Consider the following 72,089-nt stretch of genomic DNA (forward strand, 5'->3'; position numbering starts at 1 on the left):
AGAGGTATGATTGGTTCTCTTCTCTACTTGACAGCTAGTAGGCCAGATATAGTGTTTTCTGTGGGATTGTGTGCACGTTTTCAAAGCAATCCCAAAGAATCTCACCTAAAGGCTGTCAAGAGAATACTTAGATACTTAGTAGGAACAGATGATCTGTACTTGTGGTACCCCAAAGGTGGTTCAATTGAACTATTAGGATACACAGATGCAGATTATGCTGGATTCCTAGTAGACAGAAAGAGCACATCTGGTATGGCACATTTCTTAGGTCCCTGCTTGATTTCATGGGGATCAAAGAAACAAAATTCTGTTGCTTTATCCACAGCAGAATCTGAATACATAGCTGCTGCAGCTTGCTGCTCCCAGCTGTTGTGGATAAGAAACCAGTTGAAAGATTTTGGTATTTTCTATGAAAATGTACCTATTTTATGTGATAATACAAGTGCTATTAACATTTCTAAGAATCCTGTGCAGCATTCCAGGACAAAGCATATTGAGATAAGACATCATTTCCTAAGAGATAATGTTGAGAAAGGTCTTGTAGAGCTGAGTTTTTGCAACAGTGAAGAACAAATTGCAGATATCTTCACTAAGCCATTGGGTAAAGAGTCTTTCTACAAGTTTAGAGTCATGTTAGGTCTGACTAGGTCAAACTAAGAGACCTCTCTCAGCTGTTTTCCCCAATGATTGGCTAATTAAGTATTCTTTAAATGTGTGCGTGCATCATACATTTGCAATCTGTCTATTATCTCAATGTTAATTGCTTATCTCTATGTGAGCAATATTGCAGCTAATCACTTTCAGGATTGAAGGCCATATTGAACAGATAAGCAACTGTTTCAGTAACCCTACCAGCAGAGGAAACAGCAGCAAATACAAACGGATTAATTTTGAAATTAATTTCAAATTAAACCGTGAGAAAATATTTTTTATATTCTTATTTGATTTTAAAATCTTTTAAATATGGCAGTTATTTTCCTCCAACGGCAATTTGTTCTGACAGTTGCAATTATGGGCAGTTGTTCATTTATGGAAGTTATTTCCAAATTAAAATAACTTCCAAATATCTTCTGATCCTCTGATTTTATTTCTGATTGTCTCTATAATTCCTCTTGCTATATATTTGCTTCCCTTTCCTTGCTCCGTGATTATTCATCATTCATCAAAAATTCTAAACTTCTCTCTCTACAAGATCAATTCTTCGAAGCTTAGACAAGCAACAATGGTGAGAAAGGCTGGAACTGGAAGGAAAGGAGGAAGGAAAGGAGGTTCCAAAGCAAGTTTGGCTAGTTCCCCCTCGTCAAAATCTCAAGAAACAATCAAGGATGTTCTTATGAACGTCTCTGAGCAGACTCCTTCACAAGCAACACCAGAAATCAACCCCTCTGAACCCATCAAGGCCGTTCCCTTGAGACAAACTCCTTCAAACGAGAATGTCTTGAAGGAAAAACCTGCTTCACCATCAAAGACTAAAACTTTAACCCCTTCTCCACAAAAATCCAAATCCAAAAAGGCCCCAAAAGAGAAATCCATCGGAACCCTCACTCAAATAATTGAAACCATTTCTTCAAACCCCAAATCACCTTCTGAGGGGGAACCTGTTAAAAAGATAGCCAAGAAACTTGAAAAACAGTTAGAGGAACTGGCTGATGAAGGATTGGATGAGGAGAAGGAGGACAAGAAGATGGAGGAGGATCTAGATGTAGTGGTGACCAAGGTGGTTGCTGGTACCACTACTGGTTCTGTAAGGAAAAGGCAGACTAGGGCTGCTTCAAAGGTCATTAAGGGCTCAGAAGAGAAGGAGACTACACCATCTGAGCCTAAGAGAGGAGAGAAAAGGAAAGCAACATCATCTGATTCCCGTATCTCCAAGGCTGCTAAAGGTAAACAACCTGTTAACCCCAGTACTGGTGCAACTTCTTTAAGTTCTAGGACTGTGTTATCTGGTTGTGGTGTTGAGAATGAATATTTTGATATTCCTGCTTTGAGTCAAGTTAAGGAACTTCTTGAGTTCCAAGGATGGATGTCTCTGTTTAATGATTTAAATGATGCTTTTGTTGGTCCTGTTCGTCAGTTCTTTGTTAATCTGAAGCAAAACATTGATATGTCTGTGGCATCAACTGTTTCTGGTAGTATTGTCCATGTTTCTGAGTCTGTTTTATCTGAGTTGCTGGGTATACCTAGAGATGGTTTTGGTAGATATAGCAGTGATGGGTGGCCCCTAATGGGTGGAGTAACACTTGAGGAGGTTACTCAGTTTTTGTTTGGAAAGAAGGAAGAAGCTGGTTCCCCTAGTGACTTTAGGGAGGCAATTATGTTGGTTCTGCACTCCATGTGTTTGAAGGTCTTTCTGCCCAAGGGTCAAGGCAGAGGTACTGTTAGGATCATGGACATGGTCCTGATCTATCTGATCTTGAAAAAGGTTAAGGTTAATCTGCCAGCTCTAATGATGGAGCACATGTTGTACTGCCATGCTTCATCCCACAACTCCCTGCCTTATGGTTCCTTTATCTGCAAAATCATCAAGGAGCAGAATCCCAAGTTTTCTTTTTCTGGTGAGGTGGTGAGTCTTCAGTTGTTCTCCAAGAAAATACTCACTCAAAAGAAGATTGACTACTCTGGAAAGAGGCTGACTTTTGTAGGTCAAGAAAGTAGCCCAAGGGATGCAGGGAACCAGGAGGAAATCACTCCTGAGGATGTGGCAATGCTTCTTGCCAAGTTGGAAAGGCAGGATGAGAGGATCATAAAGTTGGCTACCAGTCTAGTGCAGGCTGAAGAAGAAAGGAAGCTTGATAAGCTTATGAACAACAGGAAATTCCTCACTATTTGCAGGGTGATTGATCACCTGTTGCCCCCAGAGTCTGGGATGAAGTTTGACTCTACACACTGTAGGATCATTGAGACGGATGATGAGGAATCCTCCAGTGAGAGGGGTCCTGATGCTGAAAAAGGAGAGGGTTCTGAAGAAGAGGAAAATGAATCTGATGAGGAAGAAGAAGAAGAGACAGAGGAAAAGGAGAAGAAGGAAGAAGAAAAGACAGCTGAGGAAGGTTCTGACTTCGAGGAGGAGATCAACCCAGAGGATGAAGAAGAGGATGAAGATGATGATGAATGATCACTTCAGTCTCCCCCTCCCCTTCCATTAACTGCCATAATATTTGCTGTTCCCCCACACTGCTAGACTGTTTTTCATGCAGTGTGGTTTCTATTATGTTTCTAACCTTCTGGTGTGTAATCCTGAACAGTTTTAAGCTTTTTCTGTTTTATGTGATTGAATAACCTGTTTGTGCTAACCTGCAGCATTGAGATTGATCAGTGGTTGAAACTACTGATTTTTGGCTTCCTTGCGATATTTTGGTGTGCAATTCTATTTTTTGAATGCTTTTTAATAATGCCAAAAGGGGGAAAAGCAGGTTGAAGTTTCTGAAAAGGCCTTGTTAGACAATTAGTTTGAGTCTTTTATTTCCTTGAGTCAGTTAATCACAAAAACAAGTTAAAATAGAGGGAACAGTTAGATTAACTAACTGTTTCAGTGTCTTTTTCCAAAAATCCAAAAACAAGTTGTTTCTTTTAAATAAAGATGGCTATCCTGGTCAGTCATCAGTGTCATAAGTCTTTTACACAAGATATCCCTTGTGTAGAAAGTCTAGTAGAAAGTCTTGTCTTCTTAAGTGTAGATTAGAACTTTCTTTACTTTGCTGTTTCTCACTAACGTGCAGGTGCAGGAAACTTCAAAGTGTTTGTCATCATCAAAAAGGGGGAATTTGTTGAGTCACTTAAAGTTTTGAGTGATGACAAACAGCTGACTAGCTGGTTCTTGTTGGTTTTATATCATATCAACTGACTTTTTGAACAGGAACAGCTATCCCAAGTACTTGAGGCAATATGAAGTCCTTTTGAATCAAAGCATTCAAGAAATATGTATCAGAATGTTCTATCAAGGAAGGCCGTCAAGACTTGAAGATTATGAAGTCTCTCAGATTAGGATAGTTGATCTTTGTAGTCTTTATAATGTTAAGTGTGCATGGATGTTTGTACGTGAGCTATCTGTATCCCTTACTTAGAATATTTAGTGTTGTAGAGATCAGGAAAAGTTGACCTGATCTCTAGGACACTAACAGGTTAGGAAACAGCTGCTTCGTAGCTTGGTTCATGAACCTGGACATTAGTTCAGTAAATATTTTCTGGAATATATATTTCCTATCCTTAGAGAATATTTACTAAACTAATTGATTCAGTTTATGCAGAGTTGGAGATGAATTATTTCGCATATAACTTAGAATATATTATTCTACCCATTTATGGAAAGTAGAATAATATCTTAGAATATCTCTTATTTACAAAATAAAAGATATTCTATTTACCTAAGTTATGATCTGAAAAGATCACGAAAGAATTCATCTCCCAACCTTATAAAAGCATAAACTCGATCAGAATTTCGAGTCAGCTTTTCTGAAAAACTTCTCTATCTTTGAAAGCTCGAAATACACTCTAAGGGAAATAGTTAGTTCATCTCTTACAAACTATTTATGCACACAGTAAGAATTGTTTTGTAATTATCTCTTGTAAGCTTTGAGTGGAAGCATTTAGAGGGAAACAAAGGGTTTGTATTGAATCACTAAGAGGTTAGTGATTGGGTAGCATTTACGAGTGTGAGTGCAAGTGCTTGTGAGTTCAAGTGCAAAGTGACACCTAGAGTTAGGTGTGGGGATCACGAGTGTGATCATTTGTAATTGCTTTTGTTTTTCAGAGTTGATTAATAAAAGTAATTAGGGTAGTGGAGGACGTAGGCTCAGAGTTGAGCTGAACCTCGTTAAATCTTTGTGTTGATTATTTATTGAATTTTCTGTTTCCGCTGCAGGACCAGTTCATCACCTGGTCCCCCTACATAAATAGAGAAGAAAATCCAATAATTCTTAACACTACCCTGTACTCAATTCAACCCCCCCCCCCCCCCCTTCTTGAGTACCAGCTGCACTTTCAGTATTTTTGTTTGGTGATTACTTGGTTATGGTGTAAAGAAATGCGCAATCTTTGCTTCACAATTTAGGTTAACCACCAAATTTTAAATTTAGCCTACCTTAACCCTTTTTGCCTTACGTTACAACCTTTGGGAAGACCTTTTGACCTAGGGGTTGAGTCATTCATCAGTGGAGGGAATCATGGGTTATAGCCTAAAGAAAGGGGATGCAAATTCAAGATGTCGAGTAGCCAAAAATTTGATATTTTTTTGGTTCCTTTGTGGAATCTATGAGACGCTCACTAAGGGGAGATATGAGATTAGTAGGGGGAACGCGGTAAGATCGTTTGGGATGGAAGTTGAGTGTGACAACTAGTTCCTATACTTAGCATATTTATGTTTCAATCAACCTTACGTATCTTATGACGTGCATACCATGATTTACTTTAGAAAGGTTGTTATTCATTTGAATTATAGTCACTTTGTAAAGTCTATTTCACAAAGATTTTCGAAATCATTGTTTTTCAAAATTTGCTCTTTATTCTTGTATTTTGCCTTATTTTTGCTTCTTTTGTTTTGTTTAATATGAGTTATAGGTTATCTCTAGGAAACCTTTACGAGAGCATCACTCGTCCTCTAGAGCAATCTAGGGGTTTAAATGGCTTGTCTTTTGTTGCTAAAATTGACCGTGATTCCAACGAAAGTGACTTAGTGTATATTATCACCATTTTCTTTTTCTTTTTATTTTAAATAAGCCCTTCTGTTTCCTTTTTAGCCTTTGTTTTGCTCGGGACGAGAAAAAGTCTAGCTTGGGGGAATTTGATGAGTGTCATTTATGGCACTCATAGGGTAGTCTTTTAGGAGGTTTTCATCTCCTTTTCATGCTTTCTTATCTTATTTTTGGTCCTTTTTCCTTTAGTTCCTTTATTTCTTTCTTTCCTTGTGTTTTTCGTGTTTTCTTCATGTTTTCCTTTTATTTGGTCCTTTTTCCCTTATATTCCTTTCCTTTGTTTGTTCTTGTAGGTACCTATGAGTTGTCTTTGCAAGGGGATCAAGATGAGTTATATTGACTAAGCAAGGAAGAAGTAATCGGCTTGGAGAGGGCTCAGAGAGGGATTGGAGAGGGCTTGGAGAGGGCATCAAGCCCTGCAAGGTTGCCGCGGGATCGGGTCTTGATGGCTGCGGGCGCGGGCTCGTTTGCACCAAATTGGCCAATTTTGACTAGGAACTCTCCGCTGTCTGGTTGCGGGCTCCCCGCGGGCGCGGGTACACTGGAGAGACTGCTCCAGACCAGAGAGAATGCGGCCCTCTAATCACCCTTTGGGAGAAGGGGATTCGCCGCGCCCTTGCCGCGGGCGCGAAGGCCTTTGACACGGGCGCGAGCTAGAAGACCTGCGGGCGCGGGTGTTGCCCCTATAGCCCGCGGAGTTCTTTATGGGTTCCGTACCCATTTCCTCGAGGGTGCGGGGTTTACTAGAGAGGGTGGGGGGATTCCGTCTTCCTTCTTTGCCTATAAATACACTTGTAATTCCTTTTTGAAAACCAACTTTTAGATAATTTTCATTAGCTTAGTTTTAGAGAGAGAAGTTCTTGGTTTTTTATTTGTATTTCAACATTGGATCAATTGTGCTTGGATTTCTTCATCTTTACTCATTAATATTAGTGAGAATCTCTTCTTTTAGTTCATCTCTTTACTTGTTTGTTTTAGTTTCATGTTTGATTGTTTGATTTGCTTGGATTTGAGTTTGATATTGAAGTTGATATTGATTTCTCTTGATTTTTATTTAGAAGGATGATCAATGCTATTTCTAGTGATTTGTTCTTAAGCTACACCATGATTAGTGAGTAGATTAGTTGCTAGGAAGAAGGGGAAGCATGCTTGATTGATAATTTGTGCTATTTTATGATCATTGACTGATTGAATTGTTGCAATTAAATTGGTTGACCTAGTTTTGCATGTGATTAATTAGATTAGGAGTGATCAACCTATAAGATTAATCTAGATTGTATTGCAATTCTTAATGACATGAACCATCATTTTGAGAATTGATTGATTGAGTTTGATTGTGAATTTCCTTGATTAGCCATTCATAGTGACCCCTAGCTTGGCCTCTAGAGATAGCTCTAGAATGCTTGAATCAAGTGAATGAACTTTCAATTAGCATGTTTATTGAACTTGCATGTGGAACCTATATCCCTAGTGTTTAGTTTCTTGAATTACTTGATTAGTCTAGCTTTGTAACCATAGTACAAACCATTTTCTCACTAACATCTTCGAAGTAGCTTGACTTAGGCTACAGTTAACACCGACTCACTCCTCTGGGTTCAACCCTATACTTGCCTTATACTTGTATTTTGTTTGTTTAGGATATTATAAAGGAAAAATTAGAAAAAATAATCCCAACTTTCTTCAATTTTCGTAGAATAATCCCAACTTTCATTTATTCTGGAATAATCCGAACTTTGTGGGGTCTTCTTTTTCTTCAATCCCAAACCGGTCAACGAAAGTCAATGACCTGCTGTAATAGGTTATGTGCCACGTGTCAAACTGCAATTGGTCCAAAAACAAATAATTTAATTTAAAAAAAAAATTTAAAAAAAAAAAAAAAAAACTAAAAAACCCTTAATACCCTGCCTGCCACCGTAACCCCCCCACCACCACCAACTGCCACCGCCAGCCGCGCCAACCCCTCCCTTTCCCTGCCAAAAATGTGCGCCCTTTCCCCCCAAACCCTCTGTGCCGGCGTTTCGACCCACCTCCACCCCCAATCTCCTCCTTTTCCATTCGAAACCCCTCCCGAAAACCCCCAATAACCACTTCCTCACCATCGAAAACCCTAGCGGCTAGGATTTTCGATGGTGGGGGAAGGGTGTTTAGAGGTTTTCGGGAGTTGGGGAGACATTTAAAGGAAGTTTCGAGTGCTTGTGGTGGCTGGAAAAGGAGTTGCGATTGGTGGTGGCGGCGGAAATGGAGAGGAGGAGATTGGGTCGCATCACCAGCGTTGGGGTAGGGGGAAACTGGCGCAGGGGAGGGGGGAAGGAAATTGGCGCAGGGAAGAGGGGAAACCAGTGTCGGGGTTTGGGTAGGGGAGGGGAGTAGCAGCAACCGCCGGAGATGGCTCGAATCACCAGCGCAGGGTGGCCGGATTTGGGGTTTTGCTGATTTTTTTTATTTTGTTTTTTTTTTTAATTTTTTTGTTTTTATATTTTTTAACCAATTAACGAGTGACACGTGTCACTTTAAATTTTTTCAAAAAACCAGGAAACCCATTCAATCGGTAACCGGTGTTTGGGATTAAAGAAAAAGAAGACCCCCCAAAGTTCGGATTATTCCAGAATAAATGAAAGTTGGGATTATTCTACGAAAATTGAAGAAAGTTGGGATTATTTTTTCTAATTTTTCCTATTATAAATTGTGTTTGATTTTGGGATAGACAATTAACGACTCGTTTATTCCTCTATCAAGAACCCTTTCCCTCCCTCAAAAATTTTTCGCATTAATAATAATGTACACATGGAAACAATAATAATAATAATAATGATGACATATATACAAATGTGTCATATATACAAAAAATGCAAAAAAAATATATATGCATCGGTTTCCTAAAAAATATAGTAAAATGTGAACAGGAGGAATCAAGGTGCTCGGCTACTACTAGACGGTTGCTGCACATCCTGCAAAATCCAAAACGAAGATTAATACATGAAATGTAATAACTTCGTTGTAAAGGAAAAAGAAATAAAACTTACCGCAATCATCCGATGTCACGGCATGATAATGTCACGAGGGCTCTCCGATAAGCAGCTCGAAAAGCGCGTAATGTCCTCACCATGTCGTTCATGGTCTCCTGCGGAACCTGTTCCAAGAATACAAGGGCAGTTAGTAAACCAATTTATTTTAAACAATAAATAAATAGAAATATTTAAGTACCGACTCAACCGTCTTAGGTACATACGGTATCCCCTCGTCATCCTCGGCTATTGGAAGGGTTTTACGAATTACCGATTTAACAGCATCGGTATACATAATCTCCGCTGTAGGAGGCACCCAACCACCTAGCTCGACCCGCTAAAATACATGTGACAAAAAACGATAAAAGGGTCAAAGTTCCGAAAAATAAACAGAAACACGAAAAAAAAAGAGTTAGAGTACTAACTAGAACAAAAGCCGGAAAAGGAGTCAGCCTGGAAGCTATAAAAGCCGGAGAAAAAGCCTCCAGCAGCACCAGCTGCTTCGCTGGATAACCAAGGATCGCCTGAGCTCGATCCTCGATAGAGAGCAGGTCCGGACGCAGCATCCGGATTGGGGGATCCGCAGGAACCAAAGGCTCCTCAGACGAAAGCTGTTAGAGAACACGCTCTCCAAAAAACCAAGCGTCGATCCTCTGGAACACCGAGAGTCCCGTATAGAGGGCCCGGAACCGGCAACGAACCATGCCAAACCGGATAGCCTCAGGGACTCTAACGATCAATCTCCAAGGATGTAGATCGATGTATAAAACACAACCACATGAAAAATCGTTAGAAAATGAATAAAAACAAAAAACAAAAAGAGCACATGTAATTGGAATACTCATCGACGCAAGACAGTCCCCCACAAGGTCGCGCAATCTCTCGTCTGACCCCTTAACGAGCTCTATAACTACAGGCTCGTCTCCGAATGGAAAACCCGTAATCAAAGAGAAATCGAAAGGGATAACCGTCATCTCCCCCATGGAAAGTGGAATGTGTTGGTGGAATCCCACCAAAACTCAAGAAATGCACGGAGGAAAGCTGACGATGCAGACTGGCTCGATAAATCCGGAAGAGCCGCCAGTTGGGAGTCAATCCCAAAAAGTGCTACAATCTCCTTTGCCACCTCGGGCAAGCTCTCAAAACGGGCTCATAGGTCACCAGAGCCGTACAAACGCATGCTAGGCTCACTCTAAATAAAAAAAAAAAAGGGTTATGGTTTAAAAAGGAGAAGAAACAAAGAGTAAGAGAAAGAAACGAAAGCACGGAAAACTCAAAATGTTGTGCCACCCTCTGATTGAAACGTGGTGGTCTGGGTCCCACTTAAGGACCTTAGGGTCCCAGTTAGGAGGAGCCTCCCAAATCACCTCCTCCTAGCGAAGTCGATCGGCCACGACGCGTCGCTCCAGAACCTCCTCTCGAGGATGGGTCACCCTCTTCTGAGGGCGAACCGCCTCGTCCGGATCACCGAGAACCTCCTCAGCATCGACAAACGGAGGCGAGTCCATGCTATGACGGATAAAATTTCTTTAATAAGTTTATTTTATTTCCTACACTAAACTAATATACATATTCAAGACCCATTTCAGCAGCATAACGAATACCAGTAGGGAAAAACACGAAAATCAAATGCCACCCATACTTGAGGGCTACGATATATGCAGTTAAACTCAGTAAATGGGGGCTTTTGACACCCACAAAAGCCATCCTATACCTGTTTCAACTAAGCATTCAAGGGATAATATTTCAAAATCTCAAAGAATTAACTAATTCTAGACAAATAATAGTAATATAAACATAATTACGTCCACCAAACAATTTTGAAGTTCGAATATGGCAAAATAAGCTAAGACTATGTTTCGCGCCATTTTTCAACAATTCAAAATTAAAAAAAAATGAATTATGAAAGTAATAATAGGTCCATAATATACTTCGTAATCAGCAATTATAACCAAAATGGTCAAGAAAAAGCAATAAAATCAAGAAAAAATTCGGAAAAAAAAGGCAAGAACGAACTTGAACAAATAAATGCTCATACAAGGTTCAAATTATAACCATTTTTCATGATAATTGTTGCAAAACTGTTGAGTCACTTAAGGTTTTGAGTGATGACAAACAGCTGACTAGCTGGTTCTTGTTGGTTTTATATTATATCAACTGACATTTTGAACAGGAACAGCTATCCCAAGTACTTGAGGCAATATGAAGTCCTTTTGAATCAAAGCATTCAAGAAATCTGTATCAGAATGTTCTATCAAGGAAGGCCGTCAAGACTTGAAGATTATGAAGTCTCTTAGATTAGGATAGTTGATCTTTGTAGTCTTTATAATGTTAAGTGTGCATGGATGTTTGTACATGAGCTATTTGTATCCCTTACTTAGAGTATTTAGTGTTGTAGAGATCAGGAAAAGTTGACCTGATCCCTAGGACATTAACAGGTCAGGAAACAGCTGCTTCGTAGCTTGTTTCATGAACCTGGACATTAGTTCAGTAAATATTTTCTGGAATATATATTTCCTATCCTTAGAGAATATTTACTAAACTAATTGATTCAGTTTATGCAAAGTTGGAGATGAATTATTTCGCATATAACTTAGAATATATTATTCTACCCATTTATGGAAAGTAGAATAATATCTTAGAATGTCTCTTATTTACAAAATAAAAGATATTCTATTTACCTAAGTTATGATCTGAAAAGATCACGAAAGATTTTATCTCCCAACCTTATAAAAGCATAAACTCGATCAGAATTTCGAGTGAGCTTTTCTGAAAAACATTCTCTATCTTTGAAAGCTCGAAATACACTCTAAGGGAAATAGTTAGTTCATCTCTTACAAACTAATTATGCACACAGTAAGAATTGTTTTGTAATTATCTCCTGTAAGCTTTGAGTGGAAGCATTTAGAGGGAAACAAAGGGTTTGTATTGAATCACTAAGAGGTTAGTGATTGGGTATCATTTACGAGTGTGAGTGCAAGTGCTTGTGAGTTCAAGTGCGAAGTGACACCTAGAGTTAGGTGTGGGGATCACGAGTGTGATCATTTGTAATTGCTTTTGTTTTTCAGAGTTGATTAATAAAAGTAATTAGGGTAGTGGAGGACGTAGGCTCAGAGTTGAGCTGAACCTCGTTAAATCTTTGTGTTGATTATTTATTGTATTTTCTGTTTCCGCTGCAGGACCAGTTCATCATCTGGTCCCCCTACATAAATAGAAGAAAATCCAATAATTTCTAACACTGCCCTGTACTCAATTCAACCCCCCCCCCCCCTTCTTGAGTACCAGCTGCACTTTCAATTGGTATCAGAGCCTCGGCTTCTTGTAAGGGTAACTCCTAGAGAAGTAGATCATGAGTACTCAGGAAATGAATGCTATGGGATATGACAACAAGACACCAAAGTTCAATGGGAAGAACTATGCATGGTGGAAGAACAGAATCAAGAACATCATCATTGGCATTGATTATGAATGCTGGTTGGTTGTTAAGAATGGTTCCTTGACCATTGAGAAGTCTGATCCAGAAGGGAAGCTAGTCCCAAAGACTGAAGATGAATACATCTCCACTGATTACAAAAAGCTGGAGAAAAATGCTAAGGCTATGTCAATACTGCAACAGGCTATTGCTGAGAATGAGACAAACAGGATCTCAGCATGCACCACTGCCAAGGAGATCTGGGATACCCTTGAACTTGCCTTTGAGGGTACCAGTGAGGTAAAGAGGTCTAAAATTGATTTACTTATGTCAAAATATGAATCTTTTAATATGTTTAAGGATGAAGATATTAATACTTGTTTTGGTAGATTCATGACTATTGTAAATGATTTAAAATCTCTTGGTAAAAGCTTTACTAATGAAGATCTTGTTAGAAAGATTTTGAGAAGTTTGACAGGTGAATGGACTCCCAAGGTTACAGCCATTTATGAAGCAAAGGATCTTTCAATTCTATCAGTTGAACAGTTGATAGGTTCCCTCATGACCCATGAAATGCTGGTTGGATCTAAGTCAGAGAAGGTACCAGCAAAAGGAATTGCACTAAAGGGAACAGTCGAAGATGAGGATGATGAGATAGGAATGATGGCTAGAAGGTTTGAAAGAAGTTTCAGAAACCAGAAGGGAAAATTCATCAAGGGTAAGTTTAATAATGCATCAAATAAAAAATCTAACAACTTCTCTGCAACAGGATGCTTTAAGTGTGGTGAGAAGGGACACCTTGTGAAGAATTGTCCTCAATGGAAGGACAACCAGTCCAAGGAAGCAGACAAGATGGCCTACAAAAAGGCCATGGTTGCTGCTGTCTGGGGAGATACAGACAGTGATGAAGAGGGAGATGATTCAAGTCAGTCAGATGTATGTATGACAGCAATACTGAATCAAAGTTCAGAAGAAGGTACCAGGAACAGCAGAGGAACCAGCTCAGATGTCCACTGCCTCATGGCAAAGAAGCACCCCTTGGATCAACATCAGGTAAACATTGATCAGATCAAAAAGGATATGCTCTTTTATGATAGAGAAAACTTGATGGAATGTGCTAGTAGTGCTTTAGATCAATGTTTAGAACTTGGAATTGCTTATCATGATTTTAAGAGAAAGTTTAAAGAAAAGTCTAAAGAATATGATATTGCTAATTCAAGTTGTGATCTGTTGGAAAGTGTCTGTGCTAACTTGAAGCAGGAAGTAGCTGAACTAGAGATTGCTTTAGATCAAAGCAAACTTGAAATTCAGAGAATAAAATCTGATATGGGTTTGTGTGATGACAGTGATGATGAATGTGAGAAACAGTTCACAAGTTGTGTCATTAATGTGCTTGATTATAGTGGTGATGACTTGTATGACTTTGATAGTATAAAATCTAGGGCAAGTGCTCTAAATAGGTCTAAACTATTAGAAGGATTCAACTTGTTAGTTGATGATGTAGAGGAACTATATAAAGCATATGTCCTAGTTAAGAACAGCAAAAGTACTGGTTCTGAAACTGTTTCTAGTAATATGCATGATGAATGTGAAGCTAAAATTTGTAGCTTGCAGGTTGAGTTAGCCCAGCTTAGAAAGACTAATTCATGTGATTCTGTAGTTTTGCATGATTCAAATATTTCAAAATTGCAAGCTGAGCTTGAAAGAGCTAAGCTTGACTTTGAGATAGTTGTTGACCAGAATTTATCCCTGCATGAGAAAATGAACTTAAAGGACAGAGAGTTCATAGAATTTAAGAAGAGAATGGATAAAGTCCTCCAATCCCAGAACTCATTGAACCAGTTAACTTTAACTGCTAGAAACAGTGGTAGAAGGGGACTTGGTTATACTGGGAAGGGGAACAGGAGGAACTGGTCTCCCAGAGATACTACATGGTTACAGGAATATAAGAAAGGTAAGTATGTCTTAGCAAAAGACATGCATGTATGCTATCATTGTGGCAAGAATGGCCATAAGAAATATGAGTGTAAAGACAGGAAAAGTAGATTGGATAAAAATAAGAAAAATGTTAAGCAGATTTGGGTTAGAAAAGACTTGCTTGAATCTGTTGTTGGAAAGGGACCCAAAAAGATTTGGGTTCCTAAAGCTAATGTTTGAATTTCCTGTGCAGGCTGAAGTGAGAGACAATACCTACTGGTATTTGGACAGTGGCTGCTCAAGACACATGTCAGGGGATAGGAAACAGTTTCTCTCACTTACAGCTCATGAAGGGGGAAAGGTGACTTTTGGTGATAACAGCAAAGGTACCATTCTTGGAATTGGTAAGGTTGGTAAGTCACTTTCCCATGCTATTAGTGATGTATATTATGTTGATGGTTTACAACATAATCTCTTGAGTATTTCACAATTATGTGATAAAGGTAATAAAGTTGAGTTCAAAGACAACCTTTGTCACATAGTGAATTTGCAAACAAATGAACTTGTCTGCCAGGGATTCAGACATGAAAATGTTTACATTACTTATTTAAACCAAATCCCTGAGAACAAGTCCATCTGTTTGAGTGTTGTTTCTGATAGGGACCAGTGGCTTTGGCATAAAAGGATGGGACATGTCAGCTTTAGACTTCTTAACAAACTCAGGTCTCAAGAATTGGTGATAGGCCTGCCTAACATCAAGTTTGAAGCAGATAGAGTTTGTGAAGAATGTGCTAAAGGGAAACAGGTCAAATCCTTTTTTAAGCCAAAGAAAACTATCAGTACCAGCAGACCTCTAGAACTTATTCATATTGATTTATGTGGACCCATGAGAGTCCAAAGTAGAAATGGTTCTAGATATGTGTGTGTCATTGTTGATGATTATTCCAGATACACATGGGCTCTATTTCTGTCTTCTAAAGATGAAACTTTTGATGAGTTCATTGTGTTAGTAAAGCAGGTTCAGAACAAGATCAATCATCAACTGGCTGCCATAAGATCTGATCATGGATCAGAGTTTGATAACTCTAGCTTCATAGAGTTCTGCAGGGAACATGGAGTTTCTCACAATTTCTCTGCCCCAAGAACTCCTCAACAAAATGGAGTAGTTGAGAGGAAGAACAGGACTTTGGAAGAAATGGCAAGAACAATGCTCATTGAGAGTTGTCTCCCCAAGTCTTTTTGGGCAGAAGCTGTAAATACAGCTTGTCACATGTTAAATAGGTTGATGTTAAGGCCTCAAATGAAGAAGACTCCATATGAACTACTTAGAGGAAGGAAACCAAACATAGCATACTTCAGAACCTTTGGTTGTAAGTGTTATGTGCATAATAATGGTAAGAACAGCTTGGATAAATTTGATCCAAGAAGTGATGAAGCTGTTTTCCTTGGTTATTCTTCTCACAGTAAGGCATATAAAGTATTCAATAAGAAAACTTTGTGTGTTGAAGAAAGTGTTCATGTAGTCTTTGATGAATTTAATATGTGTTGTGAGAATGTGCAGGTTGATGACTTAGATGAGATAGGACTTTTGTATTTTACAGGAGAATCAACTGCTGTTTCCTTAGAAGAGCCAGGTTCACCTACTGGTTCACCAGATGCTGCTGGTGAAGGACTTGGTCACAATGAAGGAGATCCTCAACAAGTAGATACTCATGAGGATGGAGATGAAGGCCCCCAAGTAAATGGAGAAAGCAACACCTCAGGGGGAACAGAAAACTTTCAGGACAAGTTTTCCACCCAGGTAAGGGAGGTAGGGGGAACATCTCAGCATACTGGTCCATCTGTGCAAAACCAATTCGATGGCACAAATGAACCAGGGATGCATGATGGTTCTGATGGATTAAATGAGAATGCACCTAGGCCTAGCATTTTTAAATATAAATCTTCTCATCCTACTGAACAAATTCTGAGTGATATCAGTAGAGGTATTCAGACTAGGAGAGCTGTTTATGAAAACTTTTGTGCATTTTTCTCATTTTTATCTAATATAGAACCAACTGACTACAAGATGGCTTTAAAAGATCCTGATTGGGTTTTGGCTATGCAAGATGAATTAAATCAATTTGAAAGAAATAAAGTGTGGCATCTTGAGCCAAGACCTGAGAACAGGTCAGTCATAGGTACCAGGTGGGTCTTCAGAAACAAATTGGATGATCTGGGTACTATAGTCAGAAACAAAGCTAGACTGGTCGTGCAAGGTTATAATCAGCAAGAAGGCATTGATTATGATGAAACCTTTGCCCCAGTAGCTAGACTTGAGGCAATAAGGATCTTGATTGCCTTTGCTGCTCATAAGAACATTAAGCTCTTTCAAATGGATGTTAAGACAGCATTCCCAATGAATCTCACCTAAAGGCTGTCAGCTAGTAGGCCAGATATAGTGTTTTCTGTGGGATTGTGTGCACGTTTTCAAAGCAATCCCAAAGAATCTCACCTAAAGGCTGTCAAGAGAATACTTAGATACTTAGTAGGAACAGATGATCTGTACTTGTGGTACCCCAAAGGTGGTTCAATTGAACTATTAGGATACACAGATGCAGATTATGCTGGATTCCTAGTAGACAGAAAGAGCACATCTGGTATGGCACATTTCTTAGGTCCCTGCTTGATTTCATGGGGATCAAAGAAACAAAATTCTGTTGCTTTATCTACAGCAGAATCTGAATACATAGCTGCTGCAGCTTGCTGCTCCCAGCTGTTGTGGATAAGGAACCAGTTGAAAGATTTTGGTATTTTCTATGAAAATGTACCTATTTTATGTGATAATACAAGTGCTATTAACATTTCTAAGAATCCTGTGCAGCATTCCAGGACAAAGCATATTGAGATAAGACATCATTTCCTAAGAGATAATGTTGAGAAAGGTCTTGTAGAGCTGAGTTTTTGCAACAGTGAAGAACAAATTGCAGATATCTTCACTAAGCCATTGGGTAAAGAGTCTTTCTGCAAGTTTAGAGTCATGTTAGGTCTGACTAGGTCAAACTAAGAGACCTCTCTCAGCTGTTTTCCCCAATGATTGGCTAATTAAGTATTCTTTAAATGTGTGCGTGCATCATACCTTTGCAATCTGTCTATTATCTCAATGTTAATTGCTTATCTCTATGTGAGCAATATTGTAGCTAATCACTTTCAGGATTGAAGGTCATATTGAACAGATAAGCAACTGTTTCAGTAACCCTACCAGTAGAGGAAACAGCAGCAAATACGAACGGATTAATTTTGAAATTAATTTCAAATTAAACCGTGAGAAAATATTTTTTTTATATTCTTATTTGATTTTAAAATCTTTCAAATATGGCAGTTATTTTCCTCTGACGACAATTTGTTCTGACAGTTGCAATTATGGCCAGCTGTTCATTTATGGAAGTTATTTCCAAATCAAAATAACTTCCAAATATCTTCTGATTCTCTGATTTTATTTATGTTTGTCTCTATAATTTCTCTTGCTATATATTTGCTTCCCTTTCCTTGCTCCGTGATTATTCATCATTCATCAAAAATTCTCAACTTCTCTCTCTACACAAGATCAATTCTTCGAAGCTTAGACTAGCAACAATGGTGAGAAAGGCTGGAACTGGAAGGAAAGGAGGAAGGAAGGGAGGTTCCAAAGGAAGTTTGGCTAGTTCCCCCTCTTCAAAATCTCAAGAAACAATCAAGGATGTTCTTATGAACGTCTCTGAGCAGACACCTTCACAAGCAACACCAGAAATCAACCCCTCTGAAACTGAACCCATCAAGGCCGTTCCCTTGAGACAAACTCCTTCAAAAGAGAATGTCTTGAAGGAAAAACCTGTTTCACCATCAAAGACTAAAACTTTAACCCCATCTCCACAAAAATCCAAATCCAAAAAGGCCCCAAAAGAAAAATCCATCGAAACCCTCACTCAAATAACTGAAACCGTTTCTTCAAACCCCAAATCACCATCTGAGAGGGAACCTGATAAAAAGATAGCCAAGAAACTTGAAAAACAGTTAGAGGAAGTGGCTGATGAAGGATTGGATGAGGAGAAGGAGGACAAGAAGATGGAGGAGGATCTAGATGTAGTGGTGACCAAGGTGGTTGCTGGTACCACTACTGGTTCTGTAAGGAAAAGGCAGACTAGGGCTGCTTCAAAGGTCATTAAGGGCTCAGATGAGAAGGAGACTACACCATCTGAGACTAAGAGAGGAGAGAAAAGGAAAGCAACATCATCTGTTTCCCGTATCTCCAAGGCTGCTAAAGGTAAACAACCTGTTACCCCCAGTACTGGTGCAACTTCTTTAAGTTCTAGGACTGTGTTATCTGGTTGTGGTGTTGAGAATGAATATTTTGATATTCCTGCTTTGAGTCAAGTTAAGGAACTTCTTGAGTTCCAAGGATGGATGTCTCTGTTTAATGATTTAAATGATGCTTTTGTTGGTCCTGTTCGTAAGTTCTTTGTTAATCTGAAGCAAAACATTGATATGTCTGTGGTATCAACTGTTTCTGGTAGTGTTGTACATGTTTTTGAGTCTGTTTTATCTGAGTTGCTGGGTATACCTAGAGATGGTTTTGGTAGATATAGCAGTGATGGGTGGCCCCTAATGGGAGGAGTAACACCTGAGGTAGTTACTCAGTTTTTGTTTGGAAAGAAGGAAGAAGCTGGTTCCCCTAGTGACTTTAGGGAGGCAATTATGTTGGTTCTGCACTCCATGTGTTTGAAGGTCTTTCTGCCCAAGGGTCAAGGCAGAGGTACTGTTAGGATCATGGACATGGTCCTGATCTATCTGATCATGAAAAAGGTTAAGGTAAATCTGCCAGCTCTAATGATGGAGCACATGCTGTACTGCCATGCTTCATCCCACAACTCCCTGCCCTATGGTTCCTTTGTCTGCAAAATCATCAAGGAGCAGAATCCCAAGTTTTCTTTTTCTGGTGAGGTGGTGAGTCTTCAGTTGTTCTCCAAGAAAATACTCACTCAGAAGAAGATTGACTACTCTGGAAAGAGGCTGACTTTTGTAGGTCAAGAAAGTAGCCCAAGGGATGAAGGGAACCAGGAGGAAATCACTCCTGAGGATGTGGCAATGCTTCTTGCCAAGTTGGAAAGGCAGGATGAGAGGATAATAAAGTTGGCTGCCAGTCTAGTGCAGGCTGAAGAAGAAAGGAAGCTTGATAAGCTTATGAACAACAGGAAATTCCTCACTATTTGCAGGGTGATTGATCACCTGTTGCCCCCAGAGTCTGGGATGAAGTTTGACCCCGCACACTGTAGGATCATTGAGACGGATGATGAGGAATCCTCCAGTGAGAAGGGTCCTGATGCTGAAGAAGGAGAAGGCTCTGAGGAAGAAGAAAATGAATCTGATGAGGAAGAAGAAGAAGAGAAAGAGGAAACAGAAGAAAAGGAGAAGAAGGAAGAAGAAAAGACAGATGAGGAAGGGTCTGACTTCGAGGAGGAGATCAACCCAGAGGGTGAAGAAGAGGATGAAGATGATGATGAATGATCACTTCAGTCTCCCCCTCCCCTTCCATTAACTGCCATAATATTTGTTGTTCCCCCACACTGCTAGACTGTTTTTAATGCAGTGTGGTTTCTATTATGTTTCTAACCTTCTGGTGTGTAATCCTGAAAAGTTTTAAGCTTTTTCAGTTTTATGTGATTGAATAACCTGTTTGTGCTAACCTGCAGCATTGAGATTGATCAGTGGTTGAAACTACTGATTTTTGGCTTACTTGCGATATTTTGGTGTGCAATTCTATTTTTTGAATGCTTTTTAATGATGCCAAAAGGGGGAAAAGCAGGTTGAAGTTTCTGAAAAGGCCTTGTTAGACAATTAGATTGAGTCTTTTATTTCCTTGAGTCAGATAATCACAAAAACAAGTTAAAATAGAGGGAACAGTTAGATTAACTAACTGTTTCAGTGTCTTTTTACAAAAATCCAAAAACAAGTTGTTTCTTTTAAATAAAGATGGCTATCCTGGTCAGTCATCAGTGTCATAAGTCTTTTACACAAGATATCCCTTGTGTAGAAAGTCTAATAGAAAGTCTTGTCTTCTTAAGTGTAGATTAGAACTTTCTTTACTTTGCTGTTTCCCACTAACGTGCAGGTGCAGGAAACTTCAAAGTGTTTGTCATCATCAAAAAGGGGGAATTTGTTGAGTCACTTAAGGTTTTGAGTGATGACAAACAGCTGACTAGCTGGTTCTTGTTGGTTTTATATTATATCAACTGACATTTTGAACAGGAACAGCTATCCCAAGTACTTGAGGCAATATGAAGTCCTTTTGAATCAAAGCATTCAAGAAATCTGTATTAGAATGTTCTATCAAGGAAGGCCGTCAAGACTTGAAGATTATGAAGTCTCTTAGATTAGGATAGTTGATCTTTGTAGTCTTTATAATGTTAAGTGTGCATGGATGTTTGTACATGAGCTATTTGTATCCCTTACTTAGAGTATTTAGTGTTGTAGAGATCAGGAAAAGTTGACCTGATCCCTAGGACATTAACAGGTCAGGAAACAGCTGCTTCGTAGCTTGTTTCATGAACCTGGACATTAGTTCAGTAAATATTTTCTGGAATATATATTTCCTATCCTTAGAGAATATTTACTAAACTAATTGATTCAGTTTATGCAAAGTTGGAGATGAATTATTTCGCATATAACTTAGAATATATTATTCTACCCATTTATGGAAAGTAGAATAATATCTTAGAATGTCTCTTATTTACAAAATAAAAGATATTCTATTTACCTAAGTTATGATCTGAAAAGATCACGAAAGATTTTATCTCCCAACCTTATAAAAGCATAAACTCGATCAGAATTTCGAGTGAGCTTTTCTGAAAAAAATTCTCTATCTTTGAAAGCTCGAAATACACTCTAAGGGAAATAGTTAGTTCATCTCTTACAAACTATTTATGCACATAGTAAGAATTGTTTTGTAATTATCTCTTGTAAGCTTTGAGTGGAAGCATTTAGAGGGAAACAAAGGGTTTGTATTGAATCACTAAGAGGTTAGTGATTGGGTAGCATTTACGAGTGTGAGTGCAAGTGCTTGTGAGTTCAAGTGCGAAGTGACACCTAGAGTTAGGTGTGGGGATCACGAGTGTGATCATTTGTAATTGCTTTTGTTTTTCAGAGTTGATTAATAAAAGTAATTAGGGTAGTGGAGGACGTAGGCTCAGAGTTGAGCTGAACCTCGTTAAATCTTTGTGTTGATTATTTATTGTATTTTCTGTTTCCGCTGCAGGACCAGTTCATCATCTGGTCCCCCTACATAAATAGAAGAAAATCCAATAATTTCTAACACTGCCCTGTACTCAATTCAACCCCCCCCCCCCCTTCTTGAGTACCAGCTGCACTTTCAGAGCTCACTTGGTGTGACTGTCTGATCTAGTTTTAAGGGTTTAAGTGTGCTAATTGAATCTGTCAAAGAGGATAAGGGAATCCTATAAGAGCTGGTTTGGTCCTTGGTAGATGTGGTAGTTGGGGCACATAAAGCAAGTTGTGCTGATGTGGAAGAATCTTTTCCACTTGAGGTTGAGGCTTTTTGTTTTATTCTAGGACTTGTCCTAATGGGTTGCACTATTTTTGTGGGTGGTCCCTTTCTTGGGGTTTTTTTTTTCTTACATTGCTTTTTGCTTTAATGACTGGTTCAGTTTCTGAAAGTGTGAGATCTTCAATTTGTGATGTGTTGTCAACAGTTTCAAGGTCAGTCTGAGGTGGATTTTCAACTCCTATATCACCCACTACTTCTTCCCTCCCTCCACTATCATCATCAACATCTTCACAAGCCAAAATAGGGCCCTCCTCATGATGCATTAAGTAAATTTCAAGTTCCCTGTATTTTTTACTTAACTGTATCAACTCCAACACTTATCACCCTCAATTCTCCTTAGACCATCTTGCAGACTCATTCCTGGGATGAAATACAACATCCCAGCAACACAAGCATACCCACACTTCTCTATTAATTCAAGTAACTCCCAATAACACAATATATCAGGGTACACAACAAAATCCCTACCCATACCACAAGAGTAAATCAACTCTCCATTTCCAACATTTTTGAATTTTCCACCATGCCAGAATCGAATGGTAAGTTTATCACAAAAGGTAGACATTTTACCTACATATCAACCACAATTATTACATCTATCAATCTAATCAACAAAAACAAATCAGATATTCAAAAAAATCAACCCCTAAAACAATCGCAAAAACCAACCCTAACATCAAATCGCATAATTGCACAATTAACAAGTCATCCAATTCAACTAAAGCTACTAAATTTAGCATCTAATTAGCATAATCGCACCATAACACAGCAAAATTGGACGCAAATAACTACAATTATCTAAATAACACATTCACAAATTAGACAAAATAATGCAAAATGTAAGCTCAATTACATACCTTCGAACCAATTCCAGATTTTCCAATCAGACAATTCGAGCCTTGCTCCTTCTCGCAAACAACCCACTTCAATCCTTTCCCCAACCACTAAGTCAGAGGAGCAATTAATTTCAATGAGCTTCAGTCCTTTTTCGCGTCTTTAATGGAGTTTGTAGAGAGGACGAAAGAAGGACAGAGAGATAAATTGAATTAAAGACAGGGAAAAGAAGGGTAGTTGGGTAATTAATGCCACGTAGGCTAAATTACGAGGGAAAAGAAGGGTCAACCCTTAGCGTGGACCAGTATAACAAGTTGTAGCCGGTAACCAGTAAAATGTTCTATTTTAAGAAGATAAGGGTAAAAGGTCGTTTTATTGGGGGAATTTCAAAAGGTCGTTTTATTTTGAGCGGACGGAGCAAAGGTCATAATATTCCTGTCAATTTTTCCAAAAAAGTATGAAATCTTGTATGGGAAATTTGTCTTGTGCTTCGTCTTCATGGATGCTTATGAATTAATTGTTACCGCCAAGAGGGACAAGAAATTTGTTATTGTTGATGCTTTGATTAGAAGAAAAGAAGGAAGGAATGACGTTCTCCTTATTCTTCCAACTCTTGCCTAGTGATTCTTGAACTCAAGTACTATATATGGAACAAAATGAGGTCACTTAATGCATTGAATCAATACTCGGATTGGAAAGGAAGAGTGTATGAAAGAATTTTCAAAACCAATGTGAAATATTCCACTCATTCCTATTATGACGGAAAATGACGCATGCATGGTCCTAGTATACGATCATAAACAATATGGTGCATTACTCGAAGACAAAGTGTGTGCAACGACTCAACATGTATGATTAGGTGAATTTATAAGACTCGTGGTATGATCGCATGGATATACATGACGACGTTATGAAAAACAAAGGACCAAATAGCACGAAAGACTAAAAGACAAATTAAATTGATTAATTTTGTCCAATTTTAATGTTTATGCTATTTACTAGGTGAAAACGGTCCATTGGCAATCGTTAGTCATAAATAAGGTCAACCACAATCAAAGACAAAGAACACATGTTAAGGTTAGCACAAAAAATCACAAGAAACCTGGAAGAGGACTAGAATTCTAGAAGAGTTAAGACTCATGGGTATAAATAAATAAATAAAAATATATAATCCTATGTTATACGAGTTGACACGGATTAAAGGACTTGGCTAAGACTAGCTTGACACGAAAAGAAAAAATAAAAATAAAAGGCTGCACACTAAAAAGACACCTAAACTGGACAGGCTGTAGTATATCGGTTATAACTTTTGTTCTGTGACTTTGATTGCGGCGAAACCAACGCCAAATAAAAGATAAAACTCGGGGCTACAGATCCATAGGTGGTACGACACGTAACTCTTTCTATAACTCCGGCTATGACCAAAATAAGTTGACTCTTATGCAGGATACGGGAATAAAAATCCGGGTTGACTTAAATAAAAAATATCTATGACTCGACTCTAATAAAAAAAGAAGGTTTGATAAGAGAAACAAAAAAAAAGAGAAGAAAAAATAAAATAAAAATATGCACACATAAGCACATTGTCACGAATGATGCAATGAAGTTCGCAACCTAAAGTCAAGATCTATGTTCCACTATGGTCAAGCTTATTTGGGTGTCAAAGGGTACCATGGTTAAGAGTTTGGACGCGTTAGCAAGGCAGCCTCCCTTGAGGGTGTATGCCAACGGGCGGCTCCGCGAGTTCGTGATGAAATCGAACTCGACTCCATGGTTTGGATGAATTTAAAAACTCGGATGAACCCTTATTGCCATGAGCGTTTTTGGGTTGATAGAGCTTAAATCCCCCGGGCTAACCACGTACGTAGAACACGTACTATTGTGGAAAAATAGGTAACCTAATATGCATATGCATATGTGACAATGCCAATTAAATCGCAGGAATACAATTCAAGAATCTTTCAAGTCTCATCCACTCATCTCAATTAAATACCGATCACTCAAATCGATAAATAACCAAGAATCCTCCCCAGTGGAGTCACCAAATTGTAGGCGTCGTTCAAAGCGCGCCTACGTTAAGCATGTGGTGAATATGCTTGGCACTCATAGGAAGTGGGAATTTACATATACGATTAGAGACACGATTAGGGACAAGGAAAGTAGGGAGCCGCCAACAAGTTTTTAAGGAACTTGTAAACCGTTCACGGATCATTATAAGGAAACCACGAAAAGGGACAACGATAGGCAACAACGATTGACCCGTGAAGGTTACACCCCATTCATAATCCATGAGATTACTAACTCCATATGGTTCGGAACCACGAAAGGAGGATCGGGGATGAAGGTACGAAGTGAGTCATGGAGTCACATTCGCCCGTATTGGCCTCTACTCGATTCTTATTGTGAAAAGTATTCCTGCGATCTCAAAGGCATACAAACAAATATTCAATTTGCTCCAAACTATTATTATGCTAAATTGGTTGAATATTAATGCAACACATTATTCTAAAATATTGGTGATCACTTGATTAAACAACAAGATTAAAGGAACCTAAACCGGTTGTTCAAATTATCTTATTAGGCGTTATTTTCAATTACATATTCCCTTTAAACATGCAATATGGTGATCATAATAACAATAAAATAAACATTAATATTGGAAGCAATCTAACAATAATAGCGTTAGTCAAATCAAATAATAATCCTCATCATGATATTAGAAATAAGAAATAATAATGAGAGTAATTAAGTGATTAATTACTCACTTTCTGCGATTCCTTGAAATTGCTACATCATGAATAAATTGTTAGTAACTTCAATAAAAATAAATCAAATGGAAATTAAATTAAATAAAAAGTAGAGTTGATTTGGTCCAAACCCTCACTTAATTCTACCTTTCACGCCTTGGTTTAAGTATAGAACTTCGGGTATTGTATGGACTCCTTAGAGTGCTTAAGGGATGTATTATAAGAGAATAGGGTTGCTAGAATTTAGGCTAGAGCAAGAGAATGATTTTTGGTGTAGGGAGAGAGAATGATTTTTGGTGTAGAAGAGAGGAAGAGAGAACGATTTGATGATCAAGCTTGTTGATGATTGAAAAAGGGGTGATATGACCTGTATTTATAAGGAAAAAAGAGGGGTCGAATCAAGAAAAGATAAGAATTCGAATCGGATAAAACTCTTGCGATAGACAGCAGTTTTGCGGTTTTTGTTTTTATCATATCTTTTGATCCAGAAATCGGAATAAGATGAATAAGATATTGTTGGAAAGCTCTTGAAGTCTAATTTCTAACCCAATTAGAATCAGATTAAAATATTTTGTAGAATAAAAGATATGGCCGAAATAGTGGGACGGTGTCAGTTTTGGATAGAGTTTCGTATTTCTTTTATATCTTTTTCGTTATAGCTCGGAATTAATATTATAATATATCATTGGAAAGATAATTTCAAGAACTATCCAACCATCTAAGAATCAGATAAAAACATCGAGGAACGAAAATAATTTCTGACTATCTTTGAACGTCTTTCAATTCGAATAGAATTAGGACTTTCAAAAAGAAAAATTTTATTCAATTTCAAATGCTTTAATCTTATCTTTTCAAAAAGGATAATTAAGATATTTTAGAAACTTATAGAAGCTTCCAATTAATCCTAATTGGATTAGGAATGAGATTAAATCCTTTAGACCCTCCACATGATCATTGGGTCGTAGGTAAGGTGGGCTTAGGTTCGGTTTAGATCCAGTTTAGTGTTTTAGCCATAACTTATTCGTTATAAATAGGATTTGGGCTTATAATATACCGTTGGAAAGCTCTTTTAAAGCCCCATCCAACCATTTAACAATTGGACCCAGATTATGGACCAAAATAAACTGATCTAAACGTTTTTATAAAAAGGACACGAAATGAATGATTTTAAAGGACACGAAATGAATTATTTTGGGTTTAAAGGCACGAAAAGAGGAAAATAAGTTATGATTTGGAAAATTTGGTTAGGAATTGGGTTGGTTTATGAAATGTATTGGGAATATGGATTTAAGCACTCCAAGGATTACATACTCAACCCGACCAATAATGGCGGTGAAAGGTTGTTCATCATCGGGTTTGGTTTTGGGGAGACATTTTTAGGTGTCTACAGAAGCCCCCACTTTGACTGAGTTTGTAGAAACGTCAGTTTCGAAAACGATAGTCAAAGTAGTCGATTGGGACGGAGAATGATTTAAGACGTTCTGCGATCTTAAATCACTCTGTATACGCCAATACCTGCAGAAGAATGTTAGTTCCACAGATAAAAGAGTAAAGGGATAGAATGCATATCTGACACCAGTGTATCGGTGACAAATGAGTTTGGTAGCTTCCTATGCTTGAAGGAATCCACTGGATGATACTTTCCATGCTTGAGGAAAGTCGACAGATGATGTTTGGTAGCTTTCTATGCTTGAAGAAACCCACCGGTTGAGATACTTTCCATGCTTGAGGAAAGTCGATAGATGACAATTTTCCATGCTTGAGGAAAAACTTGTCTGATGATGAAATTGCAAGTCTCTGTGTATCGAGAACCTTGCGACGTGAATCGTCTTCGCTTGGGAGATGATCACTAAAATGATGATGGTTCGATTGTCCCCGAACGTGGGCTGTAGTTGGTTCGCTTATCTCCGAATGTGGGATGTAATTGGTTCGCTTGTCTCCGAACGTGGGCTGTAGATGGTCCGCTTGTCCCCGGACGTGGGCTGTAGATGGTTCGCTTGTCCCCGGAAGTGGGTTATGGATGGTCCGCTTGTCCCCGGACGTGGGCTGTAGATGGTCCGCTTGTCCCCGGACGTGGGCTGTAGATGGTCCGCTTGTCCCCGGACGTGGGGTATGGATGGTCCGCTTGTCCCCGGACGTGGGCTGTAGATGGTCCGCTTGTCCCCGGACGTGGGCTGTGGATGGTCCGCTTGTCCCCGGACGTGAGCTATAATTAAGACCTACAAAATAAAATTTGCCAAAGGACTCGTATAGACTATGATTGACTTGACCAAATTTGACTTGACATGACATGACATGTGTATGACTTGTGAGTGTGTGTATAGTTTGAGTGTGTGTGGAGGGTACCGACTTTCTCCCGAAAAAGAAAGACATGAAAAAGATTTTATTTTCGAACTTTTCTCAATGAGAAAATTTTGAAAAAGTTTTTTAACTTCTTCTAAAGAAAAATACGAAAAAGGAAAAGAAGTTTAAAACTTCGTCGTTGAGCAAAGCGAAATGAATCGCATGGATTTTCTTCTTGTCGGATTGAACTGCTCGTCTTGAAGATAATGTATGCATGATACATGTTCTTAGGCCAGGAGGCTAAGGACAATTACATCATGTGACACAATAGATGAATTAACTTAGGTCATGGAGCTAAGCATCATATATGGTGTAAAGAAATGATCTCGAACGTCGCTTAGGTTTGGAAGCTAAGCACATATATAGATGAAGTGATTATTGCATAATGAACGTTGCTTAGATCAAGGAGCTAAACATGATATGCTTTGTATGATTAAAAATCATTGACATATAAATGTTACTCAACGCATTATGCGATGCGTGAAACAATGAACATTGCTCAGGTTAGGAAGCTAAGCAAGTAAACAATGTTTCTTCTAAAGAATGTTGTCTTGAAAAATAATTTCTGACTATCTTTGAACGTCTTTCAATTCGAATAGAATTAGGACTTTCAAAAAGAAAAGTTTTATTCAATTTCAAATGCTTTAATCTTATCTTTTCAAAAAGGATAATTAAGATATTTTAGAAACTTATAGAAGCTTCCAATTAATCCTAATTGGATTAGGAATGAGATTAAATCCTTTAGACCCTCCACATGATCATTGGGTCGTAGGTAAGGTGGGCTTAGGTTCGGTTTAGATCCAGTTTAGTGTTTTAGCCATAACTTATTCGTTATAACTCGGATTTGGACTTATAATACACCGTTGGAAAGCTCTTTTAAAGCCCCATCCAACCATTTAACAATTAGACCCAGATTATGGACCAAAATAAACTGATCTAAACGTTTTTATAAAAAGGACACGAAATGAATGATTTTAAAGGACACGAAATGAATTATTTTGGGTTTAAAGGCACGAAAAGAGGAAAATAAGTTATGATTTGGAAAATTTGGTTAGGAATTGGGTAGGTTTATGAAATGTATTGGGAATATGGATTTAAGCACTCCAAGGATTACATACTCAACCCGACCAATAATGGCGGTGAAAGGTTGTTCATCATCGGGTTTGGTTTTGGGGAGACATTTTTAGGTGTCTACAGGACCATAAAAGACATTGGGGTTGCAGATCACCAAACGGGGGTGATTATGGAATTAGGGGTAAGTGCATTTGCATTTGAATGGTACAGCCGTTATCAAATGTGTTTTTCAGCTGATATGCGTAAAACGTTGATCCAGACATTGGACGTTGCGTATGGGGGAGAGTCATCCAAATCAAGCTAGGGATTCTGAATGTCCTACAGTGAAGGTACCGTTACATATTTGGACCATCAAATGAACTTTGTATTTAAGCTGTCTCTGAATTGGCACTTTGTTTAACTTACTGTTATAGTTGTTTTAGGTGAAATTTGGTGATGATGATGTCTACAGTTCTCCAACAAGAAGGCCTAGGCGTGTAGCATCGTCATCAAAGTTTCCTCACAAAAATTATGTTAAGTCAGAAGAGATGGATTATAGTAATATGTTAGTCAGTATTGAAGGAAACGAACCAAGTCGTACCTTTGAAAAAATAACTCTCAAACCTAGATGCATTCCGGAGCTGTTTAGGTAAATGTATCTTATTTGACACAAGGTGGCTCATTATGTATTGCATATCTCTGAATCCTCCTATTAATTCTCAGGTTTATTTCTGAAGTTTATATATCTCTATTATAAAAAATGACTTCACTAGTACCTATGACAGTTGCTTTCACATTCCATTCTTCTTCAACATTGGTTTTGTATTCAGTATATTGTATTGAATGATAATTGACTCAATCCTATATCTTCACAAATTAGAAGTGGTAGTAATTGCTTGCTGTTGGAAGATTGTCCACTTTTTGATATCTCTTATTTGGTGAGTCATATATTGCTACATGGTTTGTTTTGGAATCTATATGTTACCCTACTGTTAACAACAACCGTTTGTGCACACTGTTGAAATGTAGGGTGAGGTTATATCTTTTGGTGGTGGGTGTGACTTAAATACCCATCTGCTTCAGTCGTTGTCAAATTTTGTTAATAATCCTGTATGTCGTGTGTTTGCCGTTGTATCCGAGGTTTGTTCTCTGCATGTCTTGCGTGTTGATTTACTGGATTGTCATGTTACATCTGTTAATTAAGTTTGTTGCAGCTTTTTGACACGGTAAACAGGGCACCGGTTCCATGTCATCCTTCTTTGTGTAGAATTTGTATTGCTTTCAAAATAAAGTATTCTGCGGAGATTATGTTGGTTTATGCTGATTCGGTTTCATTAAACTTCAATTTTGTAAGGAGACCGCACTAGTAGAAAATATCAAAAAGGCACCCCCTAATTGGCACCGGTTCAGTCCAAACCGGTGCCAAAAATGGCCTACAAAATTGGTGGGAAGCTGAACCAGAGTAAAAGGCACCGGTTCACTTCAAACCGGTGCCAAAATCATAAAGGCCACCGGTTTGAACCGGTGCCTTTGTGAACCGGGCCTTTAATTATTAAAAAAAAAAAAACCGGCCTCTTCTTATAACTCGGCCTCTTATAAGCCTAACCCTAAAATCAGTTGTCCTCTTCTCTCTCCTCTCACTCCGCCTCTTCTTTCTCCTCTAATCTCCCTTCTCCTCTGCTCTCCCTTCTCTCTCCTCTAGCTCTCCTTCATTTCCAATCTTTTTTCTTTCTCTTCGAAGATCTCCGCAACAACAACAACAACACCACCGCAACAACAACAACAACACCACCGCAAAGCCGCCGCCACCACCATCTCTTCTCTTTAATTTTTTATGGGTTTCATCAAAAAAATTTTGGTTTAATCCACCACGAACACATGCATGAGCAAGGTTAGGGTATATTTTCTTTATTTTAATTCGATTTTTTTGTTTTCGATTTCTGGGTTATTTTGTTTCCGAATTCAATTTTGATTTTTTTTTTCTGATATTTGTTTCTTGTTATTTCAATTTTAATACATTGTGTTTTCGATTTTGATTTTTTGTTTTTCGATTTCTTGGTTATTTTTTTTCTGATTTCAATTTTGATTTTTTTTCGATTTTTGTTTATTCGATTTTAATATATTTTGTTTTCGTTTTTGATTTTTTATTTTTCGATTTCTGGATTATATTTTTTCTTATGTTTGATTTTGAATTTTTTTTCGATTTTTGCTTTTGTTTATTCGATTTTAATATATTTTGTTTTCGATTTTAATTTTTTCTTTTTTTGATTTTTGTTTCTTGTTTATTCGATTTTAATACATTTTTTTTCGATTTTGATTTTTTGTTTTTCGATTTCTGTGTTTTTTTAATTTATATTTTTTATCTGGGTTTTTTTCGATTTCAATTTATTTCCATTTCAATTTTGATATTTTTTTTCGATTTCAATTTATTTCCCTTTCTGGGTATTTTTTATCTGGGTTTTTTTATTTCTGGGTATTTTTTGATTTAATTTTTTGGCGATTTCAAATTTTTTTCTAGGTTTAATTTTTTTGGAAGCTTAATTATATTAATCGTTTTTTTTTTTGCTTTAATTGGTGCAGGTATCTTGAGTTAGATCTTAAATGGAAGAATCAAGACTGAAGAATATTGAGTTTATTTTTTTTATTTATATTGTAATTTTTTTTTATATGTTGTAATTGAACTACTATTGTATTGATCTATATTGTAAAATTGTTTTGATTATATATTGTAAATTTTTGATTATGTTGATTGAAATTCGATCTATATTTTGATGTTCTAAATAATTTAAGTCGATTTTTGATTGTTTGATGTTCTAAAAAAAAAAAATTATAATATTTGGCACTTTTGGCACCGGTTTGAACCGGTGCCTTTTAAAACCCCTTTTTGGCACCCCCCACATTGACACCGGTTCAAACCGGTGCCTTAGGCCGGGTTTGAACCGGTGCCAAATTCATTTTTTCACGTAGTGCCGGTAATCATACTCCTTATCAATCTCTCTATCTGTAATACCCTGTAAATTTTCTTGCTAAGTGATTTAAAATTCGTTGGTGTTGTTTTGCGTATAGTTGTTGAACTCCGATCAAGTGCATCATGAAATTTTCAGCTACTGTCTGAACGGTCTCCCTAGATGCAAGCAAACAAGGAACTTGTTGGTGGTGAACAAGTGTTATGGATGATGTGCTGATCAATTTCAACGTATATCTGTTATGATGGAAATTTAGAACATTTAATGGTCAGCCCAGCCCAAAAGCAAACATTGTAACTTCTAATTGGGGGCCAGTTATTACTCAATAACCTTGTACCATAAATGACTAAAAATATTGGGCCTTTTGAGGCTTCAATATTAAGCCCCATTCGTTTTTAAGTTTCGTATGTTATACAGTACTGTGTTGTATGTTATTAAATAATAATAACTTTACTTAGAGATGGGCCTCATTATGGGCTTACATTTCTTCTTAAAGATTGTTACAGATCAATATTTTCATACCCAAACACGGTCCATATCAAATGACACTCCAAACTGTTTATAGGCAAACTAGATTAAAGTGGCCTGGGCTCATATTAATGAGTCCTTACATATATAAAAAAAAGAAAAAGAAAAAGAAAAAAAATATTAAAAACAACGAAAAAAAATACTTTCTAAGCTTCAAAAACTCAAACATAAACACCAGTTTAATGCCATGTTCATTAACATACTAATAGATTAAGTAATTGGGATCAATTCAAACTACGCCAAGTTTTGTCGTTGCATGTGTAGGAATTATGACTAATAGCAATTAATAATAGAACAAACTTATCTGATTTAATGTCGTGGCATGACATAGCATCACTTCCCTAAAGTCGAATTTGCCCCGTACTTGTACACACGGACTCATAGCAAACGACCTCCAGGGTTACACGACTCTAACTCTTCGGTGTACTACGGAGAGCTAGATTGAGAACACCATGATCAATGCCCAAAACCAGAAACCATTTAATTTCTTGTAACATTTTTGGAGTAAAGAAGAAAAAGTATCTCCTTTTTTTTTCCGTCCTCAAATGAAATGCAAAGGCTTGGTTTATATATAGTAGTGATGCTATGATGTGCAAAACGTACTTGGACACATGATTAGTCAAAGGAGAATTTTAATTCCCTAAAATCAAGTCATCACCACTAATCAATCAAGAGAATTCAATTTAGCCTTTCAATCAAGATGCAAACGGCTGGGATTAATAAGGAAGTATTAGTGTAATATGGCACAAAGAAATATTGGTGATTAATGTCACTCAATTAAGGCAAATTTTGTGATTGATCTTTTGAAGCAAATGTATCTAGACTTGGAGTTTAACTATGGGAAATATCTGAAAACTCCAACAGCATGTACTATCGACCAACTGTAATGTGTTTTGTTTTTCAAACACAAGGACAGCATGGCCACTGTCCAGAATGGTGCTCGAGGAACCATACACTGCGTAAGGGTAGAGATTGTGGCAAATAACACGGGCCATGTGAATGGACACCCTTATCTCGGTTAAAATGACCACGTCTGGCATGAGCAACTGTATGAAATTGCTCAATTCTTGAACAAATGATTTCCTGCCCATGCTCTTGCAATTCCATAGCAAGTATTTTTTTCTCTCATTGTTCAAAAACTCAGGCAATACAATTTCGTTTTCAATATTTAACTCTACCTTAATTGCCCTCCCATCCAATGGGTTGCATGTATGGAAACTACAATGGATTGAAACTTGCTGTACTTTTGCGGGTTTTCTAATGTAAAATAAATGGCAGTAGTCCTCGTAACTATTTATGGTAATTGAATGCTCTCCCTCTGAAAGAACACTTAACTTAAATTTGGGGGTAATTGACTCTTCTAGTATGGATGATATGTAGTACGGGATGGATGATGTGTTGGCTTCCCACACCCCCCGTGCCACCTTGATTTGCGACAATCCATTTAATTGCCACTTTCAAAGCTGCTGGCCAAAGTGCAAGGTCGGACAAGTCAGGCAAATAACTGGGTGTGATCTTATTCTCCTTTTTTTTATCACAACAAGGTCACCATCCAGGCTGGTTTCCGTAGCTATTGACTTAGCTGCGGTCTTAGCGGATACAACCTCGATCGGCACTTCCCCTCTACCATTCAAGACACACAACTTGACAATAATACTAAGAACATAATAATGATAAAGACAATAAACCAAGTACATAATCCATTAGTTAACGATTTCGTACTATCAAGTTACTACACTTCAGATTACACAAATAATACTACAGTGATTAACAATACATATTCCACACTAAACTGATTAAATATTCTAATCCATGCCGACTGCAACACAACAAAAGCAGCATCATTCACGATGTCACATAAAATTAGTGTTACACCAATAACAACGTTACACCAACAAGCCAACTTAGCACCACCCCTCGTTGTGGATGGACGGATCAAGGTCTAAACCGGAATTTGAATACCACTAACCAATGTAGTCATAGTCATCACTTGAACTAGGACTTGCCTCAATCATTGACGGACATGGCTAAATATCATGGAAAAAAAAAGAGCCAGTATTAGTATGCAATTTAAATTCTAGGCGAAATATAATTTGATTACTTGTTTCATTGCCACATTACTTACCAATATTTCAGCACTCAAATTCTGGCCATTCAATGTTGTCGACTTATTTCTCGTATATGGTGTAGCCACCCTGTTTTAAACCAGCAACACTCCACCAATACTACAAACTCAATAAGACTCAAGTTCGTACTCACCACACAGAGTGAACTGTATATCGTACAAAGTCCGGTTCCTTGGTCTAGCTTCAGTAATGACAACCAAGAATGGCCTGTACGTTTCATACAATATTTTGAAATTTTCCTTGAATGATCTCTTGTGGATATCCTTCGCGTTCCAAAGAACCATATTTTCCCTTTCGGGGAACACGGACCCTTTTGGGTAGTCAACCGCCGTGTCACCACACACAGATATGCAGAAGTATCTTACACCTCTTTCTTCATTAAACTTGGAGTACACATTCAATTGAATGGCACACAACCTATTCCAGACCTGCATGACATGAATAGCATTTGTGTGTGCACCAAAGAAAATGTGCCTCTCACTTGTAATTGCATGTCTAAACTTAATCTATAGAGTTTTGTCAATATAAAAGACAAACCCTATTTTTTTCAATTCCTTGGCAATGATTGTGCGTTTGTAAGGACTCCAGTGATAGACTCTCCTTGTTACATTCAAGAGAAAAAAATATTTGAGTGACAGATACGTAGTAGAGAGAGTGGGAAATCAATGGAGATGAAAGGATGGCGGGGTGAGAGATCAAATTTGCAAAGTAAAGAAAAATAAAGGTGAATAACAGATAACAATTAGTGATGTGATTTACATAGATCTTTTTTGATGCAACTTTACATATACTTATATGATTACACAATATATCAATACACGTACAATGCACAAATTTAATTTAGTAAAATCTATTTACAAATGAGTACAAAACATTGCTATTGATGACTGGACAAGGAGAGACAGTCCAGGAAAGAGTTAAGACTGAGATACTACATCACTGCTTAGTGCTTACTGTTCTACTCAGCAACATCTTTGGATCGTTGCAGGAACTCTAAAAGACTTGAAGCCTTTCTCTTGGCCCTATTAGTGCCATTCTCTGAAAGTTCTTTTAATATTTGTTCAGCCTGCATCTCCTTTGCTAGTTGCAAATGGTTTACATCACCCATGCAAAGTGACCAAAGTATTGCAGCAGCATTCTCTCTGTTACGAGGAGATCCAGTTCTTATTAACTCAACTAAGAGAGGAATTGGCTCAGCCTGCCCAATAGCAGATTTCCCCTCCGGATGGTTTGCAAGTATTGCTAGAGCCTCATCAACCATGCCACCATCAACTTCCTTCAGAAATTTTATTAGAGGGTCTACAATCCCTGCCCTCACAGCCCGCACCTTGTTGCCTTGGTAAATTGAAAGGTTGAAAATTGCAGTTGCAGCATCTTTCTTTCCCCTAGGGGTACCCTGAATGAGTAAATCGATTAGAGATGGGATTGCCCCTGCTGCTCCTATTGCTACTTTGTTCTCATCCACAACTGATAAGCTCAATAGTGTAGCAGCAGCATTTTCTCTCGCTTCCATGCTACTGTTCTTCAGGAATTCTACTATATCTCGTATTGCCCCAGCATTTACAATAATGCCCTTGTTCATGTCATTAATAGAAAGATTAAGAAGTGCTGTCATAGCATGTTCCTGAGTTCGAGAATCAGGAGAAGATAGCAGTTCTACTAGCAGTGGTATGGCTCCTGCCTCTGCTATACATACCCTGTTGTCTGCATTTCTTTTTCCTAGCAGCCGGAGCTCCCCAGCAGCAGCCCGTTTCTCTTCTATGTTTCCATGGGCCAACTTCTTTAGCAAGGCAGCAATAGCTGTTTTGTCACAGTTGGAAGCAGAGTTGCTAGTTCTCCTGTTTCTACAAGTTCCGTGTCCTTGGCAACTCCACACCATTATTCTCGCACCACAAAGTAATCAGGCTCTTCAAAACATAATTTGGTGTCAATGCTGTATGCAACAGAGTCTGTTGTGTCTTAGGACATGTCTTGTGACCAGCATCGAGCCATTTCTGAATGCACGATCTCTCATACGTCTGCACAAAAGATTCAAAAAGAGCATTAACAGAGATCAGAGTTTTTTGACCCTGGATTGTTTTCTCAAGATGCTGCTCGTTCTCAGGAAACATAGAGGCCTTCTAGTATAGAGAGAAGATTGTCAACAATAATTATAAGCTACACATGGACCCATTGACAAGTTTTTAAATCAATTAAAAAGAACAAAAAAGAACACAAACTCAGAAGAGAATGTTGGTAATATACTGAAACAAAACAGGCCTAACCTGGCCTGTAGATACGATAACAGGATCTTTCATTAGCTCAAGTGAGATAGGGCAGCGGAAGTCATCTGGTATAACAGGAGATCTATGCTTTATCATGTTTTTATCAACATCACACATGTCAACTTCTGGGCTCACAGTCAGTAGATAGTCATTGAGCTTCTTAAATAGGGACGACATCATCTCAAATGAATCACCAAGATCACTACTGCTTGTGATGACCATTTCATGAAAGGCACACGATTCTTTCCTCAGATCATCCATCATCAAAAGGTGCAGGTTCTGCGATAATCTCTGGAGAACCGCAGCATCAGGCTCTGCTTCATCCTGCACTTCTGTAATGTCCATCTCTATTTGCAGATCGGAGGATTCTGTTCTAGCTATTGCTCGTAGAAATTGAGCATGAACAAGTCCAATCTAATGAACAAGAAACCAAAGAATGCCACTTGTAAGCATCTTATTTTTGTATTTGTGTGAAGCTCTGTATTAAGAATGCTTAAAATATTAATCATATCACAAGTGCAATCAGAATTACAGATTAATAGTATTACCTGTTCTTGAACTTCTTCTAATAAACCAAGTCTGTTATAAGAAATCTTACTCAGAGCTTCTTCAATTTTTCCTGTTATATGAAGAAACTCAGTTGAGATTTTGTCTCGTTGCACAGCCTGTCACATGTAACAAGTTGATATGTAACAAGCATGATACAGCATACAACGAGCTTGAAAATGAAATAGTTGACATGTGCACAACATGAGCTAGAAACAACTAGACATGCTCTCAGTCATCTATTTAGAACAGTGACATTTTTTATCGGCCCTGCATTATATTTGGGCCAGTTTTACTTCACTTTGGAAACTTTTGAGTTCTGCAACAACTATCCTATCATCCATTTTCTAAGTATCACAATAATAATAGTTATTATTGTATTAATATTATTTGGTGAATTGTGATTTGGACCCATTTTTGGGAGATACTTAGAAAATGGAGCTGGAAGTTGGTATGGGTTTTGAAGAAGAGGAAGAACGATGGTTGATTAAAACATCAAGTTTCATTCCGTTGAAATTTTGAGAAATAGAGGCAAATTAAAACTAGCTGTAGCTGTTGGCTATTAGCTTTTGAGTAGCCGTGAGCTGTAGAGGTAGCTGTGAGCGGTCAAGTAGTAGTTGTTAGAGGTCAGCTGTCAAGGTAGCGGTTCATACTATCAGTGTTCGGTAAAAGTAGAGATTGAAATTATAAAATACAATTATTATTATTATTATTATTATTATTATTATTATTATTATTATTATTATTGTGTCAAAAAAATTATTATTATTATTATTATTATTATTATTATCTATAAATATAACTAAAGTAACAACCGCTGACATCATCCCCTATTTAAATTGTACAGATGTCAAGTTGTGGTAAAAAAATTTCCCGCCTAAATCAATTGCTGACATCATATTTTAATTTTAATTTTTTCTTTTTTTTAAACCTTCTTATTTTTTACCTTTAAATTATTAAAATATACACGAAGTATAGTTATTTTGAAGACAAATATTATATTACGAAGGATGTTATTTTCTATATATTTTTTTACATTATTATGGATTTATAAAAAAAATTATCTGACTTCCAAATATAATTACTCCCGATTTAAGAGCACTATGTATTGCATAATTTGGTGAAATTTTTACTATATTCAAAATTATTTAGATCTAAATACCATTGCAATTAATGGTTTGAAATTTTTTATATTGTGCATCGCACAGGGCTAATTTAGTTTATAACCTAGTTATTATTATTATTATTATTATTATTATTGTGACGTGTTATGTATCATATGTTTGATAATTTTAAATATTATATAGTATAATATATATTGCTAATAAATAATTAATTTTAAAAATAAGATAGAAAAAAAATACTCCACATATTGAAAGGAAAAAAAAGGATATGTAATAGAAAATTTCGATATTATGGTTGACTGAAACAATTAATATGAGTCAACAAGATAAAAAACAATTAAAATAAAATAAAAATTTAAATTAAAAAATTTAAAAATAAAAAAAGGTTGAATGCTACTTTACAATTTCAAAAGCTATCTTTTTTAGCTTTCAACAACAGCTACTTAAAAGCTACCTCTACTTCTAACAGCTACTTAAAACACTACTTCAGATCACCAAACACTGATATTATTTTAAGGTAGTGTTTCGAGTAGGTCTAAAAGCTAACAGCTACTCTAAAAGCTAATCCCGAACAGGCCCTAAAACTTGGAAGTTTTGTTCCGTTGAAATTTTCACGGTAAGAGAAGTAGAGAAAAAGTCAAATAAACCCGTGGTTTTTTTTTTTCAACTCGACATAGGACCTTTTTTTTTTTTTTTTTCTCTCGACATAGGACTTTTTTTTTTGGTTGTTGTTGTAGTTGTTTTACCCGATTCATCTTTTGGGCTAATTTGTATTAGAGGACCAGTTTTGGGTAGTTAGATTTCAATCTCCTCCCAATTGTTGTTGCGGGGGATTAAACACCCGGTCCTCCCTACCAAGTGCAATCTCAATCACCAATGCACCAACAACCAATTGGTGGACGTATGTTTCTTTGAAAGTATAAGAGGATAGGGGGAAATCGCACTCCCATAATGCACGGAAAATAAACGAGATACAATTCATATCACTAGACTAAGGTAAAAGAGATATATAGTGTCTAGGGTAAAAATACCCTAGACACGTGAACCAATCAGGTCGTGACACGTGTTACCCTAGGTTGCGCCCAACATGGGCCAACTAGGATAAGACACGTGTCACATCCATCATTAGGGAAATGGCGGCCTTCATGGGCTCAAAACCCGACGTGCCGTAAAAACAGCGCAGCCCAATTAGCTAGGTTAAATGACCTAAGGTAAGGGCACGCACTCTCATACCCTATAAATAGGGACATTTATTATCTTGGGTGGGGCACTTACTCACACTTTTTACATCTTACAATTATTACATTATTTTCTTATAACAGAGAAATCACTTGATCTCGGGATCCGAGAAGATCTACTTTACTTTCCGCATTTTACTCAACTTCGACACTTACTAACTTGATCGTCAAAGGCGGAATTCCGAACAACCGGAGCTTCCATTTGTTGCAGGTATAGGTGCCCGAAGATCCAGTCTTAGAGTTGTAACACTCCCGCAGGACACATTAGAAGACCCCGGAATATTTGGCGCCGTCGTCTGTGGGGAGAGTACCTCTAGGATGGCATCTCAACAATGTGTACCGCCTCCAGAAAACAAATGTCCGGATGGGTAGAGGTCCATTCGGACCACGATACTGAGTCGGAACCAGAGGTTGAAGTACATACGGTCGAAGATGGTTCCCTCATCACTAAATCCATTTGCTCCAAAGGCATAAAGAAGCGAAATGATAATCAGGCCGGTGCGAGCAAGTTAGCCGGCAAGCCTCAGGGTAAAGGGCCGATTGCTCACATCACTCGCTCCGGATTCCTGAAGTTCATGACCGACTTCAAAGGAACTATGAAGAGCTTCATCAAAAGTCAGGCGGCTGGTCCGAGCAAGGGTCAGTTGGCCAATAAGCCTTCTCATTCAGAGAGGGCCAAGATAGTCAAGGATAGGGAACCCACTCCTCATCCCAAGCAGAAGGAGGGGGTCAAACCCTTCATTGACTGGACGAAAATACGTCTCCCGGAGACGTCAAAAAGAAAGCCCATCCAGCACCATGAATCGGATGGAAGTTAAAAGACCTATACTGATGCCCGGCAGTTCATCGAGCACAGGAGAAGCCAACAACTGTTTGACACGGCATCAACGCCGACTATGCCAAACAACTTAAGGAATACCTCGCTGAGGTATTCCCATTCAGAGCATGAGCACCCGTCAGCCGACCCATCAAGTCGAACAGGTCCTCATGTGATAAGCTCGGCACCGTATGTGCCTCATCAATCATACGACCCATTTACACAATCATTCCAGCAGCCTGCTCTCTACGGAGGTCAGGCGACATATCAAGTCCAACCTTTGGACTGGGAGCTCCGTCTGCTCAAACTTAGGGAACAACCTTCTGCGTTCTCCAAGGATATAACTAAGGCGGCACAACCGACAAAGGTTAAGAATGTTCTGGTTGGTGCCTATGACGGCACCACCAACCCTGAGGACCACCTAATGGCATATACCAACCTCATGTATTTACAAGGGTTGGATGATGCTACATGGTGTCGATGCTTCCCAGCCACGCTGAAAGGCATTGCCCAACAGTGGTTCGGCAACCTGCCTCCTGGGTGCATCAACAATTTCAGGACGCTTGCGTTCTTGTTCGCCTCAAACTTCTCAATGAACATACCGGCCAAAAAGACAAGTATTAACTTGGGGGCGGTTGTTCAGGGAGATCGTAAGGGGCTCTACTCATATGTCAGACGATTCAATCTGGAGAGAATCCAGATTCAAGAGCTGCCTGAAAAAATTGCTTATACGAACTTCTTCAAGGGTCTGAAGGACGGATCACAGTTCAAATTTGATCTCGTCCGGAAGATAGTTTTCACTCTTCCAGAAGCGATGAGGGAGGTAGAGGCCTACATACAGGCGTCAGAACTCTGCTCCTCCAGCAAGCAGATGGATCAAAAGAGATCCGAAAAACAACAAGGCAGTCGGCAAGAGCAGTTAGCTAAGAAAAATGAAGAAAGAAAAAAGAGAAAAAGAAGTTTGGGCGGTCGATGATTCTAGTCAGCCGTCCAAAAAGAAGAAAACAAAAGTTAAGGAGTACGTCCGAAAGTACAAGTTTAACAAAGAATGCTACTCCATCCTCATGGAGATAAAGAACCGGGTGACCTATGAGAAGCCTCTGGCAATGAAAGGTCCGCTCAAAAACCGAGACAAGAACAAATACTGTCATTTCCATGAGGACAGAGGCCATGACACCAATGACTGTTACAGCCTAAAGCGGTTGTTGGACAAATTGGCTGAGAAAGGGTTGCTGAAATCCTACATTTTGAAGTCCAAGGTGTGATGAGCGTCATTTATGGCGCTCAAAAGAAAAAGTTTTAGGTCCTTTTTCTATGTTTTCTTTCTTTATTTTCCTCTAACAGGAGCAGGAGGGCACGAGTACGTAATAGTAGCCATCGATTACTTCATTAAGTGGATTGAGGCTGCTTCATACATTAATATCACTTCTAAACATGTCGTAAAGTTTCTCGAATGAAACAAATTTTATAGATATGGAGTTCCAAATGAACTAATTAGTGATCAGGGATCTCAATTCAAAGCTGAAGTCGAGACCCTCTTAACTCATTATAAAGTAAAACATCATCACTCATCCCCATATAGACCTCAAATGAATGGAGCTGTAGAGTCGGTAAATAAAAATACAACAGTCATCATTAAGAAAATGGCAGAAAATTATAAAGACTGGCCGAATAAACTACACTTCGCATTATGGGGTTATAGAACGTCCATACGAACATCAATAGGAGTAACTCCATACTCCTTAGTTTTCGAAATGGACGCAGTTCAACTAGTCGAACTGGAAATACCATCCCTACGCATCGTACTAGAAAGTAAGCTACCGAAAGCTGAATGGGTAAGAGCGAGGTATGAAGAACTTTTATTCCTCGATGAACGACGATTAAGAGATTTACATCATGTACAAGTCTACCAAAGACGCATTGCGCGTCATTTCAATAAAAGAGTAAAACCCAGAAATATAAAAGAGGGTGACTTTGTACTAAAGGAAGTTAGGGGACCACCAACCGATCCAAGAGGGAAATTCAAGCTTAATTGGATAGGTCCCTACCGTGTAATTGAAATCCTATCAGGAGGAGCCGTCAAATTAATGGATATTGGAGGTGATGAAATTCGCCAACTAATAAACATTGATCGACTTAAGAAATATTACATATGAAATCTGGATAAACTCGTTCATTAATTCAACCAATTTTATAAGCATTCAATTGAAAGATTCTAAGTGTTATGCACTTTACCGAATAATACGGTAAAGTACATAACACTTGGGGGGTAGTTTAAAATTAATAGACCATTCTAAGTGTTCAGATTTTTTCGAACATCACGAAAAACTCTTCACACTTGGGGGGTAATAATGCAGAATAAAAAAAAATTCAAAACACTAGTAGTACAGGTGTCGCGCGCAACTGGAATAGTTGCGCGCGGATGTCACGCGCAACAAATTTAGTTGCACGCGACATGCTCGCGCAACCTCAGATGTATTGAACCCAGTTTTTTACGTTTGAACGAAGTTACGTAGTCGAAAAAAAAAATTAAACTTTGATTTAATTCTTTTTAAACAAGGTTTGATTAATTTTTCATTTAATTTATACCTAAGAGATTAAAGAAAATAAAGAAATACATAAAAAAAAAAAAACATTAGAACTACGCAACGACCTGATTTCGTAATACGAATACGTAGGCAATCTTTATGATTAGGTCATATCAAAATATAAAGCTCATTTTATTTCATTCAAATTCCAAAAAAAAAGACATTGTTGAACTAGATTATAAACAAAAAAAAAATAAACAACTAGTTGTGATTACACTTTATTTAAAAAAAAAAACTAATAACGAAATTGTGTAACACTCTAAGGTTTTACTATGTCCTCAATTGTCACGGACGATGGAGGAGTAGTTTCCATCGCAGTATTCTCAAAAACCTTAGAGCTTTCTCCTACGCTCTTCTTTTTAACCCATACATTGTTCTTCAATTTGGGAAATGAGGTATTTTCAACCTTTTTTCCCTTTTACGAAGCTTTCGTTAGAGTCCTTTTTCGAGTTTGTTGCGAAGGTTCCTTTATTATCACACCTTGTTGTGCGGGTTTGGAGGGAGCTTTCCTTTTTGTTTCCTTCGAACGCGACGTAGAAGATGAGGAGTCTAATTTTCTTCTCACTCCTTTGTTTTGGCCACTAGGAGGAGTAGTGGTGGCCGAATGCATCAAAGGCTTAGGTGGATTGTGAGCCGTGGCAGCTTGATATTGAGATCGATCCTTGTTTAATTCGCCCTTATCCGCCGCATTCATCCAAGCTTTGTAAAAGGAAGATAATACAATACTCGCAGCAGGATTTTGTACTACCCATCTAGGAAGACTTAACCAATACTCCATCCAACGAAAAACTCGCTCGGGTTTAATAGTCACATCTTTAGGGGCATCACAATATTGCGGGGGAATAATTTGTTTCATCCTGTATTGTCTCATTACCCTGCAAGGAAAAATATAAGTAGCACTAGATAGGCCTAAAAGCCTAATGTAAGGGCAATTGAGACTAGTCCCAACCATACTATTTATGTTCCACCAAGGAATCACAAAGCGTATGTTAGGAACCCCATGACAGAAAAACGACGTCCATTCCTCTTCATTCTTATGCTTGTAAAGGATTTAACGTCCAGGGAATGTCCTTACTCCATTAGCCTCAAGGTTTTGTGGCTGATCAACGATTCGAAAATGCTCCATGAGCCAAATCTAAAAAAAAAGAAAAAAAAATTAGTTTGCAACTTTTTACACAAGCAGGTGGCGCGCGCATCAAAACTAGTTGCGCACGCCATCCGCGCGCAACGCAAAAGATTGTGCTGGTCATACCAGCGCAACTTCGTAACTTGCGCTGATAAACGACGATAAAAAACTTACGTGTAATAGGAGTGGACTTCCCGTGAAACCGTTTTCGTTAGGGTCTCCTCTAAGGCGATTCAAGAATAGAACGGTTTCCGCCTAAGCCAAAGGAGCGGGTAAATGACATCCCTCTATTTGCTCTACTATGGACACCATGGAATAATCTCCATATCCTTTCCCTGTCCTAAGTAAACAATTAACAACAAGACAATAACATAAAGCACGAATTTTAAAGCGTTGTTTAGTCATGTTGTCACGAGGGGCGACGAAATGTTCAATAAATTGAATCAAATTCACGCCTTCTTTAATTCCAATATTGGTCATATCATTGTCGGACAAGCCAAAAAATCTTTGGAATATAGCTTTGGGATCCGACAAGGTAGGCGAATAAGTCACAGGGAGAGTATTTGTAGGGAAGCCTAGCAAGGCCTCGAACTCACCGAGTAGTGGGACAATTTCGTCCCATTTAAAGAAGAGATGGTGGTTAGAGTCCCAATGGTTGGCTGTGGCATGAAGAAAATCAAAATTAATCACTAGTTGCATATAATTCAATAGAGGGTCTAGGTGGTAAATTTTGAAAGCTTGTTTGTCCTCGGTTGAAAGGGAAGTGACCCATTGCTTCAAACGTTGTTCAAACGTCTTCACCATTGTTCAATTCAAAAAAAGAGAGTGAGAATTTAGAGATATTAATTCTTTTTAGTTTCTTATGATATTACTAAGCGAATGAATGCGAGATGATCAAAAGCCTACACTAAACCACGTTTAAATAGACCCAAGAGGGGCAAATTTTCGGCAAATTTGGCTCAAAGGAAAGTTCATCAACAGGTGGCGAGTGCAACTCATGAGTTTCACGCGACATCCGCGCACATCCGATTCACATGCGCGCGACAGCCGCGCTCAACTCATTTAGTTGCGCGCATCTCCCCTGTCGCAGCATGTGAATTAGATTTATTTCCATATTTTGGCTTACATAATGACGGAATCTTAACGAAATCTTAAGACAAATCATACTCTTGGCTTTTAACCCTTTGTGTCCATTTTGTTTCCAACTTTTTTATTTTCTTTTTTATTTTTTATTATTATTTTCTTACTTCCTTTTTTTTTCTTTTTTTTTCTTCTTTCTCTTTTTCTTCCTTTTTGCTTTCTTTTCTCCTTCCTTTTTCGAGCCTTGGTTATTTTTTCGAGGGGGGTAAGTCGGGAACCCTTTCCCTACCTCGAAAATTTTTGCTTTATTAACAAAAAAAATAATAATAAAACGTACACATGGAAACAAATAAAAATAATAATAATGATGACATATATATACAAATGGGTCATATGTACAATGATGCAAAAAATATATATATTTACATCTGTTTCCTAAAATAAATGATAATATGTGTACAAAAGGAATCATGGTGCTCGGCGACTACTAGACGGTTGCTACACATCCTGCAAAATCCAAAACGAAGATTAATACATGAAATGTAATAACTTCGTTGAAAAGAAAAGAAATAAACTTACCGCGATCATCCGATGATCACGGCATGACAAAGTCACGAGGGCTCTCCGATAAGCAGCTCGGAAAGCACGTATGGTCCTCACCATGCCGTTCACGGTCTCCTGCGGAACCTGTTCCAAAAATACAAGGACAGTTAGTAAACAATTGTATATGAAACAAAAAAATAAATAGAAATGTTTAAGTACATATACAAAAAAGACATACCGACTCAACCGTCTCAGGGACAAACGGTATCTCCTCATCTTCCTCCGCTGTTAGAAGGATCTCACGAATTACCGATCCGACAGCATCGGTATACATGATCTCCGCTGAAGGAGGCACCCAACCACCTAGCTCGACCCGCTAAAAAATATAAAAAGGGGTCAAAGTTCCGAAAGAAAATAAATAGTAACAAGAAAAAGAGAGAGTTGAAGTACTAATCGGAACAAAAGTTGGGAAAAGAGTCAGCCTGGATTCCAACTTGAGATTTATGTTATCAATTATTCCTTAAACTGTTATATAATATGGTTTGTTAGCTAGGAGGAATAATTGAAAAGGCGGTGCCTTTAAAAAGCCCCAATTCAGGTGAAAAATACTACTTCGTGAAATAATTTGAAAAACCAGCCTAACAGCTACCTAGTGATAGGGTAAACAATTGTAACGAAAAGAATATTTACTACCAATATTTGTGACGATAACCCATTTTGTCATTAGAAAGGAACATAAGTTTGAAGATCTGACCATTATTGATATAGAGAAGCCTGAAGGTCTTACTAAAGATTTCCTTCACTTAAAGTGCCATGGTATGGGAAAGGAGAGACCATTATAACAATAGAAATAGGACCAGTCAATAATTAATCTGACTCACGTTTGATAAGCATCTACAACTTCTAGATAAGCATCCATGTCCTGGTACTGACTAACATCCTATGTAACTATTTAGATTTTGGGCTAGCTCAAGTGGGGAGCTTCGACTCACGCACCTGTGTACCTTTCCGTCTAAAAAAAAAGGGGGAACTTTACAGCGGTCATCCAAAAAATGACCACTAGTAGAATTGAATGTGAACCACAAAAAATACATTTATTTTATCTTTTTTTTATATTGAAAATATATTAAGCTAATCTTAATTTTGTAATTTTCATAATTTGATGATTTAAAAAATTTAGATTAAATCAAGACCGTTAGATTATGTTGGAAGAATCCTAGCCTTTCATCTTATTAATTGTATTAATGCTTGTTTGTTTTGGGGAAAAGGAGAGATAATATCTTTATTTTGACTCAAAAAAAAAACAAAAAAAAAAAACAAATTAACATACAATTGTTCATATTCCACCAATATAACGTTATATTTTAACTACATGAAAACATTGAAATAGTGGAAAATTTTTATGTCCATCCTCCATTGAAGACTAGAAAACATGTTCTTTAGATTCGGCCTAGTCTAATTACTTGTAAATTATAATCACACAATTCAATTCGCGATCCTTCGTTGATGTATTATCATAGCCATTCTAAATTAGTGTAGCACTTATGTTCGGTATTCGAATTCTCCATTGACAATGGGTTGAAGCATTCAAGGCCTCCATTGTTTTTGTTTGAAGCATTCAAATTATTATTAATAGAAAAACTCAAACCTTCAATTTTACTTTCCAATAACGACCTTGAATTAGTTAATTCATGAAACCAATTCATCAATAGATTTATTAACATATAAAATTGAACCATTTGTTATAAACCAAGCCGAAATTATCATCAAAAAAAAAATTACTATTGATAAATAAAAACTAGTTTGATTATTTAACCACAAAAGAAAAGAAGAAAAAACGAAAACGTACGGCATCTCTAATAACGTAAAAAACCTTAGCTTGAAAAAAAATCTTTTTGAAATCCAAAATTTTGGCTAAAAAACCATCTAAATAGGAAACTAAATATCAACCGAAATAATCTTGCCTTATAGATTTAAGCAATCTTTTTTATATGCATAATTGTAGCTAAAAATCCATCTTAAAAGGAATTTAGTTTAAAGCAATATTAGTCTTTTTTTTTATGAAACTAATGAAAGCTTCTACCAAACATTAATGGAATACCTTCAATGAAACATCGATAATACTTTACTTCAATTAATCTTTAATGTAACTAATAGAACATGCTTTAAATGTAATAGCAATGGAAGTTTGATGATAATAATAACAAAAAAAGTGTTCTAATATGTTAATAATCTTAAAGCATTTGTATTCGACTATCCATGGTAATTAATTAATTAGTTGGTGGTTTTGCGGATGAAGATGGAAGGTTGATGAATTGAAGGTGACCAAAGGTTGAAGATGTCCAATGTTTGAAGGTGAAATGAGGTTGAAAAGGATTAAGATGATAAATTTTTTTTACCCTCTTGTAACTAGGCAAACAACCTCTAAAACATATATTAGTAAAATAATAATTGGGTTTATAAAAATATATAAATAAAAGTCTAATTATTTATTGAAATTACAAAAAAAAAAACTAAAATTTTTATTTAAATGTATTTTCAATAAAAGAAAAGCTAAACTAAATATATTTTTTGTGGCTCACATTTATTTGTAGTGATGGTCATTTTGAATGACTATTGTAAAATTTTCCCAAAAAAAGTCTATGTAACTACTATTATGCAATTTCATTTTAAAGCTTTTAATTTTTCTGCACTATTAATATTTTTATTGTTCATGTACGTATAACCATTATTCCATAGAAATATTGATGTTTATTGCTTTGAATACATTAACATGTTTTGTTAGAAACTCATCATATACTAATGATTTTAAGAACTATTATTGACTTTGTTTGGATAATTAATATTTGTCTTTTAACCAGAGTTTTTTATTTTAACAAAATCTGCAAATAATTAACTTAAATTGTCAAACTTAGTAGTATAGGCTAGGGAAAAAAAAATCAAATTCATGTTTAATATTTTTTTAGAACCATAGCAATATTAGATTACACTATGAACAATTTTTTTTTTTTTTTAATGAATATCTTATATGAAAATGATTTGTTAGTATTACAAAATTATACACAAAACATCTTTATTATTAAACACTCTTCACAATAATCAACTTCATATGATTTTAGTAATATATATACATATTGATTTATACAAACCCAAGTAACAACAAAGTTGATGCGCCTCCGGAGAAACTATTAGTATCCTCAAGTACCATGCTGTAGCTTTTACATAACATTTTCTCAGTAAAAATTGAAATATCGTCAGACATGAATAAGAGAAATTATCATGATACAATTTTACAAAGGTAAAAGAGGTAAGATATTTTTCAATATATAAAGTTCATGAGAAATCTAAGAAGACGTTGATTCTCGTTATTGAATAATAATAAAAGGGAAGTGTCATTATATCCTGACCATGTTCACTTGGTACTTCACTGAAAATATGAGTCATAACTATGCATTTATCACTCAGGATAGGATAAGTTTCTTCCAAAGCCTAACTATATTCAGATATTGAAGGGTAACAACTAAAAAGAGCAATATAATAAGCAATAAAGTTTAAAGACATGTCAAATGGTACATAATAAAAGGATTAATTCCCTCCCTATCTCACATACTTTTTAGCTCCATAGATGCTTATTTGCTCTCAAATTATATTTTCCTCCAAATGAAATCCATTATCTTCATTAGTCCTAGACCTAGTTTATTGGTCAAGATAGTCCAATGATAAAAGGATCAAGGTCAATTTTATAGAGTTTTAATTGGATAGGGCTTTATTGGATAGGGTCATTAATAGACAGGGTCATTATTGGATAGGGTCATTAATAGACAGGGTCATTATTGGGTCAAGAAAGATACCCAATAATTTTGAAAAATAAAATGTACTTTGTTAAAAAAAAAATTACGTGTACTAATTCGTATTCATTTATAATGCCTGATAGTAAGCGATGATATCAAAGGGAATCTGATTCTATTTGTACTCATTGTGTTTTTTATTTTTCTTGTTCGTTTACCGACACGCCAAATATTGTCCTACTATCGGGGCGTCACCCATTTGGCCCGACCCGTTATCGATCTGCTATAAAGCGACTCTCTTATGACCCGACCCACTTCCAACCCTCTTCCAACCCTGACCCGACCCGCCCAATAACCAGGTCTAATTAGTCTTATCTATAACAATCAACAACTTATAATCACATTCTTGTATTTAAACCATATTGATTAATTTATTGTTTTATACTTTTAAATCGCTTTCTTAAAATACGTGCAAGCTAAGATGATTCGCGAAAGAGCAACATTGAAAGTGGGGATGTAGACTTAGCATCTCCTTGATCACTACTTTTAGGTAGTTCATGTTCTTTAAATCCTCCTCGCTTACTCGATCATGTTTTGCTCTCGATACTTCCTCTTATTCGTCTTGTGCTGCCATAACTCGAGGATGACTTAATAGCTCGGCCATTGCCCATTCTAGCAGCATGCTCGTGAGCGCCACACGAGGGCGTTTGCGACTTAGGTGGGGGAGCTTATCACGTGCGGACAGTTTCCCAGGCGCTATGGCACAGCGTGTCCCATATGAGGCAACTCCCATGTCTGGTTGGTCCGATACTCATGCATATGTGTTGGTGCAGGTTAATTTTATTGCGTGTCTTATTCCTTGTTTTCAAGCTTGTTGCGCATATGGGGTAGGCTGGCCTGGATCTAATCCTCGGAGATTCAGGCGCCGCACGGGCGATCTGCGCTGACGCGTGACAACCCGCTTATATGAATTGAACAAATGTAAAACTAAGAAGCAGCTGTAAACTAAAAAGAAATAAAACAAACGTGTGCATTTCAGCTACGTACCTTCAGCAGCTTTAATTATCTGCTTCTTGTTCTGATGCTTGTTCATTAACAACTCCTTCAACTTCAACAACACCATTTTATATCCCTGCAAAAATACAACAATGTTGATAATTAAATAAAAAAATATTAAAATTGCAGGGTTACAAGAGATAGTTCCCGTAAAATAAGTCCACTCCTTCAGTGTCGGAACTTGGAAAATGTGAAAACTCAGAAGAGTATCCCTGCCAATTAACAAGCAAAACTTATACAACAAATGGAATAATCATTTTTTAGCGGTTTCTTCTTTTGTTTACAGCACTATGAATGGAAACGATGTCTTCCAGAGTTCCATTATCTCCCTTTCTAGCTACTTCATTTCTTGCTTCCCTTTATGCAAGCCCAATCTTCCATTTCAGAGACTGAAATGTCTTCCAAATACTGTGAATATCGGTCTACAACATATAAAACCACCACCAATAACAGTAACTCAGAATATATACCTTTTCAGTTTCTTACCACTGTCTAGTTGTAGTTAATAACAGCGTCACAGGCATATAAAAGTACTAAAAATTAGTGTTTTGTATTCTCAATTTCTCTCCATAATATCTTAACTTTCCTGCAAGTCTTTTTAGACTTGATCCACACTGGGTCAACATTATTGTTTTTGTGCAATATAGTTTGGTCACATCAAAAGTGCAAATATATGGAAACTAAATTTATGTTCTTCAGAGTAAGTTTGTGTTCAGGAATCAGGATATAATAAATTTGATGGAAGTCAACTACCTGGCCATGTAATACACCAGAGAGGCCAACTGTTGCTCCTACTTTAGCACATGAAACAATTTCATCCACCAAAGACAAAAGCAGATTTAATAAAATGTTCGCAATGACTGTCGTATTTGACAAGGGAAGGCTTGCCCCCTATACACCCTTGTGGTGGGACCCTTCCCCGGACCCTCACCTAGCGGGGACGCCAATGTGCACCGGGCTGCCCCTTAATGACTGTCGTATTTATCTGTCTCTATGACATTTTGATCTGCAGCAAGCTCCATAGCATGCATATTTTCCTGCACTTTTTCTTCCAGACAAGAAGTATTGTCTTTTGAGGGTACTAAATACAGCATCAATTTCTGAGGTTCTATATTGTTCAGTTCAGCAGTCTGATGTGTGGCTGTTATTGCTTGAGGATCAATATCAACCCCAACTGACAAAGTTGCACCCAACTGCATTTGACAAAATTTATGTTTATAAAACAAGAGCCATTATGATTTAACAAGCTCACTAGATCAGTATAGTCAATCAGAAAAGGTAGGGCATACATTTCAATCATTTTGAGAAGGTATAAGGGCAGAACATCAAGGTTTCCCAACACTCTCTTCCCAAAAATATATAGTCAAGCTTGTCAATGAAATTAACTTATGAGTACAATTAGCATATGCTAAGAGTCAAATGGAAGGAATCAATCGTTAGTTCCGCTTTCCATTCACTATTAAGTGTTTATACCTAGCCTTGTACTCAATATTCTTTCTTAATTGTGCAGATCCCTTTTTAGAAAAATTACCTAAAAATTGGCTATCCAAAAAAAAAAAAAAAAAAAAAAAAAAAAAAAAAAAATTACCTAAAAATTAAGAGCAAACTTTTGGAAATAAGGAGCTACAAAAAGTGGTTCAACTTCAAAAAACAGTTAGCAGTTCGTGTCAGCCAAAGGATTTAGATCCAAACAATCTGTTCTCACGAGAGTTCTAAGAAAAATTAAAAGGTTTTCCTCCACATGCCATGATGTACCATTAACCCCTCTTATGAGAAACAATAATCAATACGAGTGAACTGGATACACAGTGGAAAGAAACTTTAGTCCATCTTCACTAAAATGAAAAGGCCATATCTTACAGAATGGAGAGTCTAAAACTACACGGAAGATTCCAAATAATATGTTTTAAAAATTAAAAAAAGATTAAGATTCCAAACAATATGGATTTCCTTTTATGTAGAGTGTACCTTCAAAGCTGCAATTGAGAGATTTCCAGACCCTGTGCCGTACTCCAGGAAATGTTCACCTCCTGTTACAGTTTGATGTAGCAACAGCAAACACATCTTGGTTGTAGCATGCTCTCCAGTTCCAAAAGCTAAACTAGGATTTAAAATAATATTTGTCGCCTGTGCATCCTCCAGCAAGGCAGAAGATAATGACATAAAAGAAATGATAAAAACTGAAAAAAAAATACAACAATAAGTCAAACAAACTACATCATATTCTTTGAAAGAATCAGAAAACTAAGACACTGATGGTCATACAGGAGCAGTTTTCCACTCTGGCACAATCCAGAGGCCCTTACTTCCACTGGATCAAATGATTCCTGAAGAAAGTGTTAAAGATATACATTAGTAACTAAGACATTATAGGTTTTTATAAGAAGAATGGGGAAAAGGCTACATTAGTCAAATCCAGAGTGCAAATATACAGGCAAGTGAAAAAGTTTGGTGCAGTATGGTATATGCATTGACACCTTACAATCAGAAACACACTTGTTACAAAATAAAAGCATAATGATAGGAACAACATGACTCAAATGCAAAATATAAAAGCAGTAATAGCAAGTAGCGGATATTCAACCTGAGTTCGCTTTATCCAATCATAGGGATCATACTTAGAGTTCAAAAGCTGGAATTTCTATGCCTATGGAATCAGCAGCGCATGATATGCATGAAGTCACATTTCCATGCCCAATAAATATTGAACACGTGTTGACCTGCATATATAATAGATATCTACCAGGTCTATAATTTTGATATTTGACATTAGTGAGTGACAGCAAAGTGTATCACTCAATTAAAATTGGAATAACAGACAATGAACCAAGTCTATCTTCTAGGGGACAGTAATAGCACTGAATAGCTAACAAATGCATTGCACATCGTTCTAAAGATGGCTACGCACATGTTCATAGACTATCTCACATATGGAAACCTTCCATTGTCTGAATTCACCAACCACAAAGGTTTACGACAGCAAAACGATTCAAGAATGACAAAAGGCATGGGAAAATCATAGTATCATACATTCATACCCATCAGATAAACTGGGAGTTAGGCCCTGTTTCTTTCAACTTTTAAGTCATTCCATTCCGTTCAGTTCAGAACTATTCTGTTCAGTTCAGATCAGTTCAGAACCACTTAGTTCAGTTATGATCCATTCAGTTGAAAGAAACGGGGCCTTAATCTATAGTACCAACCCCTGGTTTTGACAACATTGAAAACATACTGGCATACTGCATCAGCATAATGCTAAATACTTCGGTTCTATCCTTCCAAATTGGTCATCATCACAATGAGACAATATTCCCCTTTTGAAAATTTTCTCTATTGGCAATAGGTATGGTTTATATTATGTTACTGTGCTGACTAAGCTTTTCTTGAGCATTGAATCAGCTACATATGAGCTACATACTTAAGTGGACAGTGCACAAGAACAGGAATTCAAAAGCATCCTCACTCATGACATTCTTTATCTTATCCAATAACTTGTATAGAACATCTGTTTATTTTGTTCCCAACTTTACCTTTTTTTTTTTTTTTTTTTTTTGAAAGGTCCCATCTTTACCTTAATATTAAGAAAGTTCTCTCTCTTTTGCCATAAATCTTCACAAGGATCATAATCTTCTGCATAAAGAAATTCAGTAAAATAGATTAATGTCTCTATTATAATGAAGTCTAATAAGTTATAATCAATATTAATAATAATATAATGACACCATTATAACTTTCCAAGAATAAACGTTAATAACATCATTATAAAGTAGTCTTCTATGGAGTATAGTTCTATAAAATCCAGTGATTGACATAGAGTGAACAATTTAAGAAACAAAAGTAAAAGTGGGAAAGCATTCTGCCGTTTTCCATATTCTGCCATGTCTTTCTCTTGTTGCAACTTTCCTCACCAACAACTCAGTTGTCCCTCTTTCTCCTATATATCCTTATCAAATCAAATCAATATGAGAGCAAGAACTATTCACCAAAGAAGCCCAAATCACCTAATGAATCAATTATTGACCAGTAAGTCTAAACAGTTTATACTAAGTAATTTCCTCCTATTCAAGAAAACAATAAGATAAGACTACCTTCAATTATATATCATATACTTCTACAAAACGCAACAAATCAAACTTTTCCATGTCTTTATACTATTCAATCAAAAAATTGGATATTTCGAATATCCGAAAATCCAAAAAATCTGATCCGAAAATTTTCGGATATCCGATCCGAAATATTCAAAAACTAAAAGATCGGATTGGCCAGATCGGATTCTTTTTAACATCCCTACAAATTTGTATGAGGTAAAAACATTATTTTCCAATGAAGAAGCTAGACCACTCAACCTACCACCTCCCTTATAAACTATATGGCTGCTACTTTCTCTTGATATGCTAATAAAAAGCTAATTTGCAATCTCTCAAACAAAATTACATCGCAAACATATAATTATAAATACTAAAAACCTTCAAGGTCTACCGCCACAAGCAAATGATCACATGCAACACTATAAGGGAAACAATCAACGTGTCACAACGAACAGAAAGATAATCAAAGAATTAAACACTATGTGAATCACACGCTCCAAAACTATGTTGACCTTGTCCATAGGTTCATCAATTTCATAAAGCCTGAATCTGAACAACCTGTAATTTATACACTAAAAATGGAGAAAGGGAATAGGACAAGAAATGGTTAATTAAGGAAAATTTCAGCTGAAAGCATAATAAAATTATATGTTTGTTGAATAATTGGAGAGATACTAGGATTCTTATTACCTGATCATAGGAATGAAGACCAAATGCTGCACTCAATGACTTCAAGAATGTGCAGAACATTAGATCTAACTGCTTCAGATAGCAGCTCCTTGTTAAAAAATTCTAACAAATTCCTTTCTAGTCCAAGCACAACATGTATATTGCATCCTTGCTTTCAAAATTGGAATATATTATAAGTATCAACTTCTACACTACACAGGCAAGTGTCCCCACAAAAAGACAAATAACCACAATTTAAGAGAGAGACCAATAAAAGTAACAAAAGAGTTCCAGATAAGAGGATTCTATTCTGATTAAAAAGCAGCATTAAGAAGCTAACAAACTATCATCTTATAGATAGGAGTTTTTCTAAAGCCACAGACAGCATTTTCTCTATTGGCTAATGGCTATGACACAGCAATAAGATGTCACATAGCAACTAAACTAGACTTGTGAGCACATCCAATATGATTGTGTCAGGAGATGTTGTCACATTACCTTAACCCCTTCATATCAAGGGATAGGTACTCTTGTATTACTATATCTGAAATGCAGCTATGTATATTTGTATAATGATCTAAATGCTGCATTACTATTTCCCAATTGTTCTCATGAAATAGAATATCTAATGTAGCAAATGCAATTCTGGCATGAAACTCAAGAAAGATACAGATTTTCATCCCCTGCTCCAATTGTTTGCAGTCACACATTCGCTACTGCATACACACTACTCCTCAAGCATGACCTTACCCATATTCCACTATCTTCATTGTTGCTGACACCACTATACAGTATACATAACTGTCATTATCAATGAGGAAGTAACCTGACGTGTATTTTGTACTTTCAGAGCGAAGAAATTAGAAACACCTATTTCTGTGTTGCTACATGACTGGTTGTGTTCCTGCAGCCTAGACTATTGCAGATTGTAAGGATACAGTATGCCATCTTTTTTAATGCACCAACGAACCAACTACGTGAGCTCTGGGTGAAACAAGAAATTAATGTCTTGATATATGCTTGTTTGGCCATTCTTTATGTATGGTTAGAGGTCTTTCGTGCTTTGCTTTGAGAATATCCAGCAAAGGTTTTCTTGCAATATCTTTTAATCAAGTATTGCGTAGCTGCAAGGCTGCAACACACTCTGCTAACTTACAGACTTAAAGAGGACATCAAGTTCTATTCGCAGATTTTGAACGTTGTAGTAAAACAAACCTATCATTATAATGCACGATTCTGACCTACGATTGAGTTGCATCCACATATTTTACAAGTACACAATGCTACTAATTTGGACACAATATAGCAGATATTGACAATCTTGTACCTTACTAGATGTCCTCAACGCCATTACATCATAATAGTTCGTTTCTTTAAGTTGTATATGTTTGGAATCTTGACACTGTTCACAATTTAAGAGAATCTTCTATAATTCGTCTAATATATAAGTAGATATACAGTCATATGAGGTATTGTTTAATACGTCTTGATGAGTACTATAAGAATATATAATTTTTACTAAACTGAAACTAAAGATATTTCGAGTTAAACATGTGCATTGGCATATGTGAAAAGTCAAAGCGGGTAGAACTTAGAGCAACGGAGGGAGTATTACATTTTCTTTTTCCTTTTTTTTTCTTTTTTTTTTGGAGGGGACATCATAATATTACCTCTTCTATTATTTCCAAATTCCAACATCTTCGGGCTGGAAAAAACATATAAAAAAAAATCTCATAGGAAGTCATTCTAGCCAGCATGGATTCAAAAGAGGTACACTAGAAAGGAAGAAATATTTCAAATTAAATATTTTTTTAAAAAAAAAAAAAAAAAAAAAAGCTTGAAATGGTGAGAATGTAAGAGATAAAACCACTAACCAAACCAAAAAAGCATTAAATCTTTGCAAGTTATATTAAACCATGAGGCTGTAATCTCAATTATAGTTTATGTTTAAGACTAAGAGAATTATAAGGTGTTCAAGAATTACTCCGTAGATTTTAAGACAAGGGTTTGCACATAGTCCCAAGAAAAAGATAGAAGTAGGGAAATAGAAAAGGCATTCATTGAAAGTTGAAGACAACTAAAAACTCCCATTAAGCTGAGAAAATATAAAGGAGAAACGAAAGAGTTAAAGATTACATAAGAATATGAAAAGACAGAAGCTGAAAACATGCAGCACAAAATATTTTATATAGAAATCAAAGCATTGTAATTCTATGAAAATAAGCCTCCAGATAGCCTATCAGCACTGCTGTTTGTTACATACTTGATAACCTCACTTACCTGATGATCATTAATATGCATTTCAAGACAACTCCACAGAAGGTTACAAGATGTGAAAAGGACTTGCTTGCTCACAGCGTTCCTTTCATCTGTGAATTATTTTGATGACATGACAGGTACCTTCATCTGACTAAGGTCTCTTATGCAAGTCACGAAATATCCTGCAATGTGAAATTGTGAATAGTCCATCAATAATATACTTCCTCTGGTTATTTTAGTTGTGAAACCTCAACAAAATGTGAGGGCCATTTGATAAATGTGACATAACTAAAAAAAACGGAGGAAGTATTATAATTAACATCAAGCTGAGAAAGACAACTTTAGCAACCATACAAGAGAACAAGTGATTTTAATTCAACCAATATATGAGGCTTACAGTCACGAGCAAGCCCCAAATAGTGACTATCAATTGCGGACAGATTATTAAGATCCCAAACAACTACAAAATAAATTTCTACCTTAAAATCCATCCATTTGACATCTATCATAGTAGTACCATTTAGCAAATGCGCTGATCAAAATTAAAAATCACATCAATTTACAACCATTTTTTACTTGACAAAGCATTAGCAGCGAAAACACTATGATTTAATTGAAGATTTAAAGGAAACCAATTTTGTAAGATCCCTTTTCTATCTATTTAATTTAGAAAGGAAGCTAATGGGTGTAAGACATGACTAATCTAACATTACAAGTAATTATATATGATGATTTCATGGGATAAAGCAACAAGACAAGGAAGCAACATAATCGATCATGCCATGTTATAACAGTGTTGGTAATAGACTAGCTGTGCCGAAATTTTGCGTTTTGTCCGAACGAGTTCAAAATTCTACCTTTTATTCAAGCTAAGTGGAGTGTAAAATTTTCCAAATCAGTCATACGTAGTCAAACAGAGCATTGTTTTTAAGTTGTAGTACAGTTAGTATAGTTTATAAGCTCATCCAATGTTTTGTATAAATTCACATCAGCAAGTCAAGGGAAGTTTACGTCATTGAATGTTATCGAGTGTTAAAATATATATATATATATATGGTGAGGATCCCATGAGAACTCTCATTACATGAGAACCATAAGAACTCCTCAAATTTAGAACATATGCAATACTTTTTAGAACATACAGGTACACATTTTAGAGCCTAGAAACCTAAACAAATATACATGTTCTAAAATTTCAAGGTGATGTTTTAAATTAATGTGTTTAGAACATCATAACCTTCATAATTCAGAACACAAAAAAATCAGAACATAACCTTAAAAATAAAGAACATAACCTTGATGTTTTAGAACATGACCTTGATATTTAAGAACATCCATATATGTGCAAGTTTTCATGTTCTAAAAAATATAACGCATGTTCTAAATTTGAGGAGTACTCATGGTTCTTATATAAAAAGAGTTCTCATATGAACCTAAAATATATATGCTTTTCCCTGCATTACTCGTAAAGTGACAAAATTTGTATTAAAGTAATCAATAATCAATAAGATTACAAAGCACCACAAAGATAAAAGAAAAAAGAATAAGAAAGATAATAAAACACTGCCCACTATATAATACCTTATTATACTGGAAGAGAAGAAAAAATTAAAGGTAAACACTGAAGGAACTTAAAAAGTGAGAAATTTAATAGTATATAGATATTAAGTGGAAAGAAAGAGAGTTTAAGGGAAGAGATAGTGACATTCATGACAAAATGCATGCATTTTTATTATGTGAAAAGGAGAGACTCTCTACTATCGCAGGTTAATAGTGATGGATTGGATTTCAGAGGGCCATCATCAAACAAATCATCCATGTTTAAATCATAATGAAGCCCAATATGGTGAACCATCTCGTTGTGCAAGCCATCGTACGATGGGAAACCCTCTGGTCCAAATGAGTCTAGAAGATCTTTAGCATATAATGTGATGATATGGCCATCTTTATCAAATGCTGCAAGAATACCACCCACATTTGGATGGGCCTTGAAAATCACTTCTTTCACAAAAACAGTGTGTTGGGGGTCAAAGGGGCACACCAACCATGGCATAGGCATTTGTATTGGCATTATTGGCTTTGCACTACCAAAAGGTGTACTAGTAGCTTCTTTGCCATCAAAGTGAACAAATACCACTTCACAATCAGCAGCCTTTGCTGTCTTCTTAGTCCGATCATACCAGTCAAGCAATGTATGATAAGTGTTTGACGGCGTTTCCAGTTGGTCAATGTAAAGAAGAACATTCTTTCCCCCGAGTTCTGCTATAGGCACTTGATCAATATCATTAGTCATATTCATGCGAAGAACATAATCCCGTGACCCATAAACCAGCAAAGACTCTAAGGTGACTGCCCTTATCGCCTCCAGTTCTCTCTGGACAAGGAAGTGCCTGGTGAAGGGATATCCATTGATACCCAACCGATTAATCACATATTTCCCCAAGTAATCCGCGACGTTCATTTTGGGGTCCAAAATGACCACTTGATCTTCATCATTGGAATAGCAAAGATCCACACCAACTTCCCAGAGCTTGCGGCTTACAAAGTCATTGAACGGTGAAACCCACCAACTAGGATTAGGAGGTATCTCGAGCTCACGTAAGACATGATTGACAGCCTCCTGGAACAATAGTGGGTCCACACTGTTTCTGTAAGGTAAATAGACCATGACGATATGAAAGTCCTGGTTTCGAGCCATACATTCTTGAGAAACCAAGTCGAGCGTCCGAATCAAGGTGCCATCAAAGCACAAGTACAACCCCACAAGCTTATCTTTGAGTTCATAAACTGAGACCTTATTCTCATGATCTATAACCACTGTTGCAGAATTATTATTATTATTCTTTATCTTGAAAACAAATTCAGAGTCTAAAATTGAATGGAGGTGGGTGTGAATTTTCCACCAAAGGAATTCATCATTAGGAAGATAAAGGGGGGGATAAGATAATCCATTATCACTCATAGATTCGTGCAAAACAACTGTTTGATGGTGGTCTACAAGGAGAGCCGTTGGGGAATGCATAAGGCCAAGGGACTTGCTTACTCTCTCACGACGTAGCGTGTCAGAGAAAGGGACTGCAAGCCAGGAGGAAGGAAAACCCGAAAAGAAGTGGTTAAAAGTGTCCTCATCATCGGCAAAATTAGGCCTCATTTTAGCCACCACGACCACCTCCAGATTGGGTAGCTTAGAAAAGGCAGTGATTATCCCCCGAATACTGTTGCAAGTAGGTTCTAACCAAAACACAGGCACAAAAAAGCAACAAACCAAGATGTCCTTTCCCCTAAGACTCTCAACTTCAACTTTATTACGGCCACCTTGTCCAACCAAGTAACCCCCATCCCTCCCCAACGACGAGATAACATCAAAGGTCGTACCTTTGTTAATGTCGGGGCCTTTATTTTCATAAATTACAAGGTCAGATGAAAATAAATTGCGTATTTCACTAATGTTGTTCATACACCACAAAAAACCCATCCTCATCATGTTCATGTCGTCTTTGTCTCCAATAAGAGGAATCTTTTAGCGCAGGCCACCGACGCTCATGACAAGGATATAATATTTGGTGTTTTGGGCGGTGATCTTGAAATCGCTTTACAAATTCTACCGTCCTACAAACCCAACTCGCTGGAACACAAGGATAACATAATTCTTTTCCAATTTTATTAAACAACTTAGACATCCTTCCTTCCTTCCTTCAATTCCCTAAAAACTAATATTACACAAACAATATTATCAATCAAAAATTATGGCTTCAAATTCTACTTAATATCTGTAACCCTATAAAAGCTAATTAATTAATCAACAATACAAAAATCAACGTGTACCTTCAGATTCAACCGATCTATACTTTGATTTGTTGAAAAAGCAGCAATTGTCTAATGTCTATTGTGTTTTCTCCGTTTGGGAGAAGGTGATAGATTTTGTGGGGATGATAGATAGATAGCTTCTGGGGGAGAAAATTCTTGAGAAACATTTGATGTATATCAGGAGGTAGGGTGTTCAAAATGACCCGACCCGATGACCCGCTGACCCGGCTTAATTTAACCGGGTATTTTTTTTATTTTTTAAAAATTGACGGGATGGGTACCCGACCCGGATTATTTGGCGGGTATTCGGGTCGGATCATGGGCCGACTTGTGTAAATGGCGGGTACCCGCTGACCCATATGTGTGTTTTTTATTAAAAAATTATGAAAAAAAACCCTTAGTCAGTACTTTTATTGAGTTAGGCTGTTAGGGTTTACTTTTTTCAACTTCTATTCTCTCTCTTCTAATGCACAGCCGTCATCCCCCTTGTTTGCTCTCTCCTTTGTTCTTTAGTTCTTCAATTAGGAATTCAAGATAGTCCCTCCATCTCTCTTCCTAGTCCCTCCATATATCTCACAGACTATTTTTCGTATCTTTCTACAATTCTACCTTTACTCTTCTATCATTGAATTCATCTCCATTTCGGTGCGGTGCTTGCTTGCTTTCATTATTTATGCTTAGATCTACAAGAAGGATACAACTTTTCCATATAAATGGAGTAGATTTGTTCCAAGAAAATGCATACAAGTATAAAATTTTCAACAAATACACAAAAATCAGCAAAACCCATCAATTATTATACAACATAAACCTGAAAATTTTGAAGAAACAGAAAAAATTGAAAGAGGAAAGAGAGAGAAAGAAGCAATACTGAGGGGGTGCATATCATCGAACAGGTGGTGGGCATTAAAAAAACAAAAACCCATAATCAAAGTAATTGAAAAATCATAAACCCACAGATTCAAAGCAACCATAAATCCATACAAATGCACTCAAAACATGTAAATAATCAGCAACAATTCAAAAAATCAACATGCAAACATCAACAAGTAAATGTAATTGAGAAAAAAACACTAACCATGAATGAGGAGTCGCAGAGAGAGATATGATTCCAGTGAGGGAGAATCGCCGGTGAGGGAGAATCGCCGGTGAAAGAGAAGTGAACTTAGGGTTTTTAGGAGAGAGAGTGAAAATGAACTGTTTGATTTGTTTCTTGATTTTACCCAAAAAAAACCGGGTTTTTGGTCTGGAGCGGGAAATTCCGGGTTAAACCCGGACCGGACCGAAAACCGGAATAGACCTTTTTTAAGGACCGGGGGCAGATCTGAAGGTTCCGGTCCGGTTAATTTATGTACACCCCTAGTTACAAGTATACCCTTACGATTTGTATGAAGAAACAGTTATACCTCCTGATAGGGCTGTTCAAATCCGGGTACCCGGGTTTTCGGGTACCCGAAGATGCCGGTACCCAGGATTGCGGGTAGTTAGTGAGGCGGCCCATGACCTGACCCGAGAAAAGCGGGTACCCGGATTTTCCGGGTCAGGTCACAGGGTACCCGATTTATAAGGTTTTTATATTATATTTTAAAAAAAAAACATTACATCTTTATCATATTCAAAAACCCAACAAAAATGATTATACTTCAACATAATAATCATAGTATCAAATTAATGAATATATATAACCCACACAATATAAAAATTCACCATAATTGTAAAACACTCAAACCCACAATGTTTTGTGTAACATATTTCATCCACAACCTGTATGATGAGTTGTTAAAATTTTGGCTCAATTATTTAGGTGCCTTTGGATTCATTATTGTTATACTAGTATGAAATATAGAAGAAAAATAAGGACCTTTCAATGACCCTTCGATTGAATGAGTTGGGGCAGGAACAACCATAGCTTGGATTATTCTGCTATTTTTAGCACAAAGTTGGGATTTGTCTGCTAGACTGAATGGCTAATGTCTAATGTTAGTTCTTAACATGAATGGCTAATGTCTAACAAAACTATCTTGGTTTGATTTGTCTGCTAGATTGCTACTGCTTGACCTTTATGCTTGTTCAACTTCTGTCTTGTTCTCAATTTGCATAGTATGGAAGGATATTAATTGTTTCATCTCTTTTAAATGTAGGCGGAGAGCTCCCAATCCAAACGAACGCCCACTTATTCTCAAGACACGGCACAATCACTTAGTGAAGTGGATGTAGAAGAATTGTATGCTAGTTTGCCTCCTGGTAAAAAGTTAAAAGTAGGGCGGGAGTATCTACAAAATAGAAAGAGCAAGAGGACAAAAGCTTATTGGGGAGACTTCATTGAGTATGTTGAAGGCGGGAGACTACGAGCCGAATGTAAGTACTGTGACAAAACCTATGCTGCTGATGGAAACCTTAATGGCTCAAAAAATATTAAAAAACATGCAGAATCATGTCAGAGTAATCCTACCAAAGTAAATAAGGGCAAAGATAAACAAACTGAATTGCTTTTTGATAAAGAAAATGATAGTGGCAAATCAAAGTGTGGGAATGTTAACTTAAAAGAGATTAGGGAAGCATTGATTTATATGATAATTGTTGATGAGTTACCTTTTAAACATGTAGAGAAGCTGGGTTTTAAGCACTTAATGCAAGTTGCATGTCCACAATTTACTATTCCCTCTCGTGTGACCATTGCTCGTGATTGTGTAAAGCTCTACTATAGTGAGAAAGAAAGATTGAGAGAAATGTTTAAAGCTTGTCAAAGAATTTCTGTGACCACTGATACTTGGACCTCAATACAACGAATCAATTATATGTGTCTTACGGCTCATTTTATTGATAGTGAGTGGAAATTGCATAAAAAGATAATCAATTTTTCTCTAATATCTAGTCATAAAGGAGAGGCTATTGGAAAAGTCGTCGAGGCATGTTTAGAGCATTGGGGTATTGAGGATAAGCTTTTTACTGTCACTGTTGATAATGCCTCTTCAAATGATCGATGTTGCTTGTATGCACTTAAGTAGAATGGTTAGAAGAACCGGATGTATTAATGATGGAAAAAATCTTCATGTTAGATGCATGGCTCATATCATTAATCTAATTGTGTGGGATGGAATCAAACAACACGGTGTGTGCATTGATAGAGTTAGAAATGCCGTGAAACATGTGAAGAATTCTCCTGCTAGAATATCTAGGTTCAAGGATCTTGTGCAAAAAGCAAATATAGATTCCAAAGCTTCCTTGTCTTCTGATGTCCCCACTCGTTGGAATTCTACATTCACAATGTTGGACACAACTTTGAAATTTCAGCGTGTTTTTAGTGGGTTATCTCTTCCCGATGGAGAGGATTTGAATGATAATGAAAGACCTCCCGAAGAAGAAGATTGGAAAAAAGTACAGAGATTGACTTTGTTTTTGAAGGGGTTCTATGTTTTGACTAAACGTATCTCTGGCTCTCATTATGTGACAAGTAATAAAGGTTTGAGTGAGATTGCTTCCATGTATAATATGTTGAATAAGTGGGAGAAAAGTGGGGATTTGAACTTTCAAGCTATGGCTATTGCAATGAAACAAAAGTTTGATAAGTATTGGGGGGAATGTGAATAAAATGAACAAGCTTATTTATGTTGCTTCTATTCTTCACCCTCATTGCAAGTTCATACTCGTCGAATTGTCACTAATTGATATGCATGGAAAAGAAAAGGGTTTGAAGCTTGCCAATGAGGTAAAGGATTTCACTTACACTTTATTTGATGAATATAGAAACATGTACACTTCTTCTATTTCTCAAAGTAGCCAACAAGGAGATTCAATGCCAATAGATGTTGATGTTGATTTTGATGTTGATGATGATAGTGCCTTTGGTATAGAAGGGGGTGATGATTACATGAAAAACCTTAAAGAAGTGGCAAAAAAATTAGAGGGGACAAGTGGATATGTGATGAACGAGTTGGATAGGTTCTTACATGAACGTATAGGGTCGGAGGAAGAAGAACTAGATGCATTAACTTGGTGGGGTATTAATGGTCATCGATATCTAGTTCTCAAGTGCATTGCACGTGATATTTTAGCTGTCCCCCTGTCTACAGTGGCTTCTGAATCTGCTTTTAGTACGGGAGGTCGTACTCTAGATCCATTTCGGAGCTCTCTAACGCCTAAGGTAAAATTCTATTTTGTTATCTGTTTTATTATTATTATGAGATGTCTGCAATGCCCCTTCACTACACTCTCCCACACCCTGCCCTACCACAATTGCACCCATATCCCCACTATCACAGTCCCAGCATCAAGCCACTAACTGTATGGATACAAAATTCTGGAGTTAGGTGCCCTCCCCTTCACTGTCCTACTGCTTTGTTATACAGAACTGTTTTCCAAATGTTAGGTGCCCTGCTGATTGTCTCTTGAATAATATGACAGGTTAGCAGAATTTTGCTATCCTAAGCTGGCAATGTATATGAATTGTGTTCTTGGTTTGATAGATATTTTGTGAATCTTCCATCACTTTTATTGTAAATTTGATCACAAAGTGGTTCAACTACCATTTGAAATGTTATCTTGAATTTCAATATTCTTGTAAACATAAAATTCTGGTCAGGTGGTCTTCTGGAGTGCAACTACGAAGCTGTTATGTTACCAAGGTAACACATGTCATGAAACTAGGGTTAAGTAGTGATAGGTCATTTACTGCATTAAGTAGAGCAATGCGAGCATTTGTTAGAAACCTTTTTCTGATTTACTAATTTTTCTGATTTATCAATTTGGTTTAATTTTTCATTTCACATCTTGCCATGGATCATGGGGTTTAATATTATTTGTGTCTACATATTATATCTTGATTTTGACGTTTAGATTGTCAAGGTGCTTATTTCAGTCTGGATTCCCTTGCAAATAGTCTTGTACACAGTTGCAAGTTCAGCCTGTGACCAATTGACAATAACTGTGTGTTTTGTTATGTACTAAATCCTATATTGTATACTGCTATTTGAGTTTGCTGATTTGTATGTTTTTAATAGATATGATCATTTGTATATTTGTTTCCATGATTTTTCCTGGCTTGATATTTCACTTACCGTAATGTTGTCTTTGTATTAAGATGGTTCAAGCTCTTATTTGTTCACAAGATTGGTTAAGAGCAAAAGGATTGCCAATTCTTGATGTGGAGGAAACTTTGAAAGAGTTAGAGGAAATCGAGAAAGGTAGTTATGTTATTAAGCACTTTTACTTATTTTTTTTTATTATTACTTATTAATTATCAATACAATCTAATATAATCTATTTTCGTTTTGATTGAGATGTGCAATATGGCGATGTAGACAATGAAGTCGTATTTGTAGACTCGTTGGTGTGATTCGTTTGAAGCGTGTGATTGAAGGGAGATAAGGGATTAAGATCAAGCATACAATCTAATATAATCTAGTTTGGACTTTAAGTACTTTATTTGAGGAGAGGACTTTATGTAACTTGTTAAAAATGTTTTATATAACTAAGTTTTGGACTTAAAAAAAAGGTCAATAGTTTGTCCAAAAGAAGGTCCATAAACAGGTCATGAAACAGGTCCATAATCAAGTTCAAAACAAGGTCCAAATTCATGTTCAAAACAGGTCTTAAAAAAAGGCCTTTATAAAGGATAAAAGAAAACCGGTCCAAACAGGTCCAGACTTGGACCGGACCTGATTTTTCAGGTATGGACCGGACCCGGACCGGCAGGAACAGGTCTAATATCGGTCCACGCATGCCGGTCCAAATCGGTCCGGGTCTAATCTGGGTCAGGTCCGGTCCAGATCTGGACCGGTGTTCACCCCTACTTGTAACTTTCAACAAATGGCCTGTTGACGCCCGTTAACGACAGTGAACAAACAAAATTCTTATGTCGTTACTCGTTTTTGCAAAACCCTAACTCAGTGAGTATACGAATTTTAGGGTTATTTAAACAATTGATTTCGCGATTATGTCGAATTTCTTCATTTTAATTGCATTTTTACACATTTACACATGAATTCGGTATAATGATGGGCATTATTAATTTGGACTTAAATGATAGAATTTTAATGTGTTGCCATAGTTGTAATGTACCCGAGTAGGTGGTGGGTATAGTTGAGACTTGAATTTGCTTGTTACTTGTATTGATTATGAAACGAATTAACAGGTACTGTTGAAATGAAATATGTACATCCAACAATGTTCAAGGTATGTGTATTATACTGAAATTTCACAAATTCATTTAGTTGAAGTTGGGTGTAGTAATGTTGTTGATGCTGAAAACCATTGTCTGTGTAGGATGATAAGTTAAGTGTTGGTGGTAATGTTAAAGCTAAAGGGGAAGTTCTGAAGGAGTTTTGTAAGGGTCTGTCAAAGGTAAATGATAAGTTTATTAAGTATTGATTCACCAAGTTGATTTAATACTGAATCACCTACTTGATTTAGTATTTTATTGTTAACGTTGATGTTGTTCGTATTACAGCCACCGAATATGAATTGTCGCGTTGAGAGCTTTGCTAGGATTTCCAAACCTTTGACTCTTGTAAGAGACGTTGAGTAATTGAAATGGGCTTTGGGGGGCTGTTGAATTTGACTGGTGACATGCATCTTCCGAGGCAGCTGGGGTACTGTTTAATGACCCGGATTGATCCTTAGGTTGTCTAGAAATCAAGTCCACTGGGTTCTTGGCATTCCTAATGGCCCTAAGGTAGTTCCATCATATAGGATATTAACTACGGTTCAGCGGGAAAAGGTACAAAAAATATTGGTGAAGTATGGTAAATCCCAGAAGAACTAGTCGAAAAAAGGGGACTGTAGGGTGTATGGTTCAGTTGAAATTCCAGTTTACCCAGAGTTGATGGAGAGGCTTGAGTGTTATTGGGAGGAGAATGAGGTGGAAGAATTCAAGACTCTGTTCTTGTTGCTTGCTTTAGAAATGTTGTTGTGTCCAACTTTGTCAGTACGATTGGCTGCTGATCTTGTTCCTGCGCTGACATGTGCTATGAACGCTCCAGAATATGACTGGTGCACTTTGGTGTTGTCAAAGCTTCTTGGTAGTGTCAGGTCTTTTGCTCGTCGATTCTATCCCTATGGACATGCTAGTGGCTATGGAGGGTGAATTTTATTTGGCATGGTAAAATTACTCACCTAGCAGTTTTCATTTTTTGTGGCTACTTCTGGTTGCTTATATATAACAAAGTCGATGTTTGAACAGATTTTTTATTTGGACCGGCTTAATAGAGAGGCTTTAGATTGGGGTGTTTTCCCTAGGTTGAAAGTGTGGACCTGTAGGCGTCGTTCAAAGCGCACCTACGTTAAGCATGTGGTGAATATGCTTGGCACTCATAGGAAGTGGGAATTGACATATACGATTAGGGACACGATTAGGGACAAGGAAAGTAGGGAGCCGCCAACAAGTTTTTAAGGAACTTGTAAACCGTTCACGGATCATTATAAGGCAACCACGAAAAGGGACAACGATAGGCAACAACGATTGACCCGTGAAGGTTACACCCCATTCATAATCCATGAGGTTACTAACTCCATATGGTTCGGAACCACGAAAGGAGGATCGGGGATGAAGGTACGAAGTGAGTCATGGAGTCACATTCGCCCGTATTGGCCTCTACTCGATTCTTATTGTGAAAAGTATTCCTGCGATCTCAAAGGCATACAAACAAATATTCAATTTGCTCCAAACTATTATTATGCTAAATTGGTTGAATATTAATGCAACACATTATTTTAAAATATTGGTGATCACTTGATTAAACAACAAGATTAAAGGAACCTAAACCGGTTGTTCAAATTATCTTATTAGGCGTTATTTTCAATTACATATTCCCTTTAAACATGCAATATGGTGATCATAATAACAATAAAATAAACATTAATATTGGAAGCAATCTAACAATAATAGCGTTAGTCAAATCAAATAATAATCCTCATCATGATATTAGCAATAAGAAATAATAATGAGAGTAATTAAGTGATTAATTACTCACTTTCCGCGATTCCTTGAAATTGCTACATCATGAATAAATTGTTAGTAACTTCAATAAAAATAAATCAAATGGAAATTAAATTAAATAAAAAGTAGAGTTGATTTGGTCCAAACACTCAGTTAATTCTACCTTTCACGCCTTGGTTTAAGTATAGAACTTCAGGTATTGTATGGACTCCTTAGAGTGCTTAAGGGATGTATTATAAGAGAATAGGGTGGCTAGAATTTAGGCTAGAGCAAGAGAATGATTTTTGGTGTAGGGAGAGAGATGATTTTTGGTGTAGAAGAGAGGAAGAGAGAACGATTCGATGATCAAGCTTGTTGATGATTGAAAAAGGGGTGATATGACCTGTATTTATAAGGAAAAAAGAGGGGTCGAATCAAGAAAAGATAAGAATTCGAATCGGATAAAACTCTTGCGATAGACAGCAGTTTTGCGGTTTTTGTTTTTATCATATCTTTTGATCCAGAAATCGGAATAAGATGAATAAGATATTGTTGGAAAGCTCTTGAAGTCTAATTTCTAACCCAATGAGAATCAGATTAAAATATTTTGTAGAATAAAAGATATGGCCGAAATAGTGGGACGGTGTCAGTTTTGGATAGAGTTTCGTATTTCTTTTATATCTTTTTCGTTATAGCTCGGAATTAATATTATAATATATCATTGGAAAGATAATTTCAAGAGCTATCCAACCATCTAAGAATCAGATAAAAACATTGAGGAACGAAAATAATTTCTGACTATCTTTGAACGTCTTTCAATTCGAATAGAATTAGGACTTTCAAAAAGAAAAATTTTATTCAATTTCAAATGCTTTAATCTTATCTTTTCAAAAAGGATAATTAAGATATTTTAGAAACTTATAGAAGCTTCCAATTAATCCTAATTGGATTAGGAATGAGATTAAATCCTTTAGACCCTCCACATGATCATTGGGTCGTAGGTAAGGTGGGCTTAGGTTCGGTTTAGATCCAGTTTAGTGTTTTAGCCATAACTTATTCGTTATAAATAGGATTTGGGCTTATAATATACCGCTGGAAAGCTCTTTTAAAGCCCCATCCAACCATTTAACAATTGGACCCAGATTATGGACCAAAATAAACTGATCTAAACGTTTTTATAAAAAGGACACGAAATGAATGATTTTAAAGGACACGAAATGAATTATTTTGGGTTTAAAGGCACGAAAAGAGGAAAATAAGTTATAATTTGGAAAATTTGGTTAGGAATTGGGTTGTTTTATGAAATGTATTGGGAATATGGATTTAAGCACTCTAAGGATTACATACTCAACCCGACCAATAATGGCGGTGAAAGGTTGTTCATCATCGGGTTTGGTTTTGGGGAGACATTTTTAGGTGTCTACAGAAGCCCCCACTTTGACTGAGTTTGTAGAAACGTCAGTTTCGAAAACGATAGTCAAAGTAGTCGATTGGGACGGAGAATGATTTAAGACGTTCTGCGATCTTAAATCACTCTGTATACGCCAATACCTGCAGAAGAATGTTAGTTCCACAGATAAAAGAGTAAAGGGATAGAATGCATATTTGACACCAGTGTATCGGTGACAAATGAGTTTGGTAGCTTCCTATGCTTGAAGGAATCCACCGGATGATACTTTCCATGCTTGAGGAAAGTCGACAGATGATGTTTGGTAGCTTTCTATGCTTGAAGAAACCCACCGGTTGAGATACTTTCCATGCTTGAGGAAAGTCGATAGATGACAATTTTCCATGCTTGAGGAAAAACTTGTCTGATGATGAAATTGCAAGTCTCTGTGTATCGAGAACCTTGCGACGTGAATCATCTTCGCTTGGGAGATGATCACTAAAATGATGATGGTCCGATTGTCCCCGAACGTGGGCTGTAGTTGGTTCGCTTGTCCCCGAACGTGGGATGTAATTGGTTCGCTTGTCCCCGAACGTGGGCTGTAGATGGTCCGCTTGTCCCCGGACGTGGGCTGTAGATGGTTCACTTGTCCCTGCACGTGGGTTATGGATGGTCCGCTTGTCCCCGGACGTGGGCTGTAGATGGTCTGCTTGTCCCCGGACGTGGGCTATAGATGGTCCCCTTGTCCCCGGACGTGGGGTATGGATGGTCCGCTTGTCCCCGGACGTGGGCTGTAGATGGTCCGCTTGTCCCCGGACGTGGGCTGTGGATGGTCCGCTTGTCCCCGGACGTGGGCTATAATTAAGACCTGCAAAATAAAATTTGCCAAAGGACTCGTATAGACTATGATTGACTTGACCAAATTTGACTTGACTTGACATGACATGTGTACGTATGACTTGTGAGTGTGTGTATAGTTTGAGTGTGTGTGCACAGACACAAGCAACCGATAAATGCAAAAGCAAAAATTTTCTGTCATTTTTGTCATGAGTGGAGGGTACCGACTTTCTCCCGAAAAAGAAAGACATGAAAAAGATTTTATTTTCGAACTTCCTTCAATGAGAAAATTTTGAAAAAGTTTTTTAACTTCTTCTAAAGAAAAATACGAAAAAGGAAAAGAAGATTAAAACTTCGTCGTTGAGCAAAGCGAAATGAATCGCATGGATTTTCTTCTTGTCGGATTGAACTGCTCGTCTTGAAGATAATGTATGCATGATACATGTTCTTAGGCCAGGAGGCTAAGGACAATTACATCATGTGACACGATAGATGAATTAACTTAGGTCATGGAGCTAAGCATCATATATGGTGTAAAGAAATGATCTCGAACGTCGCTTAGGTTTGGAAGGTAAGCACGTATATAGATGAAGTGATTATTGCATAATGAACGTTGCTTAGATCAAGGAGCTAAGCACGATATGCTTTGTATGATTAAAAATCATTGACATATAAATGTTACTCAACGCATTATGCGATGCGTGAAACAATGAACATTGCTCAGGTCAGGAAGCTAAGCAAGTAAACAATGTTTCTT

At 37.1% G+C, this 72,089-nt stretch overlaps 1 protein-coding gene and 2 pseudogenes across 2 annotated transcripts; all 3 read right to left on the bottom strand.

Moving 5' to 3' along the window:
* Nucleotides 1-34,978: 34,978 nt before the first annotated feature.
* Nucleotides 34,979-36,842, bottom strand: LOC145634983 (U-box domain-containing protein 14-like; annotated as a pseudogene). Its single transcript, XR_014113721.1, has 2 exons — nt 36,465-36,842; nt 34,979-36,218 (listed from the first exon to the last, which is right to left on the bottom strand). The product of XR_014113721.1 is annotated as a U-box domain-containing protein 14-like (transcript).
* A 13,870-nt stretch (nt 36,843-50,712) lies between these two features.
* On the bottom strand, nt 50,713-53,256 carry LOC145637031 (uncharacterized; annotated as a pseudogene).
* A 5,862-nt stretch (nt 53,257-59,118) lies between these two features.
* Nucleotides 59,119-60,870, bottom strand: LOC145637032 (putative nucleoredoxin 1). The gene has a single exon (XM_081688547.1). It carries the CDS (start codon nt 60,868-60,870, stop codon nt 59,119-59,121), a length of 1,752 nt encoding a protein of 583 aa, XP_081544673.1.
* Between the last annotated feature and the right edge of the window lie 11,219 nt (nt 60,871-72,089).

This window comes from Chenopodium album, chromosome 6 (genome assembly GCF_948465745.1).
Source record: "Chenopodium album chromosome 6, dcCheAlbu1.1, whole genome shotgun sequence".
NCBI lineage: Eukaryota > Viridiplantae > Streptophyta > Magnoliopsida > Caryophyllales > Amaranthaceae > Chenopodium > Chenopodium album.

Coding starts and splice junctions, on each gene's coding strand:
- LOC145637032 (XM_081688547.1), bottom strand. CDS start 60,870: ATGATGAGGATGGGTTTTTTGTGGTGTATGAACAACATTAGTGAAATA.